The sequence below is a fragment of the Sprattus sprattus genome (genome assembly GCF_963457725.1).
Source record: "Sprattus sprattus genome assembly, chromosome: 17".
Lineage (NCBI taxonomy): Eukaryota > Metazoa > Chordata > Actinopteri > Clupeiformes > Clupeidae > Sprattus > Sprattus sprattus.
Window position 1 is genome coordinate 12353680 of NC_137915.1, and position 72089 is coordinate 12425768.

General features: G+C 44.2%; 2 protein-coding genes across 2 annotated transcripts in view; both read left to right on the plus strand.

Annotated features, from left to right (window-relative positions):
* Positions 1–2504: 2504 nt before the first annotated feature.
* tgfbr1b (transforming growth factor, beta receptor 1 b) lies at positions 2505–47707 on the plus strand (the record flags this gene model as incomplete). Its single annotated transcript, XM_080855645.1, has 9 exons — positions 2505–2574; positions 24062–24307; positions 28329–28565; positions 35811–36041; positions 37159–37326; positions 41478–41634; positions 44252–44376; positions 44827–44957; positions 47582–47707. 9 exons carry the CDS (start codon positions 2505–2507, stop codon positions 47705–47707), a joined length of 1491 nt encoding a protein of 496 aa, XP_080711771.1.
* Positions 47708–67485: 19778 nt separating this feature from the next.
* The window catches only part of lancl2 (LanC lantibiotic synthetase component C-like 2 (bacterial)), a gene marked incomplete at its 5' end in the record, with an annotated part of 41774 nt that continues 37170 nt past the window's right edge, over positions 67486–72089 (plus strand). Inside the window, one exon of the mRNA XM_080855661.1 lies at positions 67486–67653. Within this exon, the coding sequence (XP_080711787.1) occupies positions 67486–67653 (168 nt within the window). The remainder of the gene's footprint in view (positions 67654–72089) is intronic.

Consider the following 72089-nt stretch of genomic DNA (forward strand, 5'->3'; position numbering starts at 1 on the left):
GTAAGGTGCACTGTAACACCACACTGGAAAATATTGTCATGGTTTCTTACCACAGTTCCAGCTCGTGAGATACCAGTGATGTTGATTGCTAATGCTTCTGCTTGCATGATGATAAAGATTGTCACAGACCTATTGTTTACCTGTTTACTGCATCAGTTGTACAGAATTGCTAAGGCAGACAAATTATGAGATAAAAAATATTTACTGCATATCAGTATATATTTGTATATATTTCGATGCGTATATCACAAGCCTCCATTTACAATAATTAAAATCATAATATGAGAGAAATCTCACTTCTGTGCGGCCATCCTTAAAAGTCATCGTGTACTGCAGCTGTCCCATGATCAAGGTCAGGGCAAGGATAACTTCATTGCTAACATCTGCACAAGTGTCCAGATGCTACTTGTCATACCCTCCAAGGAATTTGTGATCTTGAGATAACGCAAATCCAGGCAAATTCAAGGACTTTCCTCAACACTTGCGATAGGTTGCAATTTTCTGTCATTTCTGCAATATTGCCACAAAAAAACACCACTGTCATCATAATAATTGAATTATTTTTGTGAATAATGATGAATTCTCTTAACACTCACAATTGTGTTGAGCAATGCTTCAACATTAAAATGTACATGTAGAATTAACTCTGCAACAGCAACCAGTCAACGTCCATATAAACCGGTCCTGACCGCCATACCAAGATCAATTTCAAGTGTACAGATGCTATAAGTGAACTAAAGGTAGGTGTTTGGCTGACATGCCCCCCCACACCCACAACTCAGGCACACACATCCCCACCCTTTCGGCTAGCCTGTGTACAGCTCAAGCCACGCCATGGCCGTGTTCCAGATGGCTGCCCAAAGTGCAACGGTGGGGGATTTTTTGGACCCAGTCACACCCACCAAAAATAGGCAGGCCAGATAACGCAACCAGTCATCCATGACCTGTGCTGGCTGCTCTCCACGGCCTCTGCTTGGCCAGGGCGGCAGCCATGCACTGGGACGCAATCCTCACGGCAAAATCACAGACTGTTCTGCAAACACTCCACTGTTACAACACCCTTCGTCTCAATTCCATTTGGACAGGTGTGTGTTTTTGTATGTGTGTCTGTGTGTCTGCACTTCAAACTGCTCCATGAGCTGAATCCGAGGCCTATGCAAGTCAGATGGAGATCAAACAATGGGCGATCATCAATCTCTGTCACCGACCAGAGGCGATGGGGGCTGGGGGGGTCACACGCTTTGTCTCCCTCAGTATGGGGGGTTTGTAGAGGGATTTTGGGGGTGCACCCCATAAGACACAAAGACCTCCTCATGCAATCTCAGGCTAGCCTGAGTGAATACCATTATTTTGGCACTGAATGGGTTTTATATGCTTTGTGTCTGTTTCACACATTCACCAAAAAAAAGCAGACCTAGTTTCTTGAGCAAATCTGTGCCTAAAGTAGAGGAGGTCGGCCCGGATCCGCACAACATCAGGGCTAGAACCATCCTAGTCCACTGCTTTGTAAGATGTCATAAGTCAGCTGCATGATAAAGAAAGTGGGTGATTTGGCAACACTTCTCCATTAACGTTGGCCTTCCTCTTTTCGGCTACTATGCTGGAGTTCTAAGTTACAGCTGCAATGCTGCGATGTATTATATATTCTGGATAATTTAGGTTAAAACAAATGATATAGGAAATCGGCCTAATGTTTTGCAACAACAGATCTTCAGTTAAAACTACTGTTTTAAACAATATTGCCCCAGTTAACACAAAACCAATATTGCGAAATGCACTGAGGCAACGACATCTGCAGAACAACTGCCATTCGCAGCATTATTTGAATGTAATAAAAGGAAAATTCCTACAGATCCACAGAGGGAGACTCTAATAACAGGGAGAATCTAATAACTGTTCAGATGACAATAGCAAAAACAGCTTCAGACCATTTTTGTAGATTAAGGGTTGACTATTGTGGCTTAAGCATACAGTGCTGACGTATTTCCTGCGATAACGTCCACAATTTTGTGACAAGAGACAATTGCCTTGCCATATCTGTTGTGCAAAAAAATACACGACGAGAAATGATCTGGCACAGTAATATCTCTGTCGGTTTCTGTGAACTTTCAAGCCAAGGGTTAACGCAACAGAACTGTGGCTTCTCAAGCGATCCACTAATTCCTGAACAAAATACAACAGAATTGAAGAGACTCGTAGACAACGTTATAAAACTTGACATACATACAGGAAATGCTAGTTTCGTGTCTATGTCAAATAAGGTTACATTAAAAACCACATCCCAATTTTTACTTAAGAGATACTAGTCATAGAGGCTATAACTGTCCTTACTATTAGCCCCTGACCAAGGCAAAACTGTTTACCAGCGCTCAGTCTGAGGTGGTTTACTCAGTCTGGGCGGGGTGTGGTGGCAGCCCCAGCCAATCAGGCATTTTTTTTCACGGGCAGACTAGCGAGCGAAGTTGACTGTGAGACAACCAGTCTAGAGTAAGTCTGATTTCAGGATGGATGCAATACCTTGTTGTATCATATTTTCGCTCGTGTTCTTTGGAACTGGGATTCAAGAAACTGAAGGTAAGGGGACGTGCTACAGTTAGCTGTCTTGGTTGTTTTCTGTTCCGTTGCAGTGTGTTTGCCGTGAAGTTTGATCTCTCGTTGTTGCTCTTTGTCTCAAGAAGCCTCAGCCCCAAAGACTATTTCAAAGATGGCGCAGGTCAGAGAGACCCGCTCTGTCAGAGGAATGCACATTGTTAGGGGAGTATGTCTCTGTAGAAATGTGTGGGCTAACGTTACAGCTACATAAAGGGCTTTTAGCCCAGATGAGGGCTAAAGTGCAGTGCACAGCAGCCAAGTAATCTGCAACCTGCTGTGTATGAACTGCTCCTGATTGATATTCCCAGTTGAGCAAATACAAAGTTGGCATCCCACATGACTGCTGTTTGTTTTCATCAAACCTACGATGTCTCGCTTTGGAACCCCGGATGAAAAACTTGTGTCAAACGTGGCGAACAAGTTAAGTCCAGGCAGTATGTTGAAGCCTCGTGGACAACTTGTTTTTAATGTTAATGAAGTTATCCCAAGACTGACGTTAGCCATCGATAGATGCCAACTTAAAACTGCCACACAACGTTGTTGTTTTGTTTGATGTGCGTTTAATAACGCTTCACACGTTAACGTCAGCTAGTTGGTCGGCTTACTTCAGCTACGTGTGGTAGAAACTATTCAACCCTGCCAATGGCAGTGCCATATCCAAACTAGACATCGTCAGATTATTGTAAACTACTGGTAGTTGGGTGGAATCTAACACAGTCAACCAGCTAATGTTAGCCGACCCAGAGGCTTTTTCTCTCGCTCGCTCTCGTGTATCTAGCTATGGCTTTAACGTTAATGTTACCCAACGCTGTTACTGGCTCGGACAGTTGACATTAACATTAACTTGCGTTGACCAGCATTACATTAACGCAGAATGCTAGCTAGCTAATATTAACGTTACTTCAGATTACATTATGTCTGTAGAAGCGTATTGTTAATAATGACCAATTCAAGACAGTCAGCGTTATGTTGGGTTAGTGTTTGTAACTTTGATATGTGCAATGCCCAGCTGGCTAGCCACTCTGACGTTACTTGAATGTATAGCTGGCTAGCTTATAACGTTTATTCTTCATGAGACATACAACCCAGGACATTGTCAATGGGTGTTGAGGAGACTGGTAACTTTCGTGATGAGGCGTTAAATTAGCAACGTATTGTTAACACATGCTGTTAGAATAGTTTGGTAAAGCTTTACGTATGTGTGCCGTGATATAGTATTGCCAAGACGTGAAAGAGGTCTAATCTATATCACATTGAAGTGAGCACATCAAGTTGATTGATATGTTGTGATGCCTTACGTTACACAGTTGAGCGCGTGCTATAGAGATCAGACGCAGTAATACAACGCTGCCCAAACATTAGCCAAAGTTACTAATGTTATGTGATTTTAAGCAAATCCGGTTTGTCTTAAAGGATGCGTTGTGCAAGTAAGAAGAATCGGATAGCCTAGATATTGTTTTCTGGCATAGCAAGGAGCCTTTGTTAGGTATAGGATGGGCTTCTGCACAGCTTTCTTGTGGGTTTATAGGTCCGGGTTCTGGCTATTTGCATCAGTGTTCCGTGTAATTAAATCAATAATCTCGGAGCATAGTTCAGTGGGTGATACAACAGACCACTTAGGCAAATTGAAGATTTTGTGAATGTGATCTTTTTTTACTATTTAGTTGAACTGAGCTCGATCTTCATCTGCCGTTTGCTACAAGCCCTTTTATAATGCATGGAGTTATCTGATTGAGTCGGTCCGGTCCCACATGCACTCATTTCAGGGATGTTATCAATAATGCACAGCATTTTAAGAGATGGGCGTCTAGAATAGTCCGTTCTAAAGGGCTAATTACATTTGTGGGGCCCTTTTAAGATAAATGTTTCTAATAAATGTTGCACCAGTGAGGTGCGTTACACTGTGGAGGTGGTTTTAATTCTGCCCACAGCTGCAGTGGTTGGATTACACTGAGTGGTGTGACCATACAATGCAGTCCCGATTGGATTGCTGTTGATCAACCTTCTGGATTCCTCTCTCTTCTGAATTTAGTTTATAGTCTGCTGTACATACTGATTGCCCGTGTGTTCTTCCCATCCCATCCATCTTGTGTGGAACTAGCGACTAGCACATGATTGTGTGCAGACTGTCGCCCTGGGCAATGCATTACGGTGCTCTCCCCCTTATGAGTTCCTTGATGGCTCTTTAACCCCAGCCCAGCCTTGCTCTAGTCAGCACACAATCCCATTTACGACACCGAATTAAGCCCTGCTCAGCACGCCTTCAGTGACATCTCCCGGGTGCCACGTCAGCAAATGAACCCCATTGAAAGCGTTACCTGCCTGCCTGTACCATCATCCTGTACCTCATAGAGCCTGGCCTATCCTGTACCTCAGAGAGCCTGGCCTGGGAAAAGGATGCTTGGCCAGTGCTGACATTTTGTTTCGTAACATCGATGCAGCACGCAAGGCATGACAAAAGGAAAACACAGCCTTTTTTTCCTCCTTTGCTCAGAGTGCTCTTATGGGGTATATATAACATTTATATAAATACACACATACAATTTGTACCCCTACAGATAAAAAAGATTCAGTGTCAGAATCTTTTTTTGATCTGCAGATGTAAACATTGCTACAACATCATCAAATCATTTCTCTATGATTTTGTGATGATTGTATCATAATGATGCTTATGGGAAACGCAGCCTGGCTTGGTAGTCATTCTGACCCCCCCCCCTTCCAAAAAAAAAAAGGGGGGGTTCTTGGCCGAGCGGGGGGCACTGGATACGCAGGCAATACAGTATCTTTGCATTTCGGACAGAGGAATCCGAAGCATTTGTGTGACCTCGAACCGCCTGTTGTCCTGGCTTAAGGAACCAAAACTAATTTGAGAAGTTGTACTGGTGTCAGCGGTGATTGAATGGGAAGGCACTGATGCGTTCAAACAGCTCTGCATTCGTTGGAATGGAGAACGCTACTGCCCTACTGCAAGGGTAGCTTTTTAGAAAGAGAGGCTGGGGGGAAAAAACGTGTTCAAAAGGGTGTTCTGTGAAGAGGGTTTTTGTGGGCTTTGTTTTGCCTTGTTCGCATCTGTTTTTCGAAGTCTTTGTTCTTCAGAATTGCAAGTACAAGGATGTTAGCGTGCAGAGTATTTGTGCAGTCTGAAGTGCTTGTGAGATTTTTTTTGTGGTGTGGTAAAGACTTCTGCGAGGAAATTTGCGACAGATGAACCAAATTGACCCGGTGCCTTTTCTCTCACCAGTAGTGCACCTCCATTTGCATCTGTCCTTCAGCTGAGTAACTCGAATTCTTGCCATCGCCAGTGTTGAGCGATTAAGTGATTGGCGTTGTTTCTTTAATTCTCTCCTTCGAAGACGCCCTTATCTGAAGGAGCCTCCTTTTACACAATCCATTTTCTCTGCTGATGATTTAGCGAAGCAATTTGGGTTAAGTGGCTTTCTCCTGGGCACAAAAGCCACCCCCCTCTCCCCCCCCGTCTCTAATGGGCCCCACCAACACTATACACTGCACAGTCTCTGCAACCCTCCTTACACATATTCACAGACACACACACGCACACTATATGTTCGTCTATTTATTTGCACACTGATACCCACACACACACACTGGACTCACACACACGGACACACGCATACTCACAAACACACACATACTCACACACACACATACTCACACACACACACGCGCATACTCACACACATACTCACACGTACACACACACAAACACACACACACACACTATATGAACGTCTTATCCATTTCCACGCTGGTACATGGGCATGCACGCACATTATATCTGTCGATTGGCACACCAGTACACACACACGCCTCCCTACCTTTTTGGCCTTGCTCTCTCATTGTCTTCCTCTCTTCTCACACGGGGGGTGGGGGCTTCGGACAGGGCAAGTCGGAGCAGGCAATGCATCAGGGCTACGCCTGGGACCAGTGTTGGAGGAGGGAGCACCACTCTTTAAAGCTTTCGCTTCGTTCTCACAAGCTGAAGCCAGGTCTGTAACTCCAAGCAACCCTTCCAGAGGGTGTGTGGTTTGTCAGCGAGGGAGGAGATTAATTTAAGTGGAAGAGAAAATGTCTCATGGAGTCCCCCCCCCCCCCCCCCCCCCCTCTCCACGTGGATGGCCTTGGTGTCCTGGAAAGCAGAACGACTACTTGGAGATCTGAGTGTCTGATTCGTCACAGAGCATGCCTGCGTTTCCTAAAGGCATAATTGTTGTACTTCAACCGCCATGACTTTGGGTGATAATCATTCTGAACTCTTCAGCATTAAACAGTGTCGTAGAACAAACAAAACCTTTGGTCTAGGTTTAAAATGGGGGGAAAAAAACTTTATTGTACAACAATCATGAGGGTGCACGAACATACACCCAGACTTCAAACCACACTCTACACGCGGCTGTCTAACAAAGGTCTTGGATGAATGCCCTCTTGCTCTCAAGCCGACCATGATCGCACACACACACACACACACACACACACACACACACACACACACACACACACACACAGCACCTCTCTTTCTGTCCAGCCTATGATTTCCGAGTCGAGTTGTGGTTGCCACCTTGCTCCAAGCTCGATCGCGCCGTAGTTCACAGGGGGACGTGTGTGCGCCAGAGCTAATTATCACCTAGAGACTGTGTGAGTGGCAGCCATTTGCAGAGAACAGGGGTCAGTGTGTGGCTGTTGGAAGCCCACTAGAACGCTGTTTGCTGTGCCAAAACCAGTGGTCAGAAATCGTGCCACAATTATGACTCGGGCAGTTTTAATAGACATGGTGTCCGGAATGATATCTTCTTACTATTTATATTAAGCATCCTGTGTTTGTGGTGCTGTTTTTGATGCCCTTTCTCCCTGAACAGCAGAGCACAAGGATCATGTTTGGGAGGCATTTTGGCAGATTCTTTGGCGTCCTTTGCTTGCTGTAAAAGTGTAATTTTCAGCGAGGCTCATAGCATCTGGACCAGTGTAGCTTTAAGTGGCGTTTGAACAGCTGTACATGGGAAGGGTCGCTCACTCTTAAGTAAACCTGATAAATATTTATGTGAGAACACGCTAGCCCGCACTGCACCCACATTTGTTCAGCAAATGTTTGCAGGCAGTTTATTTTCCCAGCGTGCCCAGGAATACTTATCAATATCCACAGAGGCTCCCACATATGGGCCGTTTCTCTTCTACACCAGTACACTTGCATGTCAGTGCTCTTAATATCAGACATTGGTTAATGGTTGAACTAGTGTAATCGGCAAAGTTCACAATCCAAACCAAAACCAATGCAGTGATTCTCAGATTCAGATTTTGTGTGTGTGTGTGTGTGTGCGTGTGTGCGTGTGTGCGTGTGTACCCACTGATATTTGTCTCTGTTGCTCTCAACGGAACCACCTGAATCCTAAAGTGGCCTTTCTGTATTGATCTGTGAGTGTTTTAGTTGCTTCAGTGGAGGCTGCACGCTCTTGTGCCCAGACAAAGGCAGCAGGAGTCTGAACGCAGTTGGCAGTGAGGGGGGAGAGTGGGGGTCAGCCAGACTGGGCCGAGCCGGGGCGGACCAGCTGAGAGCGAAAGGTCCCGCCGCCCAACCCCACATCTGTCGTGGACAAAAGATCAGCAATAATGGGGGGTTGGTGTGTGTGTGTGTGTGTGTGTGTGTGTGTGTGTGTGTGTGTGTGTGTGTGTGTGTGTGTGTGTGTGTGTGTGTGTGTGTGTGTGTGTGTGTGTGTGTGTGTGTGTGTGTGTGTGTGTGTGTGTGTGTGTGTGGGGGTGGTAGGCTAGGGGAAGGCCATGACCTATGGAAATGACTCTGGGATCCCCATCGGGACCAACGAGGGGGGCGAGGGAGATTTAAGAGGCCAGGGGGAGGCACAGTATAAGTGTGTGTGTGAGGGAGAGCAAATGAATGTGTGCGTGAGAAGCAGTGTTTACACAGAGGCTGAGGCATGCGAGTGTGCCAATGTGTTCTCGTTCTTCCGCGGCGAGTCGGACGCCTGCAAACAGCGTCAAGGTAACCATATACCAGCAGGCAACGGGGGGAGTAGGGATGGTGTGGTTGCTGGGAAACGGGAGTAATGAATTCCACTCCGCATGAAGGTGAGCACAAGGAGTGACGCGCTCGCTCGCTCACTGATGAGGCGCACATGTGACTGCCCCCCCACCCCAACCCCCACACATCTGTTTCATCTGTTCTCCCATCAGCTACTGCTGCATCACGACACCCGCCTCCATCCCATAGCCGAAGCAATCCTACAGCTATAGTCCATCAACAGACCCCCCGCCCCCTTCCAACACACACACCCCCAGTTGCTTTCCTTAGAACATAATCGGCAGGCTGTCTGGCTCTGCACGTGCTTAAAGTTGAGACATTGGGTCTCTGCAGATGGACAGAGACATTGGTATTAATCTGGGGGTGGGACCCTTCATCCCCCATCCTCCCTACACACACACACACACACACACACACGAAACCCCCTCATTGCAGCCTCCCACCCCACCCCCCATCCATGTTCCCCTTCTCTATAGTCTTTGTCTGCATCTCATCCTTGCTTGGTGTTCATTCCTAAACTAGCCCTTATATATCAGCTGCTTCTGAGAAACACCTTGCCCTGACGTGGCTGTACCAGAGTTTCTCTCTCTCTCTCTCTCTCTCTCTCTCTCTCTCTCTCTCTCTCTCTCTCTCTCTCTCTCTCTCTCTCTCTCTCTCTCTCTCTCTCTCTCTCTTCCAGAGTTTCTGCAGCTCAACTGGTAGAGCAAGATACCACCAAAGCCATGGGTTTGATACTCAGGGACCATACACACTGATTTCACTGAATGTGTGTGTGAAGTGTTACACTGCCTGACTAGTGCATCTCACCTGTCAGGCAACAGAAATGATTGTGTTATCATCTCGTCTATCCTTGAGTTGGTTTCTTTAAGCTGTAGAGATCGTCTCAGTGATGGGTAAACCACCAAGATGCTCTGTATTCAGTCTGTCTCGTCTTGGAGGGAGGGAGAGAGGGAGCGAGAGAGAGAGAGAGAGAGAGACTGACTCCTGGGAGCTAATATAATATTTAGTACGTATCAGCCAGGACTTCTAAAAACTTCAATAGTTTGAACATTTCCAGAGAGAAGGACACAGACTTTTAGGAAATAATGATTCTGATTCCGATGTGATTTTGAAGGTCTCTGCCTTTTAATTTTGTAAGAGGTTTTCTTTTAAATCCAGTCCAAAGAACTTCTGTTTTGATATTGAACTTTATTTGCCAGATGGATAAAGTTTGAGATTCAGACCGTGAGCTTTTGAGGTCCCTACTGGCCTTGCAGAAATCATATCCAAAAAAGCCTTCTTGTGTCAGAAGTAGGACATGCATATCTTATTGCACCGGCGCTACACTTTCAGTTGTAGAATTGGCTTAGCACAATACACATTGCTTATATAAGATTTATTTAATATGATGTGAAGGGATAAAACAACAGTCTTCTCCAATACACAGAAGCAACCCTCCACAAACCTATTAGAGCTACTATCCATCAGATCAGTTTGGTAGTCCAATTTTTTTTTTCATTCCCTCACAAAGAGATTTTCTAACAATCTTACTGTCCACTTCTATCACATTGTTTCATTTCATCTAGCCTAGAACAATACAGTGTGTCCTCTGGCTTGGATTTAATTGAAAAAGTTCACAGACTGTGAAGGCCACTAGGCCTTTTCTGTTATATTTCTAATTGTCTGCTCCCGAGCGCTCGGATTCAGGTGTGCTGAGGGGCTTCACCGGCACACAGGTGTAGCCGTGGCCTTTATAGGAGCTGCTGCTGCTCTTGAACTACACGATTGACTATTCCACTGTCCTTTTGGAGAACAAGTTAATGAATAGAATATCATTGTTTAATTGCAATTCGCTCGCCTCTGCCTCCCTTATTGTTTCGGCAACCCTAGGCCTTAACACAGACTCTTCTCTTCTCTTCGCCTCTGTCAATTATCTACCAATGGAATTTCTGGTAGATTCTGTTTGTTTGTCCTCAGTTCCTTCTGTGACTCAGAAAGGGAAGCAAGGCTTTGCACTGGCCTCCCTGTGCATACTCCGCAGAAGCCTGCGCTGGTGAATGCTGGATAATTCAATGACTATGTTGGAGGTTGCAGAGAGGGGCTCCCGGGATGCGAAATCCAATTGCCATCGATTCTTGAAATCTGAGGCTGTTATCTTTGGCTCTTTTTTTTCTGCAGTGCGGTGGGTATTAGATTAAACATTCTCCTTCCTTTTCATTTGCAGCCTCTTGAGACACAACCCAATAGTGGGCACTTGATGCATGGCCTTAACCGCCCAACCCCCCACCCCACCATCTTCCCTATCTTCCCTATCCTCCCCTCCCTTTGTTCTCTGTGTGTTAAAAAAAGGCTTATTAAGTCTTAATCAGATTTGGCTGTGCAGAATTCAATTAATTTCAGACATTTGGATATTTCAACGACTGTGGATTATATGCTCTTCAGACCCATATCAGACAGGCTGGTGGGATACACCAATATCCATGTTTTTTTTTGCCCCTCAAACAAAAAAAAAACATAATGTACCTTGTTTGTTTGCCAATCTTTTGTCATTGTTTATTTAATCTATATTTAATCGTTATTTATTTATCTACTTATTAATTTGCTTTTGGTGCCCCTGTTCAAGGTTGGTATTTCTTTGTGTTCATCTCCAAACCGTCGTCATGCTTCTTGTGTTGCGCTCACACATCTGTGCTGGTGATCCATGCCAGATGGCAAGCATGTTAATTTCCCATAAATATGTGGCCAGTTAAAGAGCTCTCGGCGCTTGACTGATCGCGTCGAGGGAGTGAGACCCCAGATGCCTCAAGGGGCTCTGATGCGTTTGCCAGGCCCGATCTGTAGGAGTTGGATTTCACTGGGTCATCTTCGTCAGTGAGTCCGCTTCTGATTTGAATCTCTCTTCAGCCTTGGGTATTGATCTGATCGTCAGCCTTGGGTATTGATCTGATCTTCAGCTCTGTTCCTTCAACTCGGGGGAAGTGTGCGTTTGAAACACAGTCCTTTTATCAGAGCTTCAGGCCTATTTATTACAGGGGGAAATAAATGGCAGTGTGAAAAGAAAACAATATGATTGCAGTTTGTGTGTGTTTTTTTTTTTTTAAAGGGTCTTCAGATTTGCAGATTTATTTTTTCATTTTGCAGAAGTCAAAGAGTGACTTGCCCTAAAGGCAAGGCGGCCATTTCCACAGTACGTGTCCACACTCTTAAAGAAGATGTTATTTAACAATCAGTTTTTCACCTCCTCTTCCTGGAGGAAGTCGTGTCCATTGTAATAGTTTGGGTGTCCTTGCATTAGTCCATTGATGGTCTGCCTGCTTGTCGTCAGCAGCAGACACCTTCCCTTTTCAAAAACCTCTCTGTCCTCTCAAGGTTTTCGAGACTCACTCAAGGTTTTCGAGACTCACGAGGCATCCATTTCCCTTTATAAGGGTCTTCAGATTTGCAGATTTATTTTTTCATTTTGCAGAAGTCAAAGAGTGACTTGCCCTACAGGCAAGGCGTCTATTTCCACAGTACGTGTCCACACTCTTAAAGAAGATGTTATTTAAAAATCAGTTTTTCACTTCCTCTTCCTGGAGCCCAAGCGTTGGCTTTGGACGGCCATTTTAAGTCTGAAGCATCCCCAAGCTCTCTTGAACTCTTCATGTGTGGATAGCCGGGCTAGTTTATCACCAATGCGTAAGGAGGTGCCAACAACAGACCTGTGTTCAATATTCAATGATGGTGGTTCGACATTGGTTCAGGAGGTAGAGGAGTCATTCAGCAATCACAAGGTTGCTAGTTCGATCCAGGGTCACCACTTGTCAATGTCCTTGAGCAAGACACTGAACCCCCAACCGTACAGGTATACCAATGTACAGGTTGGCTCTTTAGATAGTTGGTTCAGACATCTCCCCTTTTACACACTGATGGCGTAGGCATTAACACGTAAAGTGCTTTTGGTGCTCTATGAGTAGAAAAGCGCTTTTTAAATGCAGTCCATTTACCATTTACTTTATGTTGCTAAGCTGTGTAGAAACTGAGCTGTTCTGCCATAGCTCCCGTGCTTCAGATTAGATAGTAAGTCTCTGAAGGAGCAGTGACACAGAGTCTAAGAAATTTGGGCCTAGACATCTGGGACTCGGGGAGATCAGTATGAGGACAAAATTGCCTGCGAAACATTGGAGGCTTTCTCAAAGCACATCCAAGATGGGCTTTTATTTCTCATTGGACTCCTTAGCGTGAGGGAGTGCTCAGCCTACTGACGGGCTATTCTCCAGAAGTGATCAATAAGGGATTGAGTCTGAAGTGATTTTTTTTTAAGGAGCGATTTGCTCGTACATGCTCCGGCTAATCTCCAGGTGAGGGGAGGTGAACTGAGGGGAGGATGGCTCTGGCATGCTGTCGCTTCCTGTTACAGGCACTGATAGCAGGTACTCTGTTATCAGCAAGGCTGTGCGAAATTTCCTCCCCAGCAGAGTTATTTTTGTTTGTGTGTTTGTTTGTTTGTTTGTCAGGATGCGTATTTGTGACTTAAAGGGATTGGCCACGCAGTTTTGCATGCTGATGTGGCATTGTGCAGTACACTCCATAAGGCACACACACACACACACACACACACACATACACACACATACATACACACACACACACACAGGATTGTGCTTTGACGACGCCACCACTGGTGCAGATGCAGAATTCTGGGTAACAGCCAGTGGTTATTATTATTTATTATTTATTGATAACAGCGAGACTCAGGAAGACCAGTTTGAAGGAGTGGAGCTGTTGAGGGGAAAAAAGAGCAAGAGAGACGGAAGGGTGGAAGGCCAGTGCTCCAGTTTGCCTTGTTTGTACGAGATATTGCCAGTGCAATAAGAACAAATTCAACCATTCTGAAGATTACACATCGTGTCACTTTTGCCACATGAAGAAGGTACCGCTGAAATGTTTATCAAAGTAACCTGTGTGAAATATTGCATCTGAAGGCTTGGGAGTTTTCGAACATTTCTCTGAAATGTGTCCAGAATTGCTGCAGACTCGAGCCATACATTATTAGTCAGGTTGACAGAAGGGGTTCTCAAGGATGGCCTAACTCTTTTAGCAGCCCAGTTGCCCAGTGCTCAACAGCTCAACAGAACAGCTTATTGAAGAAAAGCCATCAGCTGTTCCCGCCCCTCTCTCTCCACCTTGTCCTGACTGTAGCGTGCTAAGCTGAGACAGTTTCACAAGGTCCCCGCAGCCTGCCGCTGTTTAAAAGGTCTTCTTTCTTCACACCTGCCAAAACATGGAATATTACTGCAGCACAGTGTAGCACATATACACACACTCGCCAGAAACTTGGAGAGTGTGTGTGTTGCATCTGCCCGAGCAGCAAGAGACACAAACACATACATGCACATACACTCACTCTCGCTAGAAACTTGGAGAAAGTGTGTTCCACTTGTCCGACCAGTGAGAAACACGCACACAAACACACACACAGGGAAAAAAAGCGAAGAAAAGTTGGCCTCTCCAGATAAAGCAGGAAAGACTGAAATCGCTTCCAAACAAACTGAAAAAGCACAAGATGACAAGCCTCAGCACAGTCACGAGCAGAACAATAATGAAGTCCAGAGGATTCAATGTGACAATCTAACAGTAAGTTCTTATAGAGCTGACAGTGACGCAACCACACTAAAGTGAAGGCTTGATGTTTAATAAAAAGGGCCTTGGTGTATGAATACCTATGAAGACAACCCACTGAGAAAAAGAGCGTATGACTATCTGTCTGACTGAGTCATGTCTTTTAGTTCATGACACTCCTAAGGCGTGAAAGGCTGTAAACCATACAATACATAAGCCTATACAATACCTAAGATCCTATTTGTTCAACAGCTGCCTCTCGAGTAGGATTCAGGATTCATACCCACTGAGGCCTGATGTGTCCCCACATGGGCCCTTCTAGGAGGAGAGGTGTTTATACCGGTCCCACCCTTTAAAGCTGCATGCTCCATCACTTTAAATTACCCACTGCTCCTTATTTTCTGGATCCATTTGAGGTGATTGATTTAGATGTGTTTTCCCTACTCGTTCTCTCTTCGTGCCTCAGAGAAAATTGCCAATGAATAGTGGTTTTGAGGCCACCCAGCAATCCTTTTTATTAAAGGAGAAGTGTGTGTGTGTGTGTGTGTGTGGGTGTGTGTGTGTGTGTGTTTCGTTTATCCGGGTGTCTGTGGCGATATCTATGCCCGAGTTTTGCATCCGTCTCAGTAAATGGGATTGGATTTTAATCCTGGCCGTAGAGCTCAACTGTACATAGAGCCCAATGTAATAGAGAGATTACACATAGCTCGCTTTAAACGCATGTTATCAGAGTATCTCTTTGTTGTGTGTGTGTGTGTGTGTTCGTGTGTGTGTTCGTGTGTGTGTGTGTGTGTGTGTGTGTGTGTGTGTCCTGTGGCCTCTCAGGAGAATACAAAAGAAAATCCATTTAACCCTATAGCGCTGGCTGACAGCGATGCATTGTTTGCTGTTGCCTGGATACAGCTGCAAACCCCCTGAAAATCACGAGGTGATGGGGTTGGCGTGGCGTTTAGGGGTAGGGGTGGAGCCTCTCTCCTCCTCCATGGCAGACGCCCCTAAAGAGAGTATGCACACACTCCTTTCCTTTTTTAATTAGTGTGATGGCTCAAGCACATTATTAATCTTTACTATGTTTAATTCTTTTTTATTTATTCTTATTCCATCCGTTTATTGGCGCGGCTTCTCCTCCTATTGCCTTTTAGATATCGACACCGCTCCAAACCTGAAAGGTCCGTCCTGAGACCACGTGGCGCGAGATGAGATTTACCGTGTTGTTTCATTACCATTACTACCTACCGAGCTGTCTCTGACAACATCTTTGATGTGCATGTGTCCCTCATGTGGGCAAAAGTGTCGTCTGTAATTATCTCGAATGTATTTCTTTTTGGTCATTTTAGTAAAAAATTCAACGGTAGTTTTTTGTTTTCTTCACTGAATTCCGCAAGTTTTTTTGCATTGTGGAAATAATATAGTCCTATGATTTTCAGTCATGGCGTTGGGTTGTCCTGTGGCGTAACAAGATTAGGAACAATCTTCCGCAGGCACTCTCCTGACTGTGAGACACTGATGCAGTTCATCAGGAAAGTCTGATGCCCTGTGTTTGGAGTTTGAACATGGTAGGTTATCACGTCCTACACCTAATGATCTGCAGCCCCAGGCCAAGCGTGAGCCTGCAATGCATCCTGGGAGACCAGCCCAGTAGGTTATTTTGTGACCTAGTTTTCTTTCCTGTTTGTTTATATTGTTTCATTACTCTCCTGTGACTATTTCATTCCGTAGTGGTACTTTTGTTCTATGTTCTTGAACAGTGTTAATCACAATTGCCTATTTCCTCCTGGAAAGGACGGCCATGTCTGAAATCAAATGAGAACAACAGGACGAGACGAGTGTGATGAGGTTGTTGGTTTCCGTGCGGCGCTTTGTGCTGTGGTGGTACTGCTGTGGAAACCGGTGTTGGCTGCACGTCCATTCCGGCTCCATCACGCTGATGGCTGTTTCCCAGGATGTGGCTCGGCTCAGCTCGTCTGTAGTGACGTAACTAAAATGGACGCATAGCTCACAGCATACGCATGCACCATGGATGCACTCTAAATAGGCATCACACTTTATGTTTAGCAGACCCACATACACACTCACTTGGAATGCAAATTGTAAAAACACCATTAAACCCAACCGCATGCACACAAACACACCATTACCTGACTACATAACAGCATAGGCCATAAGGCAGCAAGGGGGGAGAGAGTGAAGAGGGAGAATGATTCAACAGCTGACTGATTACAGTGGTCACGTGTGTGTGTGTGTGTGTGTGTGTGTGTGTGTGTGTGTGTGTGTGTGTGTGTGTGTGTGTGTGTGTGTGTGTGTTCCTTGGGCATGCGCAATCAGGGCTGATGTATGTAGTGATCAGTCAGGCATGAGGCCCCCCCCCCCCCCCCAGCCATTAGAATGAAGTTACATAACACACATACATAACATCGGAGATGGAGATGGAGGGGGGAGGGATGTGCCCGTGTGTGTGAATACTGTAGGATCTGTGTGTGTGTGTGTGTGTGTGTGTGTGTGTGTGTGTGGGGGGTGTGTGTCACAACTCGCCTCCACACCTGATCCAGTATCCACTGCTCAGGCACAGTCCTGTTTCCTCTTGGGTAGGTTCTTTTGTCAATATTATAATGTTTTTCATTATTTCTCCATCAGTAGTTGAAAAGGCAGATGTTCTTTGCAATAGCATTGCTTACAGTACTGGCAGCGTCACTGTCCATGAGCTGAATTTGCTTGACCTTCATTTGTAAGAGGCAATTCAATGTGCAAAAATAAAAGCATCCAAAGGAAAAATAAATAATAATTAAAATATATTAATTAATAAAATGAAGTACTAATGAAGTACTAATTAAAAGAGAATAATACAATTAAAAGATAAGTGATCTAATTACAAGGAAGGCACGGTAAGAATAGATTGCATCTTCTGGTCCTTTCTTCCACATGCAGCATAACGGCTTAATGCTGCTTCACCCTGTTAAGGTTGGACTCTGGGTTTTACTAGCTGGACCTAGAGTCCATGGATCTAAGAGCCCTACTCAGTTTATATTCTTTAAACACATTATGGGTATATTCAGGGCCTTAACAATATATATAAAGATTAAACTGAAGAGGTCTGTAAACTAGGGATGCACCGATGCATAGGCCGTACATCGGTATCGGCCGATGTTTGCCTCTTTTAATGTTATCGGCCTATCGGTAATAAACTTGACTTTCACCGATGGTACTGGCCGATGTTTATGGCAGGCAGTTTTTAAAGAAAAATATTGTATTATATTCGTTTTAATCTTGAATTTATATGGCATTCCCTAAGGGTTTATGCTTGTGTTTTGTAAGGCTGCATTGCAAGCATCTGTTTACAGTTGAAATGATGTCTTGATGCCTGGTGATATTATATTAAATAAAGTTTAGTTAAACTAAAGATTGTTTCATAAATCTGATTGAATTTGTGCTCATTCAAAGTTAAGAGTGATAAAGGGCTGACATTATTTAACACATTGCTTTTTAGATAATGATTTCATTATTTTCCTGGCACAAAAGGGTGAATGAATAACAACAAAAACAAAATAAACAAATATCGGTATCGGTATCGGCTAGATTGTTGTTTTGAACATCGGTATCGGTATCGGCCAAGAATTTCCATATCGGTGCATCCCTACTGTAAACTGATGCATGTCATTGCCACTCAATCAGATTCATAACTACAATTGGTGACGAAGAAACCCCGGCCTTTTGAATAAGACCTTATCCAACTAAAGGACTACTGCTTAAAGTCCTATCTAATTTCCCTACTTGTCCAGCACTTTCCTGTGATCTACAGTGTCAAATGCAGCACTGAGATCTAGTATAACCAAAACTGAAGTTTTACCTGATTCAATATTCAGCCGTATATCACTATGGTGAGGTCTGAACCCTGATAAAAATGTGTCCAAAAAAGCACATTCCTTCATTCATTTCTCTGTGGAAAGGAGTTGTGGGGGTTTGTAAGCTTGTCAACCTTGGCAAATAGAGTGCGGGTATTCTTGAAAGCATGAAAGCATTTTACTTCAACCTCCCATTTTTGATATTTGTAATATACAGGCCTACGTTTTACAAAAAGTGCAAAATCTCCCACTAGTTCTAACACTTCAGTGGCTCCTTTAGCTGAAGGCTGAATTTTACAGTACTCCTGAAAGCAGAAACAGAAACAGGACTTATTTCTGTGTATTTATGGTTCGTGTTTCTTGTTTCCCCTTTGTTTGTATTTTTTTAACTTGTCAGAGGAGCGATCAGGCTGAGCATTCTTTGCACTAGCATTGCTTGCTGCCTTTGGCAAATATTCATTTGGCAAAGTGAACCGTTCGATGAATCCAAATCTTTCCTGTGACCTTGATGGCTTCTGCGCAAACGAGGGCCGTATGTCTTTAAAAATCAGAGCCCCCATTCGGCCAATCACAGAGGTCCCAGGCCAGTTTATGGTTTATTGGTGAGCTTGTCCTCATAAAAATGCAATAGTCACTCGTCTTTAAAGTCTCAATACACATGCACACGCACCCTGTAGCTGCAGATACATTTGTTTGTTTCATAGCAACAGATGGTGAAGGGGAGGGGAGCGACATCAGATGATGCAGATGATGGAGGTGTGTGCATAGGTGTGTGCATATGGTGAAGAGGTAGATTGATTGATTGATGGAGGGATAGATGGAAGGAAGGATAGTTTTTTTTTTTTTTTTTATCTGTTTGAAGGTATATGAAACCCCTACAAAAGAAGCAATGCTTTATTTTTTTTTGGTAAATCTTAAAAATTCGAAATCCAGTAGTTTTTTCCTACATGAAACTGTGTGTATAGCCCATTGAAAACAGAAGGGCTCAGTCTGTTCTCATCCTCGCATGGTTGTACACCACTTGAGTCATCAAGGCAGACATATCATCAGACAGAATAAGATTTGTGTGTGTGTGTGTTTCTGTCTTTGTTTCAAGTGGGTAGGCTAGAGCATAGTAGGGTCTGAATTTGTGACAAGTAGATTTGGACTACCCAGTTCACACACACACACACACACCCTTACTCCCATTCTCACACACACCCTCCATCCCATTCTCACACACACACTCTCACTCCCATTCTCATACACACACCCTCACTCCCATTCACACAGACACCCTCACTCCCATTCACACAGACACCCTCACTCGCACACACTCTCACACTGTCCTTGAAATGAACCATAATTTGGTGTCCCCAAGAGCACACTGTGGAATACTCAAACAGCAGCTAACAGAATGGGCATGTGCTGGCCTTGTTCCCTCACACACGCACTCTCACACACACTCTTGCGCACATACACTCTCGCACACACACAATCTCTCTCGCACACATGTACGCACTCGCTGGCCGTGATCCTCTTTAGCATTGCATCTTAGCTGAGCAAACTCAGAGGATCTTCTTAGACAGCATATGGGTCAGTGACAAATAAGGATTGGCAAGATGCCAATTAAAAAATATGTTTTAAACCTGTTAAAACAACATGCCCAAGGACTGTTAGAATGTATATTTTGCATTTCTGTTGGTTTCATAGTATTTGATATGACATTTCTACCATTTTTCACCAAATACGGAACTAATGGCCCTGTTTATTGTCAAATGGTGTAACCATTACACAAGTACAAGTATTTCATATTTCATCCTCCTAGATTGTATGTACGTGTAGTCATGAAAACAAGTAATTGATTTTCAAATATCACTTGACATTTTTTTTATTATATTTATTTGAAAAATTCAGATTAAACTGATGTTTTATTGTACTGAGCAAGACATTATGTTGTAAACATTAAAGTTTTCTGCATATTCCATGGCCATTTGGGTAAAAATGGTTTTAAAACACATTATAACAGTGTAGTGGAATACTTAAGTATCATCCATATTAAGTTTTTTGTACAATATGAGATTTTTGTGGAAAATACTGGTTACGCCAATTGACATTAATCGGTTACACCAAATGACCATACTGCTTCTACAGCCCTAAATTGATCAAAATGGCCTCAAACAGGAAGATGTCAAATGGGGTAACTGGTTACCCCATTTGACATTTCAATTTAAAACCAAAATCTGCAGGCATTATTTAGGATGACTATGTCAACACTTAACATTGGTGTGAATATTTAAAAACATATTTTACATTTAATATAGTCACTTTGATTATTGTGGTTTATTTATATTTTTACTAAGGTCATACCACTTGACATGTCACCTGACCATGGCTGAAAAACGCACATTTTAGAGAAAGTACTAACCTTGACATGTAGCAGTTAGGTTCTTTAGGGGTCTTCTCTGTGACATGATCTTCTGGCACAATATTTACAAAATGGCTCCTAAAATGTGGTTACACCACTTGACATTTAAGAGGTTGACTTGACAGACATGATTCCCCATATTAATTTAAATATTCCGAACAATGATGTTACATAACTATTATTAAGTTTTAAAAAGTGCAAGTGTAAGAGTATGCCAAAGTATATCAGAGGCTATTTTGAAGAGAGTTTCATATTTTTTTAGCAAGTTTTATTACTTGGTACTACGTTTTAAGGGTTACACCACATTGACAATTTTACCATTATTTTCTTAATATTCTCACCAAAATGGATAAAACCAGAACTTTTAGAGTTTGGTCTTGAAGAAAATGATGTTTCAAAGTGATTTGATAGATTATTCTCAAAACTTAACACTTTTAAATGTATTTCATCCTCATGTTCACAAAAACATGAGCGTCACGTCTTTGACCCATATACATCAGTCAAAACAGAGTGTGTGTGTGTGTATGCCAGAAAAGAGAATGTGCAAACCTGAGATGGATGTAGGGTGCTGGTGTGTGTGTGTGTGTGTGTGTGTGCGTGTGTGTGTGTATGTGTGAAAGAGAGAGAGACTGTGTGTGTGTGTGTGTGTGTGTGTGTTTTTGTGTGTGTGAAAGAGACAGAGAGATGGTGTGTGACTTTGTGATGATGTGTGTGAGACACAGACTGTATGCAGACGTGTTCCTCATCAGACAGCAGACAGATAAAGCGCATTGAGGCTGTGTGACTATTCTTAGTGCCCAGGATGATTCAGGGTCAGCAACACTATAGTTATAGTTACAGTCACTGTCATACACTCTTTCATCTGGGCGTGTCAAAACCTGTCGAACACACGCACAGACACACACACCCACACACCCATGTCAACCAGACAAGGAACAGCAGAGCTTACTTTAGAGCTGACTTATGTGTTATAAACACACACACACCAACGACCACCAATGACCAACAGCTATTCTTGAGAGATTCTCCCTGGCAACTCTCCTCTCAACCTAACAGGAACTGGATGGCCAGCTCCCAACTATTGAGAGAGGGCAGCACACCCACACACACACACCCACACACACACACCCACACACACACACACACACACACACACACACACACACACACACACACACACACACACACCCTGCCCCTGCTCTCCTCAGTCTTCCAATACAAACACACAAACAGACTCTGTCCTGCTCTTGCTCTGTTACCATTCACACACACACACACACACACACACACACACACACACACAGTATGATGTCCTTGGGGAATGGAGTGTGTATTGTGAAATGCTTTATTTACATGGACAGAGGAGGCTGTCTACAGCAGACCCTGAGTATGGCTGTGCCTGCGCTCGCTCCCACTTCAGCTCCATTACATGAACCCATACACACACACACACACACACACACACACACACACACACACACACACACACACACACACACACACTCAAGAATGAAATTCAGGCCTTCTCTCCCCCCGAGCTGAGGAATGTTCTGCCCCTCCTCGTCTATCTGTGTCTCTCTCCTTCTCTTCCTGTCCTGTTAATGTTTTATCCCCCCTTCCCCCTTTAACCTCCTCTTCTCTCCTCTCCTCTTCTCTCCTCTCCTCTCCCCACACTGTGTTTGCTCTGACTCACCCACTTGTGTTCCTGGATTTCTTGTCTTTACGTCATTCTTTCTGTTTTTCTTTGTCAAACAGTCTTTTCTGGGTTTTTTTTTTCTTCCCCTTCTGGGTTTCTGTGCTCTATCTTTGTGTATGTTCACCTCAAGCACACACTTGACACATGGACGTGCGTGCGTCCGTGCATGTGTGTCTATTGGCCCTGTTTTGTGGTTTCTCAAACAGTCGTGCTTTCTGCATAAAACGTCCGAAAGCCACTGCTTTTCTCTCCCCTTTATCTGCATCTGTTCTTATTTGAGTTTCTGTCACCTCTCCTCCTTCCATAGGTCGCCTGTATGTTGGTGTGTAGTTTCAGCTCCGAAGCGACCGCAAATCATTAGTTTCATATGTCGCTATGCGGATAGGCTCAGACGAGTGTGGTGGCAAAGACATTTCGGCCTGACCGAGGTCCGCATTCATTCAGAAATCTGAACCTGCCCAAAAGACAGACCCATCGGGGATAGCATTGCTATGATTATGGTGTAAACGATTTTTTTTGTGGGTTTACTTTTATACTAGTGTCCTTCCCATCTCCTCCTCTCCTTCTACTCCTCTCTCCTGTCTCCTCGCTTAGCTTTTCAAGTCCCTCCTCTGCTTTCTCTGCTTTCTCTCCTGTTCTGTTGTTCAGTACCAGTGTTTTGACTAACTATTCTATGCCATGGCTGTATCCTCATGTCTCAGTGGTTGCCACGCCGACCAGCAAAAAGACAGACATTAACACACACACACACACACACCACTCATTGGCTGTAAGTTAGAGGATGGAGTTCAGCGAGTGCATTCCTGTATGTGTGTGTGAGTGAGGGAGAGAAAAACTGAGAGCTGATAGCTGCAGAAGGTTCCTAATTTTGACCTTCATTATTTTGTTTTCGGTGCTTATGTGATTAGCCCAAACAGTACCTGTTGACTGAGCTGTGATTGGATGTTCCTGCTTGCCCAAAGGCTCCAGTGTCAGTGCTGATTTTCCAGACAGGCGTCATTAGTTGTATGTGCCCCTCCGAACCAAAGGGGCCTCTTCACTGACACAGAGCTGCTGCCATCACTGTCTCACACACACACACACACACACACACACACACACACACACACACACACACACACACACACACACAGACACACACACACACACACAGACACTCCTGCCGGTGTCCACCTTACCGCATCTTCATTAGGAGCACTGAATGACTGGTCTGCCACACACACACACACACACACACACACACACACACACACACACACACACACACACAGCTTGATGTGACTCTTCATCAGCGCTTAGATGACAGGAAATATGTCCAGCATCCAGACATGAGGAAGTCTGCAAGTGGTTACTCCCAGTGTGTGGTGTTCACCTCCCCCACCCAAGAACTCAGACAGGCCTTGTGAAGCGTGTGTGTGGCAGACTCACGTCTGTGAGCATGACTGTGTGACTAGACAGTCTTCAGAATGTTCCAAGCACCTCTCTGGTTGAAGGACACACCCTGCTCCCTAGACCCATTCTCATAATCAGCTTCGTGTTCATGGCAGGGTACTCGTTCATTAATCGACTGGTATTTTATTCATATAAAAAAGAAAAAAACTAAAATGATGTGCATTGTTTCTTTGAAGGGAGAATGGGTCAATGAACATACTGTCATTTAATGTATGGATTGGTGTGCTGGGCATTACCTGTGTTGGGGTTTGTGTGTGTACACATTTGCTCTGGCCATTATTTTTTCTTAATTAGCGATGATTCATCTGTTTTTTTGTTTTGTTATGTCTGTCTGTGTCTCTTCCTACCGCCTTTTAAACTGAAAATGCTTCAATGTCCATTTTGAAAGTAGTACCATAGCACCCCTAATAGTGACTGTGTGTGTGTGTGTGTGTGTCTGTTTTCAGCCTTGCAATGCTACTGCCAGCGCTGCCCCAACTCCACGTGCAACACGGACGGCCTTTGCTACGCCTCCATCACCAAACAGGGCAACCAGCAGATCAAGCGGCAGAGCTGGTGCCTGCGTGACAACGAGCTCATCCCCCGCGACCGCCCCTTCGTCTGCGCCCCCTCCACCAAGGACAACACCGGCATCTACCCCATGTGTTGCAGTACCGACCTCTGTAACAAGAACCCCAACCTCAGCTTTCCCGGTAAGACCGCCTTACCAACAAGTGTCACACACACAAACACACACACACACACTCACACACACACACACACACACACATAAACCTCAAGCAAACGCTCAGTAAGAGTACCGATGATCTGTGGTTTATAATTGATAATATTTAGACCTCTCTGACAACAATCTCCAACCACAGCGTTCCCAGCAAGACCTCCTGAGCCTCATGTACACACACTGCAGCACAGATGATTAACAGCTTCATGTGGCTAATCGGATTACTGATAATCTGTCATTTATTATCACTATGCTAGTCGTCTGTAGACTGAGATCCCGCAGTAATCACGTTAACACGACCCCTCCGTGTTTGTGTGTGCCACCTTCTCTTGTTTATACTGAATTAAACAGAGGAGGCATAATGACGCCCCAGCATGTCCTCTCACATAGCAGTTTGGTGCCGTGTTACCAGGGGCGTGATGTTTAGCACGTCATCTAGCTTCCCCCACAAAATACCCTGTTTAAGATCGCTCCAAACTATATTCCCAACTCGGAAAACTGCACTAGAATGCCGCGTGAAGTCGTCGCCGACTCCGACGAATATCCGTGACTTCAGTGAGGTGCATCATTTAATCAATTTGACATCTTTATGAATATGGCAATGAACGTAACAGAGAACCCGACTATATTAAAGGTTAAAACCCTTTTTAAATGTGTGAGAAGATGCATGAGGCAGGGTGTCAAAATGAACAACGACAAAGTTGTTACTTTAGCATTTGTTAAATTAGGAGCTGGGAAATGTACTGCACCATAACATCTGCGTCTATATACGCCTGCACCTACTGTTACTTTAAAAAGCTATGGTGAACTTGGTGTCTGCGGAGTCTTGCAAGCCATGCTCAGTTATAGCAGTGTTCAGACTCCAGTGAAGTTGCTGTGCATCTTGTACAACATGTTGATGCTCATGTCATGTCAGATTTGTGTGTTCTGACAACACAGCAGTCCTGCTTCGTTTTGGTTAGCTGCTAGGTTGTGTCACACCCCGGTTCCACCATGTCAGCTGTCCTCTTATATAACAGACGGCGTTCCGCCTCTGTGACTACCTCCACCGTCGGCTCAGAGGCGGAACAACAATTTCCCCATTCCACCACCATACCATTCCATTCTGTCTGCCTTTTGCACACACAGCAATGTGGAATGACTGCGCAACCTTCACATTCGCGTAAGATGCCTGACGCTCGCTCACTCGCTCACTCGCTCACTCGCTCACTCGCTCACTCGCTCACTCACTCACTCACACACTCACTCACTCACACACACTCACACACTCACACACTCACACACTCACACACTCACACACTCACACACTCAATACAAGTACTGATAATCTGTAGTTTAGAATCTATAATATATAGTCCTGTGTGTAACAAGAACAACAGCCTCAGTGTTCGTGGTAGAACTACTACTTCTTCTTTAGTTGAAGTAAACTTTGGTGGTTGTGATGCCAGCTCTTTGGGCTTTGCACTTCTCTTTGTGCCTATGGAATAGTGGTAACCATGGCTAGTCACTCATCTCATCAGGCCACTACTGTTAGACCCGTTCACAGGCGTCTCTTTCTTTTCTCTGACTTCTCTTTTCTTGTTTTATTTGTTTTTTCATTCTCTCTCTCTTTTTCTGTCTCAACCACATTTGCCCTCAGGGCTAGAAGAGGCACGAGAGGAATTTCAGACATAGACTTTGGTGGATTGAACAGAGCTTCTCCCAGTGAATCTTTTTACATTAAATCAAATTGCGTTGTCTTGTTGCCTCCTCTGAGGACTTTCCAATATAACCCTCCCTGGCTAGCTGAAAAGAGAATGAGTTTGTAGTTTGGTTTTGTAATGCAGTGCTGCTAGCATTCCATGCTCTTTGTCGATGTGGACACACTTGTGTTGCTAGTCTCTGTAGGAAGTTAAAGTTGCCCAGTGTTTGTCAGGGAGATCAATCAGTCATTCAGCCTCAGGTTCACAGCTACAAACAGAGTGGCCCCGCTTCGAGAACAGAGGGATAGAGCGAGAGAGCGAGGGTGCAACACAGCAAGAGCCCTTATCCCCCCCATGCATTGAAACACGCGCACGCGCACGCGCACACACACACACACACACACACACACACACACACACACACACACACACACACACACACACAGAAAATCATTCTTCAATCTCTCGGTCACACACAGAAAATAATCCGTTCCCTTTTGACGTAAATTGTTGCGTTTTTCTTCTGAAGTGCTAAATGGTTAACCACGCTCGGCCTCTTGCTGATTGCAAGCACAACCCCCCCCTGTTTCTCCATCACAACAGGCATTAACGAGCCATTACAGCCCCCTCGCGTCGCAGAAATAGGACCCTGGAAGTGTAGCCATGTTAAACAGGATTGGTTTACATAAGTGGCGCAAGTCACAAAATGCTGACATTTTATTTAGTTTTCTGCTTTGTTTTGTTTGTTTGCAACCTTGTTACCAACTATGGGCAAATTATGTGCATGAGCAAATTATGAAGTTGCCCTACGTTTACTTGGTATCGGCAAGTACAAATCTAAGTACTCGGTCTGGGAAAAAGTGGTATCGGTGCATCTCTACTTTTAGCGTTTTATCTATTTATGGGATTTGCAGGGCTTATTTCTGTCTCTTCTGTCTGGGAAGGGCGAGTCACGAAACACGTGTTGCTGTTTTCCAGGTTGTTCTCCCGAAGTGGAAGAATAGCTAGGAGATGAGAAGAGGGCGAGTGGTTTAAAATGCATTTTTTGTCTGGGAGGCTGTGGCTGAAGGCAATTCATGTTTTTAGTTTCCTTCTGGCAAATTCCTCCTGTCTGAAATAAAGTGATAAAATAAAGTCTTCTGAAATAAAGAGAAATTGATTACATCCAAAAACATTAAGGAGCTTTGTCCACAAATATGTGTTCCCACACTTAGCATACGCGCGCACACAGACACACATACGAACACATTCTCTTTCTCGAACACACAAACACTCACACTCACGTTCAGTCTATCGAACACACACGCACACACACGCACACACGCGCACACGCACACGCACGTACACACGCACACACGCACACGCACACGCACACGCACACACACACATTCTCTTTCTCAAACACACGTGCGGACACACACACACACACACACACACACACACACACACAGTTGAACGATGAAGCAGTGCTATAGTCAACCTGAAGCAACACACATTTCAGCCCCTGGCTTTTTACATGACGGTTGATGACTCAACTATGTCTCCTTCCCCAGTTGGCCCCTTAAGAGGGAGCCATCTCATGGATGCTGTTCTGTAAGGATGCTCCCACTGTTATGCGCAGCGATTAGCCAGAGCTGGTTAACTGTGCCCTGTTTAACCAATGCCTGCCAGCTTTCGCCTTCAGTTCCCTTTCACAGCAACAAACTGTACATTTCAGCACCACAGACTATTTTCAGAGACCGTGCGCTGAAAAGTCCTTTTTTGAAAAGTTTGTTTGTGTTTAAGCCATCTTTGCAAGTTGCATGGAGTTCAGCAAACAGAATAATCTTGAACTCTTCCTGTAATAGGTCCTCCTCTGGTCCCGCTGTCATTAAGCAGCTCAGAAACAAAGCCACTTGCTGCTGTGTGACCTCCACATGACCTCCACATGCCCTCCAGACGGGGCCGCCCAGAGGGTGCTCCTCTCAGACTGTTTTGACGCGAAGTCACTCTGGCACCGTCTGATGTATTCATTATTTAGTGATGCGCAAGTGACTCTTTTGGGATGCCATATTTCTAGGACTGTCAACTGTCAAAAAGCCTCCTGCCCGCCACCAAACATGCTGAAGTTATTCTGTTTTAAGACTTAAAGCTTTGAAAGTTTTTTTAACATTCTACTTTTAAGTATCTTTTGCAGGGCATATATCACAGATCCGAGAGAAATTTTAATATTAATTTGACTCTCTCTCCCTCCCCTCTCTTTCACTGTCCTGTATTTCTCTCTCCTCTCCTCTCCTCTCCTTGTCCCCTCTCTCCGTCCTGCCATCTCAGTTCCTACGGTGAAGCCCCCCTCTCTGGGTCCGGTGGGCCTGGCGGCGGTGATCGCGGTGCCGGTGTGCATCCTCTGCTTCCTGCTGGTGACGGTCTTCTACTTCTGCCACAGCCGCTCCGCCATCCACCACCGAGTGCCCAACGAGGATGACCCCTCCATGGACCACCCCTACATCACCGTGGGAACCACCCTCAAGGACCTCATCTACGACATGACCACCTCCGGATCCGGTTCAGGTGAGTGTGTGTGTGTGTGTGTGTGTGTGTGTGTGTGTGTGTGTGTGTTGTGCTTTTCTGACACAACAAAAGGTAGCTTTACTGAATCAAAAAACAGTTGGTGCTCGTACAAGTGTGTGTTTGCTTGTGTGTGTGTGTGTGTGTGTGTGTGTCTGTGTACACCTGCATGCCTCCACTGATGTCTCCTTCAGTGTCAGTCCTCTCTTTGTCTTCTCTATTTTGTTTGGCCTCTGACTGCTGATGGGTTTTGTTTTTTCTGTCTGATTCTGTGTGGGTGGGTGTGTGTTTGTATGTTTATCAGCATGTATGTTTGGAGACAGTAATTAAGTCAACCAGAGAGTCTGTCTGTCTGTTTCTGTGTGTGTGTGTGTGTGTGTGTGTGTGTGTGTGTGTGTGTGTGTGTGTGTCCTAGTTGGTCTGCCTCATTATGTAAGTGATACACCTGTGCTGGTGTAACAGTAAGCAGCTCTCATCAACATTAGTTTGTCCTCCGGATTTTAGTTGATTATTGCTGCCTAGATGTCTGTCCTCCACAGCTGTTTACACCAACCCTCCATATCTCTCTCTCCTCTGACTCCACTTCAACTGGCATCTGTGTCTGCTCGACATGACCACCTCCGGATCAGGCTCAGGTGTGTGTGTGTGTGTGTGTGTGTGAGCGTGGGGCAGATCATACATTTAGTTTGTATTGTGCTTTTCTGACGCAACAAAAGGTAGCTTTACTGTATCAAAAATCAGTTGGTGCTCGTACAAGTGTGTGTGTGTGCGTGCGCACCTGTGCATGCCATCAGAGGTCTTGTGTACATTGTGCTTTTCTCTGATACTAGGCAGCTTCATGAAATCCTTAACCAGGTGGTGTGTGTGTGTGTGTGTGTGTAGGGGTGTAAAAAATAACCGATACGTATCAATATCCGTTTTTAGCGTGTAAGATACGACTACATCGATGCGTGTGGTCCCGTATCGGTTTTAAAATTTCATAAACCGGTCTTTGCCCGATTTGAAAGTTATGAATCGGTTCACAAGCGTTTGTCCCTCCGTTTTTTTTAAACACAAAACACTCGCTGGCCTGTTGCATTTGATTTCAGTCAGAACAATGACAGCCTGTCATTAGCCAAAGCCTGCATAACATAAACCAATCAGGCTCTATTTTCAGTATTAACGCCAAGACCGGAGAGAATGACAGATCACAACACTCATTCAGTTGAATGGCCAACACTATGCTAGCTACGCTATGCATTTTCAAAGGCCAATGCTATGCTAGCTACTTCAGCCAAGGAAGATTGTTGATTGCGTGTTTCTACAGAGATCCTCGGATTTAAATAATTATAAAATATCCCTAATCAGATGATTCCCCCTCATCAGTTGCGTTTGTCCTCTGAAAAAAGCTTTTAAGGCTAGTCTGCTTGGCCATGTTAGATCCTTTTCACTCAGTTTGCTTATTGTTTATAACCGACGGTTTGCACTTTATTTAAAATGCAGCATACGTGTTGTTTAATAACAGCAGTGCGTGTTGTTTTATTGCCCTAAATATTAGGGTTATTCTCAAATTCCGATTGTGTTTGAGGGACATTTCATTTTTTTTCCCGGACAACGGAAACGCTGCTGGGTTTAAAGGTGCTTGCTTTGAAATTATTTTGATCAGTCTCTGAAGTTGCTTTCGCGTTGCCTGTGGAGTGTGCACACGTTGCAATAGCATGCCCTTATAAAGAGCTTGCGGGGTTACTGTATGCAAGTTCAGGTGCATGACAAAGCGCGTTCAATTTAGAACACATTTCCAGGCGTTCATGAATCCAGCAGAGATCTTTTCTGAGGTTGGTATGAAGATATTTATTAATAAGACACTGTTCGAGAATGAGGTCCATTGTTTCCTCACAACTTTGTGTTTTCAACAATTGAACTGCATCGCATCGCATCGCATCGCATCGCATCGCATCGCATCGCATCGCATCGCATCGCATCGCATCGTACTGAATCATTTTTTATCAACGTGCATCTTTTCTTGTATCATATCGTGCCCATGTATCGAGATACGAATCGAATCGTTTTTGTCATGAGAGATTTACACCCCTAGTGTGTGTGTGTGTGTGTGTGTGTGTGTGTGTGTGTGTGTGTGTGTGTGTGTGCACCAGCTAGCCTCCACCGATGTCTCCTTCAGTCTCAGTCCTCTCTTTGTCTTCTCTATTTTGTTTGGCCTCTGACTGTTGATGGGTTTTGTTTTGTCTGTCTGATCTGTGTGGGTGGGGTGTGTGTTTGTATGTTTATAAGCATGTATGTTTGGAGACAGTAATTAAGTCAACCAGAGAGTCTGTCTGTCTGTTTCTGTCTTTGTCTGTGTGTGTGTGTGTGTGTGTGTGTGTGTCCTAGTTTGTCTGCCTCATTATGTAAGTGATACACCCGTGCTGGTGTAACAGTGAGCAGCTCTCATCAACATTAGTTTGTCTTCCAGATTTGAATCCACATTAAGTTTAGTTTAGTTGATGATTGCTGCCTAGATGTCTGTCCTCCACAGCTGTTTACACCAACCCTCCATATCTCTCTCTCCTCTGACTCCACTTCATCTGGAATCTGTGTCTGCTCTCCCTCCCTCTCTCCAATCTCTCTCCTCCTCCTCTGTACACTGTTCTCTCTCTCTCTCTCTCTCTCTCTCTCTCTCTCTCGCTCTCTCTCTCTCTCACTCGCTCTCTCTGTACTCCATTGTACTTCAGTCTCTAATCTATCAAACTATACTATTGTCTACTTTATCTACTCTGACTCGAATGGTGTACTGTTCACGTCTTCTGTCTGTATCTCCCCTCCTCAATTTCTCCTCTAGTGGATCTTTTCTTCCATTATATAGCAGTCTCTTCTCTTCTCTACTCTATTGTATTCTGTTCTATCTATAATGTACCTCTGCTCCATTATATATTAGTCTATACTTAAGCAATAAGCCCCAAGAGGCCGTGCTTTGCGCTGATTTTAGAACAGGTAAGGGAGTTGTTAGGCACGACGCGAAGCGGAGTGCCGTTAAACCCCCTTACCTGTTCTAAAATCAGCGCAAAGCACGGACTCGCGGGGCTTATTGCTTTTCTAAACCTGTTACTACACATATTTGATATGGTTTCATAAATAAAGACAATTCAATTTAAGAAACAATAGTTTAATGATAAACCGTCAATCTTCCGCCACTAAAAATTATAGTTCCTAAATAAATCGTTGCCACGCAACCCTTGAAGCAACGCAACAGCCAGATGGAACACTGGGTATGAAATGCGCTATATGAATGCCTTGCCATTCGCTGCGCAGTAATATGGAATGTAACCAGGTCAAATTGTAAGGTAATGCTGGATTTTACAACGGCTTTTAGCCAATCACAATCAAGGATTTGAACAATCAGGTTTAGAATTCTATACTGTTCTCTACACTATTCTATTTCTATTCTACATTGTCTCTGTTTCTCCTATACATTATATATCAGTCTCTACTATCCTCCACTCCATTATATATTAGTCTCGACTGCTGTACTATTCTCTACACTAGTCTATTCTATTTCTCTTCTTCCTTGTCTCTCCTGGTCTGCTGTACACCTGTCCTTTCTCTGTCTCTGCTCTACTCTACTCCACTCCGTCTCGGTTTCTGCTCTGCTCTGGAACTCTTATCAGTGTGAGAATCTCTGGCCCCAGTAGAAGTGTCTCACGGAGCTGGCGCGGTGTGTAAGTCGCTTCAGACGGGACTCTCATGTCTCTGCGGGACTTTAGGGAATGTGTTCGCTGGAAGGTGCCTTTATCTGATGGGCCACAGCCATGTCCTGTCTCGCTGGCCCTGGAGCTGGGATGGCACAGAGGTCGCTGGCCCTGGAGCTGGGATGGCACAGAGGTCGCATCCGGGCCAGATCTGGGCCTGATCCTTGCCATACCCCACTGAGATCTGGGGACGGGACAGGCCAGCCAGCTTCCCAGAAGTTTTTTTTTTTTTTAGTTTTTTGCCTCAGAGACTCCATCAGAGGTGATCCAATATAACAGGCTGGGGTCTCACACAAGCTGATTGGCAGATCCAGAGCAGGAGCCTTTAGGCCAGGGCAGGCCAGCACTGGGCCAGAGGCAGGCCGGCACTGGGCCAGAGGCAGGCCGGCACTGGGCCAGAGGCAGGCCGGCACTGGGCCAGAGGCAGGCCGGCACTGGGCCAGAGGCAGGCCGGCACTGGGCCAGAGGCAGGCCAGCACTGGGCCAGAGGCAGGCCGGCATTGGGCCAGAGGCAGTTCCTGCTGCTTATTGGAGAAGTAGCTCTACTAACCCCATCAGCTCAGAACATTGATCTTTTCTTCCAATAAGAGATATTATTTTTTGTCTTGGAACAGTTTTTTTCGTAAGAGAATCTGTGCTCATGCTGACATTTTCCACTTTGCCTGTTAAATTATGATCATTTATGACATTTTTTTTCCCAGCAAGAGAATCAGCTTTCCTGCTGTTTTAGTCTAGAATTTTCAACAGCAGGCTATTATCTCTGAAAGGTTACCATCGCTTTATTCTCCATAAGTCACATCACTATGGCGGCAAAGCCTTGCTGGTTCTATGAAAAAAAACTTGGTTTTATATATATATAAAAAAACAAGGATCAACCAAGGGCCGCAGTTTAGTTTTATTTCTTCAGAGGATAAAGTACCCATTAGTGATCGTATGGATTTGCTCATATGGGACTCTTCACTGGATAAAATGCTCTTTTTTTAGGTGTGTCTGTGTCTGTGTCTGTGTGTGTGTGTGTGTGTGTGCGCACTAGCTGACAGCGTTGAGGAGGCCCATCGTGTTGATCCCTCTCTTCCCTCACACTCTCTGAAGGTGTCGTGTACACTGGTGAGGCCAGCTTGTGCCTCTGTGTCACTGTTGTATATTTGCTTCAGGGAGAGCCTTGAGTGTGTGTTGAGTGTGAGGGACTCAAACTGTCAGACTGTCTCTCATGATTATTTCAGAGAATATATCCAGACAAGTCCATCACACACAGAGAAAGAGACACTGTGTGTGTGAATCACACACAGAGACACCGACATGTCTCTAACTCTTTCTGTCTGTCCCCTTGCTGTCCACCTCCAGGTGGGTTCTGTCTCTTCAGGTGGTTCCTGTCTCTCCATTAGGGATGGGAATTGATAAGATTGATTTCAAGAAATAAAACTGACATAAACAAAAAGTGAAAGTTGGTTTACATAATGAAACAAATGGCACTAACACAATAGACAGGGACTGGAGGAGTTTACCTTCGATACTAACAGACAGAAGCGCTAACGTTAGCCGCACTGCTGTTGCTTGGTTGAGATTCATTGACATTATCGTCACTCCGTAGCGCATCAAAAACGTGACATTCCTGCAAAGGTATTGCATGTTGCACAAATGTCTCTGCATATTGACATGCGCAAACGGCTCTGCAATCGATAGAGAAATCCTTACATACTTTGGATTACGATTCCAAGGAATTGCAGTTTTCAACAAGAACCGGTTCTCGATTCCAATCTCTACTCTTCATCCTCTCCTCCACTTCAGGTGGTTTCTGTCTCTTCCATCCTCTCTTTCTAGCCATCTCTCAAACACTGAGAACAGCATATTATCTCTTGCTGCTGGAGACTGTAGAGTGTTTAGTCTCCAGGTGTTCTGCATCTTGGCAGTCAAGTGCTTTCTTCTCTTCTCTCTTCTCATACACTGACACATTTTAATAATGTATTTATGTCCACGGGGCAGCCGTAGAAATGTAAAGACATACATTCTAGGGGGAATAGATTGAAGCTGTACAGAGGCTGAAATACACACACACACACACACACACACACACACACACACACACACACTCACAGAAAAGCTAGACATACACATGGATACACAAAAACACAGGCACTTATATTTGTCTCTGAATTGCTCCCCCTTCCTATCTCTCGCTTGCTCTTTCCATCATTCTCTTCTTGCTCTCACACACTCACTAACGCTCTCGCTGTCACACACTCACTAACGCTCTCGAACTCATACACTCACTAAGGCTTTCGCTCTCACACACTCACTAACGCTCTCGGACTCACACACTCACTAACGCTCTTGAACTCACACATTATTGACTGCCACTCAGTTTTACTGACTGATTTGCCTGACCAGCAGCTGCATCAGGCAGCCTCAGTCAAGGATACGATTGGTTCATGTCAATCCTGTACCTTTATGCAATTGGCCCCCATTCAACCTGTCTCCTCTGTGATTAGTTCATACCTCCCCGTTCTTCCTGCCCTCCACTCTGCATATGTCCAAAGCACGCTTTGATTGGCTCACATCAGCCTTGTTCCTTTCTGTGATTGGCTCACACCAAACCTTTCGCCCCCTGTGATTGGTTTATGTTCAGAGCACACTCCACTCCTAATGTCCTGGCCTTCTGTTTTTACTGCCCCCGCAGCAAGCCAGGCCGACTCCACTGATCGAGCAGGTCAAAGCACACCGCCCTTTACTGTTAACCTGAGCATGTGCAACGCGCTTCCTGTAAACTCCCAACATGTGAACTGCGCTTCCTGTAAACCCCAGCATGTGCACTGCGCTTCCTGTAACCCCCAGTATGTGCACTGCGCTTCCTGTAACCCCCAGTATGTGCACTGCACTTCCTGTAAACCCCAACATGTGAACTGCACTTCCTGTAACCCCCAGTATGTGCACTGCACTTCCTGTAAACCCCAACATGTGAACTGCGCTTCCTGTAAACTTTTTGACACCAGAAGCTCTTGTGAGCAGAAGTGATCACTCTCAGTTTTGCTCACTTCTGTTTCGCTTCTTTGTTCTGAAAGTTTGGAATTGTAGAATTTGCGTATTTCTTGGAGCAATTCATTCTCATCAGTCTGTACAGTGAAAACGTTGTTAGTGTGTGTGTGCGTGTGCGTGTGCGTGTGCGTGTGTTTGTGAGTGTGACAGGCAGTGTAAACAGATGGAAACCTGTATTGTTAATGGATTTTCGAAAGGAAAAATAGTCTTTGTTTGTGTAGGTTTAGACCATGTTTGTCTCATATCTCATCAATATATCCCATCAAGTGGCTCAGTGTGTATATTTGTTTTAATCAACAAACAAACACACACACTCAGGTCTTACTGTTCTTCTTCAAAAGTGCTCTGTTGATGACTGGCACTCTATTGGCTTGTCTCTGCCTGGACTTTAGTTCTATGGTCACTTATTTCTATGGTCCTTCATCTCTATGGTAGTTTCTTGTTATGGTCCTTCATTTCTATGGTAATTTAACCGTGTTGTCTCTCGCCACAGGTCTGCCGTTGCTGGTGCAGAGGACCATTGCCAGGACCATCATCCTGCAGGAGAGCATCGGGAAGGGCCGCTTTGGCGAGGTGTGGCGGGGGAAGTGGCGCGGGGAGGAGGTGGCAGTCAAGATCTTCTCGTCCCGCGAGGAGCGCTCCTGGTTCCGGGAGGCGGAGATCTACCAGACCGTCATGCTCCGCCACGAGAACATCCTGGGCTTCATCGCCGCCGACAACAAAGGTGAGTGGAACATGAAGAGACGAGCAAAGAGGAAGAAGAAGAGACGGGAGCAAAGAGGAAGAAGCTGAGCGGAGCAGAGCTGGGCTGGGTCATCTCCATGTCTCCATCCTCTGCATCTGTGTCTAATATTAGATTACATTCCATTAGTTGCTGATGCACAGTATGCTGAACGCAGTGTCACATCACTGCTGCTGTATCTGTGAGATTCTGACAGAGCACTGCCATAGGGCTCAGTTATCTCACTCATACACAGGGACTAAATATAAAAATGATTTACTTTGAAAGTTAGTTTGATAGTTAGTTTTTTTTGTGTTTTTGGTAGCTCTTATTCGATTTTTTAGTATTTACCACGTTTTCAGGCTCTTAGCTGAGCCCTTTGTGTGTGTGTGTGTGTGTGTGTGTGTGTGTGTGTGTGTGTCTGTGTGTGTCTCTTTGGCGCGAGGAGGAAGGTAAATGTGGAGAATTAGATTGAGGCTGGCACAGGCTCTCATAACTCTCTCCCCACCCTCCCCCCGCGCAGCACGTTTGTCTAACAGCAGGAGGAAATCAACACTTGGCAACACACACTGACTCAGGCCAGCCTCTGTGTGTGTGTGTGTGTGTGTGTGTGTGTGTGAGAGAGTATGAGAGAGAATGAGTGTTGGTGTATGTGCTTGTGAAGTTCGAGAGAGGGTGTGTGTGTTGTTGTTTGTAAATGCTTATGAGTAATAGTAATTGTGTTTGTGAGGGAGGCAGTTTGTGTGTTGTAACGCTTCTGAAGGTGTCCGTATGTTTGTAGTGTGTGTGTGTTTGTGTGTGTGTGTGTGTGTGTGTGTGTGTGTGTGTGTGTGTGTGTGTATTTATAGTAGGCAGTGCCAGTCCGTTGCTTGTTCTCAGTCCAGCTGCTCGGGGATCTCACAGGCCATCTGGAGGTCTGTCCGGCGCTCCGGGCGGGAATCTGATTCTCTCCGTTCATTAAACTCTTCTTTTTCCTCTCCTTTCTCTCTGTCCTTCCCCATCTCTTCCTCTCCTCTCTTCTCCTCCTCTCCTCTATCCTCTCTCATTCTCCTCCTCTCCTCGCCTCTCCTCCTGTACCCTATCCTCTCTTCTCCTCTCCTCCTCCTCTCTGACTGTGCAGATAACGGGACCTGGACTCAGCTGTGGCTGGTGTCTGACTACCACGAGCACGGTTCTCTGTTCGACTACCTGAACAGGTACACGGTGACGGTGGAGGGCATGATCAAGCTCTCCCTCTCCACAGCCAGCGGCCTCGCCCACCTGCACATGGAGATCGTCGGCACGCAAGGTAAGGGGTGTGTGTGTCTGTGTTTGTCTGTGTCTGTGTTTGTCTGTGTGTGTGTTTGTCTGTGTGTGTGTGTGTGAGCATGTTGCAGAGCAAGTTAAGAGCTCACCTGACACCTGTACTGACCGCTGCTGAAAACAGAGCACTGGCTCAGTCTTGCCTATTACCTAGGAACTCTCTTTCTAGAGATGAAAAGGAAATTCAGGACATCCTGGCCCTACACAAATGACCGATGTACATGTGTACACACACACACACACACAAACAAACACACAGCTTGCTGCTCGAATTACATACAACGAAACATACTCTGTTTAATCACCCGAACAATATTGTTATTGTTAAACATTTAAAAAGAGAGTTTGGAGGAATGTCTTTAATAATGTATAGTCCACCGGTCAGTATCGGGAAGTAAATCCCTTCAGGAGGTGTTAAAATGTCATGAACACACACACACTCCGAGGAATGCTTATTTCCCAATCACTGACTGGTTTTGCTGCCAAACATTTTGTATTCCTCCCACAAGTGTCTTGCACAATTGTCTGCAGTGGTGAAATTCATCAGTTACATTGGGAAAAGACCTGCTTGAAAACAGCTGAAACACACTGGACCATGTAGTATAACAGGAATATCTGTTGGTAGACTTCCAAGAGATTTCAATAAGACTTTACACTGTAAAGTTTACAGGAAAGGGTTGTGTTTCATCTGAAATTACGAGGAAGTTGGGAAAATTTTGTATCATAAACCAGGGGTCCCCAACCTTTTTTGCACCACGGACCAGTTTAATGTAGGCAATTTTTTTCACGGACAGGCTTCAAGGTGTCATTTTACTCCTCTTACTAGTCACGTCATCCATTCATATTGATGTGAATCAATCAATTGCACCCGTGAGGCAAGCGCGAGTTTGATAGAGTGAAGCCCGGTCTGCTCATACACAAAAGCTAACATTAACGTTAGGTGGAGTTAACATGCTGCCAACACCATGGTATTACAAACGTTAAGTGCATGAAAAATACAACTCACCATAACTCTGAATCAGTGCTTGGTCTCCATGTGCCGAAGCAGTTTTGAAGGCTTCATTGGCTCGTTTGCTAGCTTGTCGCCACATATTAAACAGAGCGTAGCCTACTTGGTGCGTGAGAATCACCTGTTGCGATAAACCCGTATTTTAAGTATGACTCCTGGTATTGTATGTTAAAAGAAGCTTTCTTTTTTCGAGGTCGTAGGCTCCTCTTCTGGGTCCTTAGTTGGCCTTTACACCTTTGCAAAGAAGTTCTACAAAAGATGTTTTTTTTTAAACTTATTTTCGGTAGTTTGCGGGCTTATTTTTTGAGTGACGTATCACTTGAACGAGACAAGCGTCTTGACGTGACTTGAGGCACAGGCGAATGTGACGTCCGGGAAAATCCGGTCGTTTTTCAAATAAATTAATGAATCTTTCTGTGCGGCCCATTAACAAACGCCTCACGGACCGGTACCGGGCCACGGCCCGGTGGTTGGGGACCACTGTCATAAACCACAAGACAGTCATGCAAGCGATATTGTAAGACGCTGGGGTGGAGTTTCGCCACAAACTGTTTTTGTAATAAACCGTCTTCAGACTGGTTTTGATAATACATCATGTGAAGAAGGACTTTCCAAACCTGCCATTCCGTCTCGCTGCTGTTCACTGTAGCTTTCTGCTCCTGGTCCAAAACCAAGTTGGAGACTCAAACGTGAGTTTTTCAGCACTGAAAGACATCAGTTTAGCTAATTAGATCCCGCCAGCTGTGCTGCTGTGGGTGTTTGCAAGGCACGAGTCTGTTAGCTCATCAGAGCTAGTCAGCGCAACAGTTTCAGACAAAAACTCTGTAATGCCTCTTTAAGCCACACCAAAGCCACGGCAGCTTCACACACACACACACACACACACACACACACACACACACACACACACACACACACACACACAGAACGATTCCTCTGCCAGGCATGGAATGGATCTTAATCTCCTCGCTTAGCCCAGAGCACGCTCACAGTCCCTACTGGCCGCTTCAGCCTCATACCTGTTATCTCTCATTATGAGGGGATGGAGCACCAACCGCCAGGCCGTGTGTGTGTGCGTGTGTGTGTGTGTGTGTGTGTGTGTGCGCGCAAGCTGTGCTCTTTGAGCTTGCTTGGTGTGTGTGTATGTATGTGTGCTCCTAAAAGCTGTGCTCTTTGAGCTTGCTTGGTGTGTGTATGTATGTATGCTCCTAAAAGCTGTCTTCTTTGAGCTGTTTGTGTGTGTATGCGTGCTCCGAAGCGGTGCTATGTGTGTGTGTGCGCACGTGCTCTGTGGGCTGGGTGTATTGAGTTTATTGCAGCAGAGCTCTGTGCTGTGCTGCAGTCGCGTGCCGCAGAGGTACCCGGGCGCTTTGATTTATAGCGTGTTCTTCCTGTCAAACTGTCTGCGTGTCTCCACCCACTCCTTGTGCTGGCCTGATGCATGTGTGTCTGCACACACACACACACACTAGCATGCACACACACCCTCAATTAAATGAGCTTTGTCTCCTGCAGTCATACACACTTGATCACTCACAGATCTCCAATGCCACACGCACACACTCACACTCACGCACACACACACACACACACACACACATTCAGCCTTCAGCAGTGATATGAGAATAGAACAGGAAAAAATCTTGCAACCTTCAAAGATATGCTCTCAGGGGACAAACAAAGCACGCACATATCTGCAGTTCACTCCGGCCGGTTTTAGTGTGTGTGTGTGCGCGCGTGCATTATTGTGCATGTGCGTGTTTGTGTGTGTGTGTGTGTGTGTGAGTAGCAGTGAGAGTGTGAAGCTGTCCTGTCTTGATGCCACCGCCCATAACGAAGGGAGTGTGTGTTCGAGCTCTGTGAAAGGGGGTGCTGGAGTGAAATGGTCCTGTTTTGACGTTCCCATCTGGAAGAGATGGTAAATTGAGGTACTGGGTGTTGGGCTGTTATACAGGTCCCTGATCGTTCACCTGCTCCAAGTGTGAGGATGCTGTCAGTGTGTGCCTTATCACACATCTGTCTCTCGGAGCTCTTTATATCTCTGTGTTTCTCTTTTCTCGTCTCCTCTCCTCTCTGCCACGGACCCTCATACACACTTAGCTGAAGGGTCCTGCTATATTTCCCCAGTTAGTGTTTTACTTTCTCTCTCTCCCTCTCTTTTCTCTCTTCTATTCCTCGCTCACTTCCTCTCTTTCCTCTCTCTCTCATATAGTGCAGATCTTCAGTACATCATTAATTTTAATCAGTTTCAAGTTTGTTTTGCCCAGTTGAGCTCAAAGGTTTGTCAACAAGCTGAGTATGAGTTGGCGTGTGGGTGTGATGATGTATTTAGTGTTTGGTCACTTAGCCACTAATTGGTGCTTATAAGAGGACTAGACCTGAAAACAGGGGAAGGCATTTGGCATGCTTCCCTTTATGTAGGAAAATATTAATGAATATAAATTGTGCATATGTAAGGTGATGATGTAAAGTCTGCCGTTCAGTATAGGAAGACAAATCCCTTCAGGATTATGATTGGCGGACTATACATTATCCCACTTTTTATACGGTTACTTGCCAAAACGATAAAGCCATCCATCTCTCTCTTCCTCAGTGATTTTGTTTTGTTTCGTGGATTCCACTGAGAAAAAATAGTGCTTCACGCTAATAAAACTATAAAGACTTGCTGTGTGTTGCGTAGCAACGTAGTACTTTTTGACTAAAAGTTACACTGGATTTCCGCTACTAAAAGTGAACGGACTACTTGCGGAAGATGTGAATTAGAAAAAACAAAAATCGTTGCCAATGGCAGCTGCCATTCATTTTTTGTACTGGTCAATATAAAGAAATATCTGACCATCATCGGTGGGATAGCAGATTCACTTCAATGGAGCTTTTTGCAACATTCTGAGGAGCCGTATAATAATAATATATATTATACAATATCTACTTTGCTTAATGTATATTGTAAACTCATTCCCTAAATTCAGATAAACTATGTCTCTGTCTGTCTGTCTGTCTGTCTGTCTGTCTGTGGCTAATATGTAGTGACCTACTGGTACATACATGTGTTTTGTCCCTCTGCTGAGTGGAATATATGTAAAGAATGTTCAAACCTCACTCCTCCTCCCTCTCCTGTCTGTGTGTAGGCAAGCCGGCCATTGCTCACCGGGACCTGAAGTCCAAGAACATTCTGGTGAAGAAGAACGGCACCTGCTGCATCGCTGACCTGGGCCTGGCAGTGCGCCATGATTCCGCCACCGACACAATTGACATTGCGCCCAACCACCGAGTCGGCACCAAGAGGTAACGTGGGGGATGGGATATTAAACCTTAAACTGTGGCTAATTCAGCTGAACTTTTACATACATTTATTTTATTTACTTTTACATTTATTTAACTTTTCTTTCACTTGTACTCATTTAGCACACTTTATTGTATCCAAAGTGAGTAGAGTACTGATATACATTTCCATCCTTGCTGTTAGAACTCCTCTCTATTGGATGAGTTGCAGGGGCATAAACTTTAGGCACTTAATATTGGTCCTTGGCAGGTACTAGTGAACTGATGCTTGACTGAGAGCTGAAATCTTAAGCCTCTCCGTATCACCTCGTTTCCCTCTAATGTTTCAATTAGGTGTTGAGTGCTTCATGCTGGTCCCTGAGCATGTGCCGGTTAACAGAAGACTCAAATATATAAAGACTACTGGTTCAGTAAAGTGAATAATATTACAGAGTGTTCTCTCTCTATATGCTCTTTTTTTCATAGTCTTTATATTTCTTTTATCTTTGGTCTTGAATAGTTTAAGCTTGTTTTGCCATATGGGTCATTAGGCCGCCATTTTGGCTCGTGACAGCTGTCAGTGACTGTTGTTTGTGGCTGAGGTGCACAGCGTCTGCCATCTTAAGGTGGTAGCAACAAGGCAACCATCTTCTCTGCCTTTGAAGAGAGGGAGAGAAAGTGTTGGCAGGAATATGAATGGGGACTGTGCTTGCATGTGTGCGCTCGATTGAGGGAGGAAGGGAGTGTGTGTGTGTGTACGTGTGCACACATGTGTTTGTGTATGAGAGACATCGCAATAGTCTGTGTGTATGTGTGTCCGTACCTCTGTTTGTGTGTGTGTGTGTGTATGCTTGGACTAGTGAGTGGGTGGGAATGTGTGTGTACGTGTGTCCGTTCATGTGTACGTGTGTGTGTGTGCAGACTAAGCCTGGAGAGGGCAGGAGTATGAGTCATCCCTTCTGAAATTCCCGTCTCGTACAAATGCACTGTCTCCTCTGCAGACGTAGAGCTCTGTTCCACATTACTGAGCCCCCCTCCAGAGTTCACTCCGGGTCACACACTCACACTCACACACACACACACACTCACATACACACACACTCTCTCTCTCTCACACTCACCCACACACACACTCACATATACACACTCTCTCTCTCGCACACTCACTTACACTCTCTCTCACACACACTCACACACACACACACACACACACACACACACACTCACATACACACTCTCTCAAACACACATACAGACACACAAACACACACACACACTCACACTCACACACAAACGCTCCCACACACACACACACACACACACACACACACACACACAATACACTCACTCACACACACACACTCACTCTCTCACACACACACTCACACTCACATACACCTACACTCTCAGAGGCAGGGAGGGACCATTTTTAATTTGTTTTTCTATGCGGAATCAAAAATACAAATAACACCCAGCACTGCCTCTGAGTTGGATTTCTCTGAAAATTCAGTCAGAAAATGTGCTCGCTCGCAAATCTCCCACTTTAATGCCCACATGGATGGCAGCAAGCAGGTGGGAAAAGTACAGAGTGTGACTTATACTCTAAACAAAAGAGAGTCCACACACACACACTCACAGGTTTTATAGAATTTGGTGTTCCCAAGCTGTGGGAGTTTGAGGCAGTTGCCAGTGTCTCTCTCTCTTTCTCTCTCTTCCCCTCTCTCTCTCTTTCTCTCTTCCCCTCTCTCTCTCTTTCTCTCTCCCTCACAGGCACGCCACCTGTGATTGTTCTTACTTTGTACTTGTGAAGTTGGGAAGGTGCTTTAGGCACTGAGGTAGTTGGTACAGGTCAGGAGCATAGAACACATGCATGGTCTAGGACTACCTGGATAGTGGCTGTGCGTCTTAAAAGCAGAAATGGAAACCAGCTGACAGTAATACAGTAATTATCACTGACTAATATAATCTGGTAGTTAGTTTTTACATCAGGATGTGTGTAGTTTCTGTTTAACATCAGGATGTGTGTAGTTTCTGTGTAACATCAGGATGTGTGTGGTTTCTGTATACTGAAGTTAGTTTTCTTGGCACCATGGAGCTCTTGGGGAAACATTGTCCTGGTTGTTTATGGAACAGGATGCATTTCTGCGCCTTTATCTGTCTCGGGGCTTTTTTCTGGAAGGCTTTTTTTCATTTTGGGCAAGATAAGATGTTCTTACTGTAATAGGGAAGGGACTTTCCCCAAAACACGTCAGTATAGTGGCTCTCTGCTATCTCGGATTCAATCCCCCAGGAAAGAAAAAGGCCAGGGATATCTGCGTATTTGTGGCCTTTTCTCTGAAAGAATCTGTTTTATTTTGATGTCTAATGATGTGTATGTCTAACTACTTTTGTACTTTTGTCATAGTTCAATGGGGAAAAGCAAACTCTGTATCATCTTTTTTTTCACAGCAAAACTTTCTCCTAGGCAGACATATTTGCATAATGAATAAGATTATTCACAGACAAGTCCTGTAGAGAGTCATGGGACTGTTTTGGTACCGAGGGGAGCATTTTGCTTTCCTCAGAAGATATTTTAGCAAAAAAAAAGCTTTTAAACTGGTTCGTTGAATTGGGCTAATTAGGGTGTTGTTTTGTTCAACAGGTATATGGCCCCTGAGGTCCTGGACGACTCGATAAATATGAAGCATTTTGAGTCGTTCAAGAGGGCAGACATCTATGCCATGGGCCTTGTTTTCTGGGAAATAGCCAGCAGGTGTTCGATTGGAGGTAAGCTTATATTCACCACTGTGCTATGAAATTGCCTATTTAGTACTGTGCTTAATTCTTATTTCTCAGTTGTTGTTTTTTGTTAGTGTGTTTGAAGCGTCTTTGAAAATTTTAAATGAAGTGATGTACATATATTTTCATTGCTCTTTTACCCGTAATCCATAAGTGATGCCTTCAGAATGTGCTTTATTGACCAAGTGTGTTGACACGTGTCCACACATTTTGGCTCTGGTCGTTGGTGGCTCTCAAGACCTTATAAAATACTATATAGAGACAATGCATGATATACAGACAATGTAGTATACAGATGATATAAAGAGAGCCATGATCAGTCCTTATAATCCACTGAGCAGTACCCCTGTTAGCCTTGACTCTAACCATTTGAAGCACTACAGTCAGCTTTACAGGGTGTCTGAGCGGAGAGTAAGGCTCTTTCTCACCTGTGCCCAGGTATCGTTGAAGACTACCAGCTGCCGTACCACGACCTGGTGCAGTCAGACCCCTCCGTGGAGGAGATGCGCAAGGTGGTGTGCGATCAGAAACTTCGACCGAACATTCCCAACCGGTGGCAGAGCTGTGAGGTGAGCCCTCTACCACCCCACACACTCCCTCCATCAAACACACACACACACACACAATATTGTCTCACTAACTCACACACACATACACATAAACAGTCACATACAAAATGCCTTGTTTCTGCTGTCATCTCTTAAAAAAAAAAAAAAAAAAACACCTGCCTCATCTATGTATCTCCTTTAAAACACACACACAGACACACACACGCCCACACACACACCCTCTTGTTCCAGTGTCTCATCTGAGAAGGCAGTGTGTTCTCTGAGACGCTACTTGGACTGTGTCACTGCAGTAGTGCAGCGATCGCTTCCCTCCTCCCCCGGAGTAATTAGATTATCGCGGTCGCCCCGGCCGTGGTGTGTTGCGGGAGCGGAGGTCTCGTTTGTTTTAGTCCGAGGGGGAACACACTTTATTGATCTTCTCTCTTCAGTGGTCGGCTCCAGTGGCAGATCAAAAGCCACACACACAAACACACACACACACACACTCCCTCAGGACTCTACCAGCGCAGGGTTTTATCTCCTTTTCCTCGGGTTACTGCCATCCAGGGAACAGCTGACCCTGTGTTGGGTCCGGCCCTGCCCAGGCCCGAACCGTCACGTCCCGTGTGGGCGACCCCTGTTTCTCCTCACGCTATCGGCCTGGCATCGCTATTTACAGCAGTTTTGTACTCCGGTTGCTCCCATCTGACTCCTTCCAAAGGGAATAGCTGACTGCGAGAGACTGATTCTCATCTGGCCCAGGTTTGGCCCAGTTCAGGCCCAGACTCCGGTGCTAAGTGGCTAACTCCCATGTGTCATACTGCAAACCTGCACTTCCCTCCTGATGGTGTGGTCTTTATGGACCTGTGAGGACGCATACATTGGTTCTGCTGGAAGTTCTTAGCCTGTGTGGGTGTGTGTGTGAGAGTGGGTGTGGGTCTGCACGGGGCACAAGCAATGAATGAGAAATAACCCCAAATCAAGATGTGGTTTACTTTTGTGGTCGGAAAAGAAAATTATCCGTTTTCCATTTTCACTGCCATAACATTTTTGCCCAGACTTTTCTAATTGGTTTAATGACAGAATTTGCAGATTAATTGGAAATTGCACAGAATGGCAAATCACTGCAATTTGTCATGCATATGACAGATTTTGTGGGCGCTAAGAAAGCAGTTTAATTAATCTTGTTTTCCCCCTCGGATCTGCAGTTAGCCAAAAGGACCAATAGGCACTTTGCACTCAGCTGCCTTTTTCTGATGGACAGACTTTTTCAAAGGCCCACTTTGAGGACCCTGTGCTCAAATACCACAGAGCTTGACAGACAAATAGCTTTTCTGCATCCTGTTATCATTCCCAGGTTGGTGCAAACATGCCTCAAAGAAGCTGCCATGATAAGGATGATGTGGTGAGATTGGAAAAGGCCAGTAGCGTAGCTATGTCAGTTATCGGACAGTGTCAAACATCGGCCATTCTGTTAAACAAACAAAATGCTAAGTTTACTAATGGGTTAACATGATAATGCAGCGTTTGCGGATATTACACACTGTTCGATAATTAACACGTGTTTGTTATTGCTTCTTGTTTATTATTTGCTTTATTTAGACTTCTTCTGAAGAGGAAACGAGACCAATCTCATCAGTCTTTTGGATGCATTAAATAGACATAATCGCTTTACTAAACACATTAAAAAGACATGACAATGAAGAAGAGTTTCCGGTGAAATAATGAATTAAAGTTTGTTCTTTTCTCTCGCAGCAGCTGTGGCTGCCAGCCTAACCACCCACTCACCCCCGCATAGACACACACACACACATTTTTCTATGTCTGGTCTTCTCCTCAGACTAGACAGGTCTAGTTGGGCTGAAATATTTTGCTTCTTCGTCATGTGGGCTTCACCAAAGCACAGGCACTTCCTGCAGTCTCATTTCGCCCTGAGGACGCAAGGAAATGGCCATGATTGCATTCCTGTGGCATGGAAGATGCGTCTGTAGATAATCAGAACTGGGACATTCTTCTCTCACAAAGCCACTTGTCTCGAGCACCTCTGAGGAGGGTGGTTGGTGTCTGGAATCGAAGGCTCTGGATAATTAGTGTTATTGTCTTTATTGAAATGAGAGAGGATGTATCCCAACCAACCAGTTTGCCTTCTCCGTTTGTTTGATCTTCTCGTCTGAGTTTATGTCTGCTTTGTTTATGGTTTAACGCATTTGTCGTGTGTGTGTGTGTGGGCTCATTTCATTTTACCTCCACCAGTCTTCAGCTGTTGGTGAAACTTCCTTTTTGTTGCTGCTCACGCCAGCAGTGGTGAAATATTTCAAGATTGCAGCTTGACACAACAGGCTTTCTGTTTCAGTCTTTCTGTTGTGTCTAGCTGCATTCTAAATGGATCACGTAGAGTTTGAAGCCTGTGTCAAAGAAAGGTTTTTCTGCTTTCTGCAGTTAATTGCAGGTGTAGTGCTCAGAGAACGTGCCTCTGGCCTTTTGTTTTATTTAATTTAGTTTTTTGTTGATGTGTTTTATAGCCGATGAACACAAGCATTCAGAGGTCTTACTTCTCATAACCCCCCTCTTCTTTCTCTGTGCCCCTCTCCTTCCCATTTTCCATCTCTTTCTTCCCCCTCTCTCTTCCTCTCTTTCCTCTGCAGGCACTCCGGGTGATGGCTAAGATCATGAGGGAGTGCTGGTATGCTAACGGGGCTGCCCGGCTAACCGCTCTACGCATCAAGAAGACCCTGTCTCAGCTTAGTCATCAGGAGGGCATCAAGATGTAGCGGCCCCCCACCCCTAAACCAACCAACCAACCCCACCCAACCACCCACCCAACCCGACCCTTCAGAGCCACAGACTCTGCCAGCATCACTTAAACACTTACTCTCATTGTAATTATCCTTATGGTTTATTATTGTTATCATGATCGTGAGACGGCGCTTTGGTCCTCCCTGATAGTGATGAAGACCACTAAACAGGGCAACTGACGGGTGTATCTCTTGTTTCGTAACCTCTGTGGAGTGAGGGTTAGTCCTCTCTGTCAGGATGGCGAGATGATACAGAGATCGTTGAGAGAACAGGGGTAACAGGAGGGGTGATCAGAAGGCAGCAGGTCGGACCTCAGTGGACCTCAGTGCACCCTTCTGCCACCATCAATGACCCTTGTCCGCATCCTCGTTTATGATTGGTCAGATTGCAGCTGTGCTGAGGGTGAACCGAGACGTATGCTCATGATTGGCTGTTGGCCCACCTCAGTTCCCCAGTTAGCAATGCGCTCAGCCAAACAGGACGGACGCACTGAAACAGCGAGCCTTACCGGGGTCTTGCGCCACGGCGGTCGTCAGGCGAGGATGGCCCCTCTTTGGATGAACAGGGACCAGCCTGCTATCAATGCTGTTCTTCAAAGACTGAATGAATATTTACGTTTGTTCTGTTTTCTGCTTTTGTTTGTCTTTCTTTCTCTGAAAAAAAAAAGAACTGATCGCTCCGTGGAACACTTTGCACCTTTTTTTTTTCTCCACGTGATTATGTTCTTATGCTCTTTCACCGCTGCGGTCTTCAGGTCAGTATAACTTAGTGTAACTTATTTGTCATAACTATTTTTTTTCCCAAAACAAACTGGACACGACCTCATTTTCACTCTTGGCAAACATGCTGTGACATATGCAATATAGATAAATCCTTATCTATTCTCTATATATTTACTGCTCTGCTACAACAACTACCAACAACAACAAGTACTACTACTACTACTACAACAACAACGACGTCAACACAACCATGCCTTTCAAACCAGGTGTTACCGGAATGTGCCACAGCTCTAGAACCACCAACCCCTCTGCCCATGCTGCCTAGGAGATCCCTACCCCCCGCGCAATGATGGCCAACCTAGGAAAAAACAGGAAGTCTTTACCGGGGCTTGCGACAGCGTCCCCATTACGTGGAAAAAAGTGTGTGTGTCTGGGGAGTAGGGTGGGGTGTGTGTGTGGGGGTGGGGTGGGGGGGGTATTCTCCAGACAGCCAGTTCCCCAGTGCCATTTCCGTTCTGCATCCTCCTCTTCATAGGCTGTTGTGAGGAAGAGCAGCGCCTATGCCTTCTGCTCCGCCTAAGTCCACCTCCGCAGAAACCTCCAGACGCACCTGGTCAGGTTGGTGTGTGTGTGTGTGTGGGGGGGGGGACAGGTACCGCATTACAACTGCTGCCATTTTTAACAGAGAGAATGGACCAAACACAGGACCTAGAGCAAAACCATGCTCTTGTCACACCCTTCAGAATCTCACCTCGGGGTAGGCTTTTTTTTTTTTTTTTCAGCTTTTTTATGTTGTTGTTGTTCAAAACAGAATTTATGTGTCTGGTTTGTGGACATCACCTTCATCAGAAAGGCTGACTTTTTTGGCCTCTGTCTGCTCCTCACGTGAACAATAACGGCTGGAAAGCCTGGCTTATGTGTCACCTTTCTCAGTGATGTAACAAGCTATCGGAAAAATAAGACCACTGATTATCGGACACCTACGAGAGTGTGATTATGATGTCACAATGAAAACATAAAGAGTCATGTCAGCATCACTGCAGTTCGTCAGTCCCCTTGACAAAGACGATTTCTCTCGTTATTTTGTCAAGGGAACGTCAAACAACTGATCAAGTATTGGTGAAGAGGGTGAAGTGCATCCATTGAAATATAGCAAATGAATATTTACTAAGCCATAGGTTTTCCAACGTTTTGAGGCAACGTTTTTCTACTAGAATGTACATTTTATGATGAAAAAAATGTAACATACACTAATTCATATCCCAGTAGAGCAAGCCTTAAGGGACCAATAGAGACAGGTTTGCTCTTGCTTTGTAAAATGTAGGATATGAAAATCAGATTCAAAGCTCTGTGAAAATTAAACTGTAAATGTAGCACCAGGTAGTAGTTTATATTTTTGAAAGATAGACCATATTGCCACACATATGTGCGAGGAGTTTGATTTGGGATTTTTTTTGCTAAATTTACTGTCCAGTAGCACTGGTTGAAAACAAGATAGTGACAGCATCTGATTTGCCATAGAATTTTGTACACAATTTGGTTGTAGGGCAGGCTTACCCCCACCTCCACACAGTGGAATGTGATCCCATGTTTTAGTCATACTTCCCCCCTCTTTTTCCTGATCTACAACAGCACTTTAGCATGAGAGTATTGATACTTTCTTCGTCATGACCAGTAAGATTTCTGAATGTCAGTAGCGTGACGGCAGTCTGTCTCACGTCACGCCATCCATGTGGTTCGCCTTATGCGCTTCAGCCCTTAAAAACCCACCGCTCCAAACAATGCGTCTGTTCCGGTCAGCAATAAGTGCCCTTCCTGCACACCCTGTGTCTATGTGGTTACCATGGTAGGGAGTGAACCTCGGATCTCCACTTGTACGATGTTGGAGTTTTGTCGAAAGCATTTTGTTGGCCACTGCGGCTTCTGACTCTGTTGGAGATACGGGGGTGGAGGTGGGGGCGGTTTGTCCCGGGCTGCACGATGCACACTATCGGATGTACATTTCACCGGGATTTTTTTTGTTTATTGTGCCAGGGGCAAGGGGTGGTGTGGGCTTCTGACTTGGTTTGGCCACACCCCTTTCCTAACTCTCTTTAAAGAAAATGCCAGGCCACTGTCTGGTCACAGTTGAATTGGTGAAACATTAACTAAATTTCTGTGGAGCATTTACTTACTTTTTGAAGGCAGATTTGTCTGCGTGCTCGGCCAGTATTGCCTAGTATTGCATTCTTTTGTTCTGGGTTTTTTTTTGTTTGGTCCCTGACCAGGGAGTTCCAACCCTGTTGATTCGGTCTGGGCCTTTATGCAATACCAATGGTTCCTGTTACATGCTGAAAAATGTTATTAAAAAATCCTGAACGAAGTTATCTTAGACATGTGTGGATAGGAATAAAACTATTACCAATAATATTTAAATGTTTATGTTTCTGTGTATCAGTGTGGGAAACACTTGGTCTTGTACAGTTGGGTAACAAAAATCATATGAACAAAACAGTGTAAGCTATCCTAATTATTGCATAAAAAAAGCATTGTATATAGCTGCTATTTGAAATTATGGAATGATCGTTTCATGGAGATGAAATTAAATTAATGAAGATGAGAGAATTCAGATGTACGCTGTGGAGGGTTCTCTGTAGAGGAGAATGGCCGTTTCAGATAGTGTCCACGGGTGGGGAGCAAGCACTGTGGTCTAACTATACCAGAGCCTTCGCCAGGCCAGCCCTCATCTCTTTCCAATAGCATTTCTGTCTTAACAAAATCACCAGCAGCCTCTTTTACGTTCTTTTCTTTTTTTTCTTTGCCTTTTTGCTGTTTGCAAAAACTTCAAATGGTGGCTCAAGTGAAAAGCATCGCACACATCCAGGTACTCCTCTTGTCTCTTGCGCTCTGTCAGCGACGTGCCGGTATTTCTACCAGCCATCAGGGCGGCGACACACCAGCTATGACTTAACCTACAAATACAACTCATACCTGTACACCTCTAGTCCCATGCAAATGAATGGGTGCGGAGAGGGGGGGGGGGGGGCATGTATCCCTCGCCATGGCAACATGCCCATCTCTCCGCATTGCTCATGTTTTCCTCGATGTCAGACTTACAGCGCCTCTGGACTTATCTTCTACTCCAGCCAAGGGGAGAGATAAGCATGGAGTGCTCAGTGGACACACACCATTTGTGTGTGTGTGTGTGTTTTTTGTTTGTTTGTTTTGTTTGTCAACACGCAGTTCAGGAGAAGAGGTATGCAATGTACCCTTTTGTTACCCAGACGCAAAAATGTCGGCAGTTTTCACCACCAGATATGCAATTTGTGACACGAAACGCATTATGCAGTCTTATTTTTCATTTATCCATCACAACAATGCACAGGACCTTCACAGTGTCGGGCTGGCTGTTTTTAAAATCGTCTCGTTGTATCGAGCATGATCCTGGCGACGTCGAAGCCGTGCCCGACATAAAAATAAACACTAGTGAATGTGCATAATGCAAACGGCTTGTCGTCACGGGAACGACTGCCCCAGAATAAGAGCACAATTAGCATAACTCAAGTAAAGGTCGTGCCAAAACCAAAAGGGGGACCCGTTCTTCTTTATGCAAAACTGTATGGGCAACGTGCTCTTCGTCCTCGGGGCTGGCATTTGCTTCATTGACAACTGCAGCGTAAACATATGCTGAATCTATGCTTATCAATTAACACTGTGACAAAGAGACTGCCTGGAATGCACAGGAGCTTCAGAAAAACCAAAAAGTAAAATAATATCAAATTAAAAACAGCACTTGCATTTCACTTGAAACTTGTGAAAACTGCCAGCTAGCCAACAGCACAGGGCGTTTTTGTTTGGGTCGCAAAAGGGTGTCATTACCAAGGGTGCTTTTCTGCTCAGTGGCTGCTCCTGTGACAACATTGTGTCAAAGGTAGAAGAAAGCTTTATCATGTTTTGTTTGGTGCCTAAGTTTGAATAAATAAACATGCATTTCATTTTGTTATTCCACCTAGACTGATGCACAGCATGTGGGGTTGATTTCTAATGTTTGCATCACTTGCTTTTTAAGTAATTTATTAAAAGCTGAAAAAAAAATGATAATGTAATTAACTGGTTTTTAAAAAGGTCATAATCAAGAGAAAATATACCTCCTTTGAAGACCAATGTTTTTACCTCAGTGTGTAGCCTAGATCTGATTTGTTTACTCCAGGTTTGCGAATTTTATTTCTATGAAATGCTAAATTGAAGAGAAGAAGAAAAAAAAGCGAATTTTGTTGATAGCATTTGTATTTGTGTTCTCTGTCCAGTCTGTTCCTCCTCCTACCATGAACTGTAGATAACTTTTAGTTTGTCTAAATTGTAAGTGCTTTACTGATGTCAAACCCCTTTGTCCTTTAAAGAAATGCTCTTTCTCTATGCTATGTAAAATGCCTTGTGTACTTTTCTTTAAAATTATATATAATGTATGTAATGAAAACAGGATGGACTGAGAAGTGGTTGAAATCGGAAAAGGACTCTTATCTTGGAGAGCTGGCTTGTCCTCTGGTTCCCTGTACTATCAGAGACAGGGACATGTCGACAGGTTGCATTTTGATTGCCCAGTAGCACTAAACTTGAAGTGTCCTGTGCAGGAGCTGTAGAGCACCTTCACTATGCCCTGTTGCAGTGTGGTTCGTAGTATATACTCCCAGATGCCCCTCACACGAAGGGATTGGAAAGGTCATTCTGAGCGTTTGGGCAGGGTGAAGCAAAGGGCACCAGATAGCTGCATATTCATGGATAGATCCATGCCACACTGGGGTCAGATCTGTTGGGGTCAGATCTGCTATGTGGGAAGCTGTACCAGAATTAGTGTCCCTGAACGTGTTGCACAGCTCCTGTGTAGGGTCCCTCAGTCAAGCATTATCGATGTTCTTTGTTTTTGTTTTATTTTTAAGATGTAATATGAACGATCAACATAGGAACCCAGAGTGAAGCTGATGCTGTTGCACTCTAACCTAGTGGACTAGGAAGTGGTGTGAATAAAATACATTCAAGTTTTTTCAGCAATGCCCTGTGCCTTATTGAGTTCGTTTTATTTTATTCACGTTCATTCATTCCATATTGACTATAAAGACGAAGAAAATGTGTGAGTTTCTCTGTTCCCTATTGGAATTTCCTCCAGTCGTGACAAGACTGGCAAAGACTGAAAGCGTATTCATTAATGAATTGAGAGGCACTTAACATGAAGCACTGATTTGTAACACTCTAGTTTTCTCATTAATCCTTTGAATAATAATCTTAAATAGTTATTGATGGATGCCGGTCGTTTAGGCCTACTCGTCTCCACCTCTGAGGTTTTCCTCTCCACACATAATTTAGGCTTTTAACTGGCTCACAATTAAAATACACATTTAATCTTTTTATTGCATTGATCGTTCTCATTGACCAACGCTACTCCGATATCTAATTTACAGTGAATCGGATTGTAAAGCATTTTGGGAATAGGCCATGGAGCTCATTTAACTATCTGCGATCTATTGCACCGCCACCGATCGACGTTTGTGTCACCCCCAATTACAGGGTATATGAGGTGGCACAAGCCTGGAGTACACGCAACAAATTCAAACTGACAAGCAATGTCCCTTTTTTCTTTTTCAATGTCATGTAGCCCCTGGTCTGTTTCGTGGGGGTATTTGGGGTACATATGCTGTTTTATTTCTTTCCTCTTTGGCACTACAGAAAATAATCCTAGGCTGTTCCACTGCGAAAGAGTTTAGCGGATACTAGTTACGGACCTAGGCTTATTGGTAGGCCTACACGTAGCCTACATAGCCAGTTGTTAGTGACGTGCGATACTTGTAAATTAATTTGCCAGTTGTAGTGTATAGGCTATTTAATACCTGACATTTACTTAAGAGGTTAAAGGGACTTTTCCCCTATATGTGCTGTTGAGTCGAATTTCAATTGCATGGTAGTTTGTTGGCTACATTTGAAGCGGACCGAGAGTGTTGCCAATTTAGCGACTTTGTCTCTATATCTGGCGACTTTTCAGACCCCCTTTGGCGACTTTTTTTTAGCAAAAAGCGACTAGCGACAAATCTAGCGACTTTTTTTGTCATTTGGTGGATTTTTGTGTTGACAAAGCATTGAAAAAGCATCTCACATATCCTGTTCTGCAGTTCATGTTACAACTGATCTCACGAGAGCTGAGAACAGCGAGGGCTGTCATGGTCTCCTCTCCACTCACATAGCGCAGTCTGACTAAATAACAGCAACACATTAGAACTTTGTATTCGCGGGAAAAATATTAGTGTTACCCCGTCAGAATTGCATATTGTGCGCATCCGTTGATTAGTTGATTTACGTCATCTAGCGACTTTTCAGAGAGCTTACAGCTACTTTCCTCACAGAAAAGTTGGCAACACTGATTAGACGTCTGTCTTCACCCTACGCAGTATCGGCAGCGGTAGCTGCTTTTGTGAATGAATAGTCCTGATGTAGCCTCTGGAGAGAGGCTGGAGGGGTAGGCTAAACCACGTGCAAACACACCAATTTAAGATTGCTTCTGATATCGACTGAACGTCTTGATATACACGATGATACACGCCCGAGTGTGTGTCGAAGAGAAAGAGAGGGATCCCCCGGCTCCAGGCACTAGTAGAAGGGAGGTTAGTAAAGAGGAAATCAATGTCTGCATCAGAAACAGGGTCCCTGTGTGGGTGCGCTTGTATTTAATGTTGTGGTTTAGGCCAATCTTTCATTGTGTAGGCGATAAAACAACACAACATGCGGTTCATCTGAAATAATATCCTACTTTTACTACACATATCCGAGCAGCTGCTGACGTGTGCACCAGCCCAGGTGCAAACATAATAAAATGACAAAGCAAATGCAAACCAGTCCTTTGTGTTGCTAGGCCTGCTTTGTGTTAAATCAGCTCATTTTCAGTAATTGATCACGTCTCAGTGCGGTCATTTCGGTAAATGGGTAGGTATTTAGTAAATGGGAAGGGTAACTGTTTAAGGCCTACTCGAACTTACCCTCAGCCCAAGGAGATGGCTTCACGAATGGTTCGACGTTAGGAGGACTGAAGAGCCTATCTGGACTGGATGCTACCTGGGTGATGAGACTTTCTAACCACTAGAGGGCGCTGCAGCCTTGCTGGTGTGGAAAAGGAACTAACGCCATACAGTTAGTGGCGGTCATTGCTTTCCATCTATGAAAATTATAAGCCATATTTAGTATAGGCTTTAATGGCTGCATAAACAGTTGTGAGACTTCAAAGAGGTGAGGTGAGACCTCAAAGAGCCACACATTATTTGTGATAATAGAAAAGGAGAGTTTATGTTTATTGCATTTGTTCTGTATTGTATTACACGGTCAGTATCAGATAAAACATGCAGAATAAGAATTCTTTTTTTTTTAGTTTTTTTTTTTTCAAGGTAAAATAACTAATGTACTCACTTTTCTGAAATACGTACGGATTACAGAACGCATGTGCAATAGCCTTAAAGCTATAGCAAAGATAGATAGGCAGCACATATCTCCATGCCTTGATGCCAACAGAGTAGACCTATCAACTTTAGAGCAACATAATTGACTTCTCTATTTTATGATTTGAAGAGGAGATCATTATTCTTTAATCAGCAAAATAAAGATGTGGTTAGATCAGAAGTAAACCTACCCATATTTTAAATGAGCAGTAGACCTATACATATTTTAAATTTAGTTTTAGACATACTCATATTTTACATCAGCAGTACGCCTATCCGCATGTTTTAAATAGCCAGGTCTAAAGATCCAGAGCCATATTTGTAGGCCAGGCATGTGGTGCAGGTTGGCCTGATGCGGAGCTCCAAATTCAGTTCACCTCCAGCCTCCTCTCTTCTGAGTAGCTGGCGGATGTGAATGAGAACATTAATCCAATTGAGGCTTGTAACGATAATGCCATACTCCCTGTTCCTTCAGTAAAGATGCTTCGCTTTGAATTTTCCATTAATTAAAGCCTTACCAAACTAATGAGTCTGATCTGACAGTGGGAATTTGATTACTTTCTGTTTAATCGTTATTTTCAGTTGCAGATGCAAACTTCATAACTATGTACAATACAGTCAGCACATATTACAATATGTTACATTATATCAATACAATATGTCTCCTTCTCTTAGTTATGACATTCATGAGTAAATCTTTGAGGGATATTCCATAAAAATCCTGTTTTTGATACAGGACGTTTCAAAGAATCTTTCATTAAAGTCGGTTATTATTGGATTTTCCAATGTTGTTGAATTCCCAGATCCTGCTTAAAATCAATGTAAATAAAATTAATAATGTCATAATGCCAGTCTGCAACCCTGTCTTTTCAAATGTTCTGCTTTGAAAATCCATAGCATCCAGCGTTCACTGCCTCACCTTGGTAATCACAACTGGGGGCAAAGTGCTCTGCTGAGCTTTGCTCTAGGATACAGTATTATGATATGCTGGTCTTGCAGAGTTTTTGCGGTGATCACAGGTCCACTCATAGGGACGTTTGCAGTGATCTCAGGTGGAGTCTCAGGCTCAGGCTCACTCATAGGGAGGTTTGCAGTGATCTCTGGTGGAGTCTCAGGATCAGGCTCACTCATAGGGAGGTTTGCAGTGATCTCAGGCTCACTCATAGGGAGGTTTGCAGTGATCTCTGGTGGAGTCTCAGGCTCAGGCTCACTCATAGGGAGGTTTGCAGTGATCTCTGGTGGAGTCACAGGTCCACTCAGGGAGGTTTGCAGTGATCTCAGGTGGAGTCTCAGGCTCAGGTCCACTCATAGGGAGGTTTGCAGCAGAGGCGGATCTTCCATTAGGCAAACCTAGGCAAGTGCCTAGGGCCCCAACCAAATCTGTCTTTATTAGGGGCCCCCAAATCTGACCCCCCCAGCCATTACTTATGTAAAGTTAAAAAAAAGAAACACATTTCTAGTAGAAAAAAATAACAAAAATTTCAACATAACGCAGAACTAATGCCTAAATAATAATTTTCCAGCACACATGCTCCCCTCCATTGTGCATTGGACTAGTCCAGAATATGATCACGTAGTAACGCACGCAGCGCGAAATAACGTTACTTCAAACCAGCAGAGGGATCCCTAGAAAGGTTGCCCCTGTTGCAAAGCAATAAACCTCCAGAACAATAGGTAATTTGCTTGGCAGATAGAAAAAAGTTTCCCTAACAGAAAGTCTGAAGCTTGAAGTTATTTTCAAACCTTTACTTGGGTAGCACTGTAAAACTGAGCAGACATGCAGAATACATTTTAGTAATCTCATCTCGTAACATTCGTTTCACATAGCATTGCGTGTTTAAACTGTGATAGAAAATACGTTAGCTTAATACTAACGTATAGGGGAAATTACAGAGACTGCGCTAGGTATTAGCATCAATTAATTCAGGTTAATGTTTTTGTATATGAGTCTGACATTTGCTCGGCAGATAGATAACAGGTTCTGTAACAGATACACTGCCGAAATTGACGGCACGAACGACTGGAAAAATGTATCAGCCTTCCTAAAAGAACACGAGAAGTCTGCTGATCACCTCGCAAATATGGCTGTTTGGCGAACGCTTCAGCAACGGCTCCAAACAGGTAAAGCCATAGATCATGTAAATCAAGAGCTGTTTGTGAACGAAGTAAACAAATGGAGAGAGATCTTGAAACGTCTGATCGCCATTATTATACACTTGGCCGAGCGCAACTTAGCTTGTCACTCACTCACTCACTCACACTGAACCACTGCTTTGCCTGTCTCTCACTCACACACACAGCCACTGTTATTCCTGTCCACACACAAAATCTTTTCATTGGTCCTGTTTAAATGTAGATGGTGGTTTTCATAGACTCATATCCATTTTGTATTTTAGTTCTGTTAAGTGCAAGATCATTTTGTATCTCTGGCAGAGAATGGAAATTCTAATCTCTCTCTCTCTCTCTCTCTCTCTCTCTCTCGTTTGATCTGAGTAATAAACATGTCATTTTGGCAAAGGCTGGAGAAATCTGAAACTGATTTTTCTGTGGAGAGTTGAGTGGCAGTGCACTATGGGTTTATTGTGATTCTAAGAGTATTGAGATGGTTATTTGTTTTGTGTACGTGTTTCAAAAATGAGGGCCCCATGTCTATATTTTGCCTAGGGCCCCAAAATGGCTAGATCCGCCCCTGGTTTGCAGTGATCTCAGTTGGAGTCTCAGGCTCAGGTCCACTCATAGGGTGGTTTGCAGTGATCTCAGGTCCACTCATAGGGTGGTTTGCAGTGATCTCAGGTCCACTCATAGGGTGGTTTGCAGTAATCTCAGGTGGAGTCTCAGGCTCAGGTCCACTCATAGGGTGGTTTGCAGTGATCTCAGGTCCACTCATAGGGTGGTTTGCAGTGATCTCTGTTGGAGTCTCAGGCTCAGGTCCACTCATAGGGTGGTTTGCAGTGATCTCAGACTCACTCATAGGGCGGTTTGCAGTGATCTCAGGCTCACTCATAGGGCGGATTGCAGTGATCTCTGGTGGAGTCTCAGGCTCAGGTCCACTCATAGGGAGGTTTGCAGTGATCTCTGTTGGAGTCTCAGGCTCAGGCTCACTCATAGGGTGGTTTGCAGTGATCTCAGGCTCACTCATAGGGTGCTTTGCAGTGATCTCTGGTGGAGTCACAGGTCCACTCATAGGGCGGTTTGCAGTGATCTCTGGTGGAGTCTCAGGCTCAGGTCCACTCATAGGGAGGTTTGCAGTGATCTCAGGCTCACTCATAGGGCGGTTTGCAGTGATCTCAGGCTCACTCATAGGGTGGTTTGCAGTGATCTCAGGCTCACTCATAGGGCGGTTTGCAGTGATCTCAGGCTCACTCATAGGGTGGTTTGCAGTGATCTCAGGCTCACTCATAGGGTGCTTTGCAGTGATCTCAGATGGAGTCTCAGGCTCAGGTCCACTCATAGGGCGGATTGCAGTGATCTCTGGTGGAGTCTCAGGCTCAGGCTCACTCATAGGGTGGTTTGCAGTGATCTCAGGCTCACTCATAGGGCGGTTTGCAGTGATCTCTGTTGGAGTCTCAGGCTCAGGTCCACTCATAGGGTGGTTTGCAGTGATCTCTGGTGGAGTCACAGGTCCACTCATAGGGAGGTTTGCAGTGATCTCAGGCTCACTCATAGGGCGGATTGCAGTGATCTCTGGTGGAGTCTCAGGCTCAGGTCCACTCATAGGGCGGATTGCAGTGATCTCTGGTGGAGTCTCAGGCTCAGGCTCACTCATAGGGTGGTTTGCAGTGATCTCAGGCTCACTCATAGGGCGGTTTGCAGTGATCTCTGGTGGAGTCTCAGGTTCAGGTCCACTCATAGGGTGGTTTGCTGAGGCTCTCTCTGTCCTCTGTGCCTCCTCTTAGAATTGCATTTCATTGCATGTCTCTGGAATCTTACTCCACCAACAGCCAACCAGTCATATAAAACAAGTGCTTGTCTCTACAGCTGTCGCCTCATAAAAATGCTAACAAGTGTAAACAGTACACAATTTGATATCAAATGGAACAACAAATAGGACATTTGTACCATATCACACCAAATTATAATGGCCTGTGAGATTTATGTAACAGATGTTGGCATCATTATATAGCTAGTGGTTCTTCATGTGGAGGTTTAATGTCTCTTTTTAGTGTTTAGTGCTATATTTTCAATGGTTGCATTTTATTCAGGTCTGTCTGCTGAAGGCTTGAAAATGAAATGATCTACTGTATGTTAGCCCCTCAGCAGGTATGGCCACACCAGTGACTTTAGAATGTTGCAGATTGAACGTTCTGAAGAGGATCTGGGCCTATCAGATATGACAGAAAGACCTGTTGAAGAATGCATTCTGTTAATAGAAAGCTTCACAAATCCACAAATAAAGGGTTTGAATACAAAGAGGAATGGGCCTCTCCATCCTACACGTTATTACCGAAGGGGCTCATTCTCCTTTGTGCCGCTGGTGTCATATTGGCATTGGTGGGAGGGCCTGATTCTCCTGGCGCTGTGAGAGGCATTCTCCTCACACAGCAGGGCACAGTGTGGCACAGGCTGGCACAGCAGGGCACAGTGTTGCACAGCCCAGCTTGGCAGAACAAATCTCAGCGAGTGGCAGAGTGACCAACAGCTTTTTTAATCCTCCTCTCTATGTGGGTTTAATGTTGTGCATTCAGCCTGTAACTAGGCAATCCTGGCAAGGTCAGTCAATAAACAGCTAGATAGTGGTTATATTTCACATTTAGCACGTGTGGAACTTCCCCAGTGCAACTTTCTCAACACAAGTGGAGAAATATACAACTCAAGCATGAGTGGTAATTTCTCCACCAGGCCGCTAAAACCTGGCCTAAACCAGACCCAAACCAGCTCAAAACCAGGCCAAATACATCCAACGAGTCTGCTGTTGTTGATATTTGAGCTCTACACCCATTCAAATGACACCCCTCCTTTCTGTGATCCTGAAGCAGCGCGTTGATTGGCTGGAATTGTTTATGCCTTGATCCGATTGGTTTGTTTCCCATCCATAGGTTAAACAGGCAGATTGTGGTTATATTTCACATGGTAGAATCCATTCCATGAGTCTGCTGCTGTTGGCGCTATCAAGCACTCAAGCATTAGAATCTTTCTATGGGTTCAATATACACTACACATACTCAAGAAACATCGAGATGCTCCCCCATAATAATCATTAGGCACTTAGTCATCATCAATTCAATTAAATCAAATTAAATTAGGCACTTAGTCATCATCAATTTGATTCAATTCAATTTGGCACTTAGTCATCATCAAAAACAGAGAGACTCTTAAAGGTGCCGTCTGCTATTCTTATCCGTCCGCTATATCAACAACCTTTCACCACAATCACAGACTGCATCCTTAAATCAGCAATGAGTAGCTTGAAACACACTCTTAACTAGAGACATTAGGGGAATACTTTCGCACTTATTCATTCCGTGGGGGAGTAGGTTCAGCTACACTTACAAGACCCTCAGCAATTCAAATTAGACCCTTGTTATGCTGGCATGTGTGTGTGTGTGTGTGCTTGTGTGTGTTTGTGTTTGTGTGTGTGTGTGTGTGTGTGTGTTTGTGTTTGTGTGTGTGTGTGTGTGTGTGCGTGCTGTCCCACTCTTGAGGCTTATGACACTCAGCCCTTAAGTGTTGCCTTGGTGTTGTTTCATTCAGTGTTGATGTCAGACCCTGGGGCGATGTCAGTACTGGTCGCCCAGGGCGGCACAGATTTACACACGCCGGTGCCATCATCGAGGGTGAGACCTCCCTCACACACACACACACACACACACACACACACACACACTCAAATAAGCACACACACACACACACACAATCACAATCACACACACAGACAATCACGCACACAGACACACGCTAACACACAAACACACACACGCGTGCACACACACTCATCAGAATCAGTAGATTTTGCAACCCTGCGGACTAGTTCTTCTCATGGCAGTCTTCCAAGTGGCCTCTTTGTTTCAACCCCCCCCACACACACACACATACACACACACACCCACATACACACACCTCCACAGCCCCCCCACCCCAACAGAAATCTGGCCTTTGGCTAGGTCAGCATAAATCACATAAATTACTCCAAAATAACGGGTCCTCTTGAGCGAGGCTGAGATATAATGTCATTGATGGCGCGGCGAGGCGGAATATGAATGTGATTACTCGAGGGCGAGGGAGTTATTGTTGCTCTCAGTGTGATAATGATCAGATTTAAGGGCAGCCGTGTTTGGCGCCTCTTTGCCCTTTGCTAATTGCAGAGACGAGACTGCACAAATCATGTAAACGAGTACAACTTGACCTCCGCAGCAGTCATGTCATCCAACCTTTTCATCCAGTTTCAGTTATGTATCTCTCAATTTAAGGTCATTTTAACACCCTTTCGTTTTTTATTGTCTAAATAAAAGGCTTAATTGTTCAATACATCATTGGGATAGCTTAATGCTGCTATCTTTCTAATGGAGAAATAAGAAAGATTGAATAGAGAAAAGCCGGTAACATTTTAACCACTGTCACATCAGTTGGAATGCAAGGACTTGATTTTGACATACCTGAAGCTCCATCCAAGTGCACTGGCAGCGGGTCTTTATTGTTTTACCTTTTTTTTTTTACCTTAATCTTTTTTTTCATGGACATAATTTATTATCACATACATCAGTTGTCGAGGCAGGACCCAGGATTTCGATTATTTCACTTTTTCAGTCAACTGATGTCTCAATCCCCTATAGTGCAATTTGCTAAATAAATCCTCTGCAGCGTTTTGTTAACATAATCACATCCCTTACAACTCTCTCCCATGGAGTTATGAAAATGGGCATACTCATCACACCTGCCAATGGTGTGATCTCCTTTTGTCAGTTGCTTTGTTATTGTCAGGATAATGTCTACGTATGTTAAGAGCAATGCCAACAGTGCCGCTACCTTGTCCTGGTGGTGCCAAGCTTATGATCTGGGCTACCAGCCAATGGGCTACCAGCTGGTGATAAACATTGCCTCGCTATCAGTATGAATGTGACTGGTTTAAACCTCATCCATGTTTACACACTTATGTTATTTCTATTCAGTATGGAATTGACTGACACACTGCCTGACTCAGTGACACTAACACAGCAAACAAGGTTGCAATATCACAGAATCTCTTGTCGGATGCCAAGACTTCCACAGGGCATGGCTCGGCGAAGAACCATCTGGTGCCCTTCACTACTGGGCAGCAAAGTATAGACCCCCTCCCCCTCCCCCCACCCATATTACCTTATTATTGTCCACACCATCATAGGATGTACCAGTGGGTTTCACTGAAAGTGGGGAACTCTCCACCAAACAGACATATATTTTGTATATATATACTGTATATACATATAAAAATATATATATACAAAAAATATATTATTATGTTATATGTATTATGTGATTATAAGCTGTTGTAATTCCTTATTAACAACAATTTTATGACACTGACATGGCATCATGGGACGTACCAGTCTGTAGCACGGACAGTCCTTAAGCTGTCAAAGAACAGTCATAAGCTGTAATAATAGACTCTAATTACAATGTCAAGACCATGGGCATGCTGTTGTCAGAGATTGGCATTATGCAGAGTCTTGTGCAAGTCTGTACCATTGAAAGTCATGAGGTGTTGTCAGTGGTCCAGACATATAACCCTAACATTAACTTCCCATATTCTCTCTGTTTCTAAAGCATTTGCATCACCAGTGTTATTTTAAGGGCTGTGATTGGCAGAGAGAGGAAGCTGAAATCCCAGCCCTAAATCCGAGGTAATACATGAATAGATGGCACATGACACCCCCCCCGCCCCCCCCCCCCCCCCCCCCCCCCCCCCTCACTGAGCTGATGCCATCGCTCTGGGCTGCTAACGCCCTGTGAGTTTCATCTTAAATTACTTTTGAAACTGAGCTGCCAGACATTAATGAAATGCCTCCATTGTTATCCTTCCCTTCGCTCCCTCCTGCATGGCGGTTGGGCCGGCTAGTTCTATTTCCTGTGGCAGAGTGTTCTAGCGGCCATGCAGTCCTCTTCTGGAGCTCTGGAGCTGCAAGGTGTCGATCAAATCAATTGTGTTTTAAGTGCATTGATCTTTGTTCCTTAGTAACAGGGTGTGGGGTTTTGATATACATGTTAACCGTGCGCTATTATAAAATGGCTTACAAACCTCAGGGTTTTTGTATCCACTAGGCTTTAAAAAATATTGAGCTTCTTTCTTTTGTGATTTAAAAAAGAAATTGTGTGGTGTGTGACTGCCTGTGATTTGATTGCTGCCGTCCCTTATGCCTCATCACTCCTATGTATAAACAATATATGTATACTGTATATATGTATATATTTACTATATATGTACAACATAAACTAAAATGATAAATACAGAAAAGGCAATAGGTAAAAGAATATTCACATTGAAAGAATCCCAAACTTGCAGACAGCCACCCCCAGTATGTCTTAGATTTCATAGTATTCATGTTTTACACTCGTAAATGCAGAGTTATGGCACTTTAATGAGTGGGTTTTATTGATATCATCATTAAACAGAAACCTTTCCTTTTCAGAGATTTATCAAGGGAATATTAAGTAGGTTTGCGCATGGATTCCAGGATAACTAATAGCTCTGTACTTTCATACCAATACATTAAGAGGAAATTAAGAGAGTGTGATTAGAATGTATCCCGTATTATAGTAAGACTCGTTGCTTTCAGTAACAACTAAGATCAATGTAAGGAATCTTTCAGTCTTTGTGTTTCTCTATGCATTGTCATGTTTGAACATTCACTAATAAAAAAGCCAGATAATTTAAGCCATACAACATATGAAAGATAAATTGCACCAGTAAGGAATGTAACCATTTCTGTATGCACTGTTTGCGTACTGCAGTCGTACACAGTTCTTCTCCACACCTGAATAACATTGGAGAGGATGCATTCCTGCTAACCCACTGGGAGCTCAGCTTTAACACAAGCTGTGCGTAAACAACAAAAAACCCTGTGTGCATTGAACTGCTCTTGATACTAAAAATGAAAGCCATTCGACTCCAACGTGGTGCTGAGTCCAAAATGATTGCATATATGATCCTCCATTACTCTAAATGAATTATTTAAAGGCACTAAACTGAGGAGGAATCGAGTGGTTAGAAACAGCCCTGGTTTAAGTGCTCTCCATCACAGAGTCAGAGCAAGCGTGTCTTTCAGAATGTGGTCTTTGTCTCCGCACATTACTAATTAAAAGCCCTCAAGTGACAAGGGTATCATGTCTCAGACACAACTGTTTTTACTATATCACAATGTCCTGCCACTTCCTTTTACCTCAACCCCTATTGTTACAGATCTTTTATTCAACATTTGCTAACTTAGTTTTGCTGGTGTGAGTAAAAAGTATAGTGAGGAGTGATAGCTCAAAACCAACAGGACGGTAGTAGCCATTTAATGAAACTGAACACAACAAAATATACACAAAACTGGAGAGAGTTTAGTTTAGAGCTTAAAGTCTAGTTGCGCCATGACAACAAGCAGACCAGACCACCGAGAGATGGTACTCTGCTCTGTGCTCTGAGATGATCTCTGAGTTCAACCAGACCAAATGTAGCGTGTTATGCCTTTTCCACTGTGTGGGCTACTTAAAGGATGTGACAGTGGGCACTGAGCATTAAGGCTTCCTGTCTGAATTAATTTAACTTTCAGTGTATTAAATGGGATCTCCCCATGCACTAAATTGAAAGGCTATAGTAAATTAACTGTGGAGCTGTTTGGTGGAGCCTGCTTCAACAGCAAGCACTAGTCAAACGTATACAATGAAAAGGCTACAGGAGAGGGTGTGGTCAGTATAGCTACACAGCAACATTGGTTTCAAGATTATTAGGCTAATTCGTTTACTCAAGAAACATTTGTCATGAGGTTATCAGGAGTGTGTAATACAAGTATGTAATAATAACCTGTGTGTAGCCTTATAATACCCGTACAGGCAAGGGAATATGAAAAAATATCACATATAGGCTAACTAATATCAAAAACATTATCACAGGGCTTAGGTTGTTAGGTTGCCCTCTTTATAGTGTTGAATACACTAGTCATGAATTGCTCAATGAAATCTCTTCATGCAAAATTAAAAACAAACAATGTATACAGCATTAAAAGTTGGAGATCCAGGCAAAGAAAATATAAGGTTGTTTACAAGGGCGGAATTAGTCTAATCTTTGTAGGAAAAGGATATGCATCCATAGGCTAGCCTATGCACCGGTTATTAAAAATAATCAGCGCTGTCCGGCAAAAAAAATCACGTGCCGTCGAAAAATAAAGAATTAAGTGAGGGCGAGAAGGGAAGGGTTTATGGACTTATTTTCTCTATAATCCAAGCGCGTGTGGCAAATCAGTAGGCTACACAGCAGAACCGCCATCTGTCTCTTCCGCGCCGAGCACTCAATTTCGGTCCAGATCGGCGAGAGACATCTGCTTTCTGCTGGGCTGGTGGCTTCGACGCTACCCTGTCCACCCGATACTATATAGGAGAGACCACTCTCTCCGTCTGCGAAAGGGAAAGTGGGAGTCCGGAAATGATAATAGGACGAATCACATTTGAAACGAAAAACAATGGACCCCAAGCTTTCTCTGCTTGACCGGTTCTTCTGTTATACATTTAGTTTTTGAACTGATTAGAATAGCCTATCACACGAAGAATGCATGACTTCGTTATGCTCTGCTGAAGCCTGGGATGGTGACTGTCAGAGGGTCTCAGTGAGTCGAGGGGGGTGATTCCACCGACAGCCAGAAGGATTTTTTTTTTGGTCTCGGCAGGTCAAAGAAGGCTAGTGTCTTGGTGACACCAGTTTGCGGTTATGTTTGTATTGTGAAACCTTCACAGATCTTGTGATTTGTTTTTGGATTATACTGCAGCACCCAGGGATATTTCCAGTCTTTATTGTGGACATTTTGACAGTTGCACGACGTGGAGGGAATATTATTCACCCATCATACAATTAAGTCGAAGATGTACTATTGGGCAATTTATTAAACTTTTGCGAGGACCAACCTATTTTGGGCAGGTTTGTAAATTACGTTTGACTTCTGAAACTACTGTACAATTTCCAGAGGCTACAGTTGGAAACAATAGGTCCGTATCTCATGTCGAAAGATCTTTTAGAAATAACTTTTTGAAAGAAGGACGTATATTTAATATTCAATATTTTGCCAAATGATTTGAAACTGCAGGAACCTGTTTAAGGCTATTATTATGTTGGTTCAATAAATCGAATCGCTGGTTTCATTAACCATTTGGCATTTTTCGGTGGGGTCGAGTGAGCTTGAAAATACTTTGATGGTTATTAATTGAGATATAGGCTTAATATTATTTCTTTTGAACACCGGACCCTCCCTCGTTCACTCATAGTTCCTCTCAAATATTGACCATCTCTCTGACTGTGTGAATTCAGCCCCACGGCGAAACTGGATATTGTGTGAAAAACGCGTTTTACGCACAAGCTGTGTACTGGAACTTGGTGGCGGTACAGTTTGGCCTGGGTGAGGTTCCGTGGAAATGGGAGACAACATGTCAAAGAAATTAAAACTGGTAACAGCTTCTGAATCAGAGATGGAGGAGAGGTCTTTTTTGAACCCTTACACAGACTGGGACCAAGGAGTCTTCACATCTTCAAATTCAGGAGAAGACAGTAATGGCAGTGAACCATTTGATACCAACGGAAAGGTAATACACAGCCAACTACGACATTTTATTCAGTTTTATTCCCACTGCAAACTGCTAACTATTGTGCTACCTGGTGTTAGCTTTCAATTAATGAGCTAGTCTAGTCTCCAGATAATATATGAGACGCATCGTGATGGGTCTATATTGTGGAAGAAATGTATGTCCATAGAAAGTATTACGCTTAACGTTATCTATTTTGCATCATGAATTCACTATAAGTCAAACTTGCATGACAGTTTGATAAATGAAAGCAACCGAGACTTGTCAAAGATACAATTGCATAACCATGAAGTTTCCTCTTTGCCTGCCCATTTCTGATGTTCAGCGTTTAACAAAGTTTGATATGGTTTGGTTCGGTGGTGGGCGTGTCTCAAACTTGTTAGTCTAGCCCGCCTGTGTGCCGCTGGCATGACATGTGAGGCAGCCAGTCACCCTAATGTGCTCATCCGCACATGATGTTGTCTGTGCCTGTGCCAACGACATTTTTATGTGAAACATTAATTTCTGAAAGAGCTTATATGAGTTTGCCAGTTGAAACCCACTTTAAGCACTTTTTTCAAGAATTTGCTACGAGCCCGTTTGTTTTGGAGATGTAAAGAATGATTCAGGCTCCTCTATGTCGCGTTTATGCTCGCATGCTTCGTTTACATCTTATTAAAAAGATGAACATTAGGTGCACATACTTATCGGGGACGCTTTGAGTTGATTGTGTTCCTCCTGTAAGGAAATGAGCGACTTTATATCCATAGGTGTATCTCCCTGGAAAGTCATTTGTTTGTTCTAAATTAGTTTCTCTCTTCGGGAATCTGTCTGGCTCTTGTAATGAGGTCTGTGTCACAGTATTGAGCAGCCGTGATCCTCTGGATGGCTAGCCTGCTATCCTATTTAACTGTTGTCATACAGGAAGGCTTTAATGAAGAGAACGTGAAAAGGCTTCAATGGAGAGAAAGTGGAAAGGCTTGTATGAATTGGAGACCTTTTGAGGTATCCTTCACACACCTGTCTGGTATGTGAAAAAGTGAACCCCCAGCACAGTCAATTATGGCCTTTGAAATATGTGGCAGGTGTCAGTCTACAATACAATGCTCTATTGTCAATAAATAATTGCTGCAATAAAATGAGTCATTGATTTTTAACAGGGTTGGTTTCAGGCCACATATTATGGTTACAAGCTATCCATAGCTAAGTATGTAGCCTACTGCACTGATCTCCGATATAAATGCAAATATGGCAGTGATCTACTGACTGCTATACACATTGGCCATAGTCCTGCAGAGCAGGGAAAATTACATCGCAAATGACTGTTTCCCAGCAAGCAGCACTTCAATGAATTGAATTGGTAATGTTATTAGCCTTGAGCTCCGTTGGTCATTAGCATCATTTGTTTAGCATTCGAAAGTCACCCAGAAGGAATATTGAATCATTGCATGCATTAAGATCAGGACTTCAAGAGTGGGGTTGGGGTGGATGATGTTTACTCAAGAGTTTGTAACAACGACAACAACAACAGCAGCTAAAACAGTATAACTGTTTGTTGCATGAACTCCTGCAGGCAGCCACGCCTTTGTGCTGAGCTAACTCCTTTCAGCAGCATGAAGTTTGGGCCGTTTGAATGACAGGAGAACGCTTTTCACAAAGAGAGCAGGGAGATCCTGTGGTTGCTGCAAAATGTCTCTGCCACTATTTCTTCCAGAGGCTAAGAATCAATGCAGTTTAAATATTACAGGTTTGCAGTTAATGCAAAAACATTACCCCAATAATTTGACTTTTATAAGTGCTATTCATGTGCCCTGCAGCTCCTGTATAATGAAGTATAAAGGCAAGGCCATATTTCCCTTCCTAAGCACACGGCTCTATCTGGTGACTCAGAATCCACCAAAACCAGCCCAGCCTGCCAAAGGATGTCTGCTACATGCAATCAGCATCATGGTTATTTTTGAAGCTGGCCATGTGTGTGTTGGATGTGTCGAGATCTCTGCCGCTCTTTGGGTCTACTGCAACCATGGCCTATAAAAGTAGCACAAGGACGGTCTCATCATCCACCCTGAGGAGATGCTCACCCTGACTGTCCTTAATGGGGTGGAGGATGTTGAGTGGAAGGGGGAGGAGGCATCCTATATTTCTAGATAGAGATAGAGACATTCTGTATTTCTAGAAGGAGGCAGATAAAGAGACCATCTGTATTTTTAGATAGACAGAGATTCTACTGACATTCTGTATTTCCTGAAGGCGACAGAGATCGAGACAGTCTGTATTTCTTGACAAAGATTGTATAGATGAAGCAAGGTTATGCCTGATCTAGGAAGTGGATCCAGTGTGTTTACCTGCCTTCAGGTCAGATGTTTGTTCACTTAAATGATGAATGAATGAGAAAGTAGCCAGACACCACAAGCTATGACAAGGTGCAAGTCTGGCTTTCCCTCTCTCTGTCACCAAATATAAAGATGTTAGAGCATCAGAAACAGTAAAAAAAAAAAAGCCTGTTCCGACAGTTGGGATTTTGAGCTCTTAAAATATTCATCCACTCTTAAAACATTAACCAGGTAAATCACTGGAGTTGAAAGTTGGAGACTGAGCTTGTGTGTGTGGTGTGTGGTGTGTGTGTGGAATTTGGCTGAGAGAAACTAGTAGGGGTGTAATGGTACGCAACATTTATGGTTCGGTGTGTTCCTCGGTTTTGATGTAACAATTTGGTTTTCGGTACAGTGTTGTTGGGTTTTTGTCATTTATTAAAAAAAATCTACACATTCAACAGTGTCTCATTGACCATAATTCCTACTTTAAACGTTAAAGCAGTCAAATGCCGGTCAATAAGAAAATATAAAAAGCTTAAATAAATAACACAAATTACAGTAATGCTCTATTGTAAGACTCTAACCTGTTCATAATTCCTTAACTGCAGCTTGCGCATGGTTATGAGGGCAGGCACAACGGACTAAAATGCTCATGTCAAGGCACATTGTAGCAGGGCTAAAACACTTTGACCATTCACTTCATTCTGTATTTTCTACAACAGAGTATGGTCGCATTTCCGCAGCAATCTAAAAACTCTACAGCGTTAGTGAGCTAGGGGCTGCCTGAACGCTGTGGGTAGAAGGACTGTTTTTGTCTCGTTCCACTAGTCGACACATTCGGGTGATGCCGTCGTAAATTAAATGTTTGTGTATCCACATGCATATCCTACTTGAGTTTAAAATTTGGCATACAGTTTGACACAAATCGTTGTCCATTGAGTTTGACTAATCCGGCTAACCAGACTTATCCGGCTAACAGGCTAAAATCAAAATTGAGACAATTCTATTGTTTTGGCACTATATTAATTTAATTGAATTGAATTAAATTGATTTGAATTGAAATAAATTAAACCGACTACCATACTACAGCTGGTTCACTGGCACTGACTTCTGCGAAAAACTGGGAGTAGTTGCTTTTGACATAAATACACTTTTCTGACAGTAATTGTTTGTGTCACAGGGCGTACTGATCCAACAAAGTTGTGTACCAAACGGTTCGGTACGAATACACGTACTGTTACACCCCTACAGACTAGACTAGACCAGACTGCAGCCTGGTGCGGCCCGGGTATGGCCCTCATCTAACAGATCCATATTCCCTATTCAGCTGCACTGTGGAGCAAAAAGTTTATTAACATGTTAATAAGCATTTATTAACCTCGTCTTTCTTCCTCACGCATCCTTGCACGCTTTGCTGTCCCGATTTATATGCGACCTCATTTATTTCAACACCGGCTATAGAAACACTGCAGTTAGGCATGCTAACTTAAAGCTGGCTGCTGATTCTGTACCCCCACCCAACCCGCTTCATTGTTATGCTAAAGCTGAGCGCGTTTATCTTCTTGAAGCACTCGTCCCGTTTATGCCACCCTGCCTAGAGATAAAGGCTACATTGTAAGCCCAACGCGCAAACGGCAATGAGGCATGAGACGGAGGGGTAGACGGGTATTTTCTCTGCCTAAGCAAAGGGGAACGCAATACACATCAAACGCTCTTGTAGGATTTCACATTTCACCTTTAATTATGTGATATGCCACGAAGTAGGGGGAAGAAGAAAAAGAAAGAGAGACAGAAAGAAAGAAAGTGAGAGAACGAAAGAGATAAAGAGAGAGAGAGTGAATGAGAGAGTGAGCGAGCAAGCATTTTGTTGAATAATGAAGAGACAGGATGGATCACCTTTCATTTTACGTGATTTGACTCATGAGTGTGCAGAAAACGTTGCTTGTGCCACATCTGATCGCGTTTGAAGCGCGGTAGGTGTCGGCTGTCTGAAGGGAATTAAGAGGAGTCTTGAACTACCCTTGTAATTGTTCAAGTTTGCGAGCCCTTCCTTCGAGTTCAGCAGACCAAATAATGGGGTGAAGCCAGGAGGTTGTGAATCACTTCTTAGCCTTCAAGTGGTCTTTGTTAATGTCTCCTTAT